Source organism: Strongylocentrotus purpuratus, unplaced genomic scaffold (assembly GCF_000002235.5).
Source record: "Strongylocentrotus purpuratus isolate Spur 01 unplaced genomic scaffold, Spur_5.0 spur5_scaffold_13, whole genome shotgun sequence".
Lineage (NCBI taxonomy): Eukaryota > Metazoa > Echinodermata > Echinoidea > Camarodonta > Strongylocentrotidae > Strongylocentrotus > Strongylocentrotus purpuratus.
The window spans coordinates 19997285-20069373 of NW_022145598.1; the positions used below are offsets into that span (position 1 = coordinate 19997285).

The following is a 72089-nucleotide window of genomic DNA, read 5'->3' on the forward strand; positions in this document are numbered from 1 at the left end:
AGATTAGTAATAAGTTTTAGCCACGTGATCATCACCAAGAAAGTTATGGTAACTTTGAAACCATTTAAAAAGGTGTTATAAGACACCTAATAATGACTATTTTTTCACACCTAAAAAACACAGATGCCCAGCTTAGATTAATAATCCGTTTGAGTCACGAGATCATCACCACTGAACTTATGGTAACTTTGACCACCATTTAAAAAGGTGTTTTAAGACACCTAATAATTAATAATTTGTCACACCTAAAAATCACGGATAGCCAGCTTAGATTAATAATCCGTTTGAGTCACGAGATCATTACCGCGGAACTTATGGCAACCTTGACTACCATTTAAAAAGGTGTTTTTAAGACACCTAATAATTAATAATTTTTCACACATAAATATCACGGATTCACAGCTTAGATTAGTAATCAGTTTTAGCCACGTGATCATCACCAAGAAAGTTATAGTAACTTTGAAACCATTTTAAAAGGTGTTTTAAGACACCTAATAATTACTAATTTTTCACACCTAAATATCACGGATTCACAGCTTAGATTAGTAATCAGCTTGAGCCACGTAATCATAACCAAGAAAGTTATGGTAACTTGGAAACATTTAAAGAGGTGTGTAAGACACCTCAGAATTACTAATTTAATACAACCAGAGATTCATGGACAGAACAATAAGACGATTAGCCGGTGTAAGTAACATTATTATTACCATCAACCTTGGATAACCTGTTAAAACAATCGATAAAGGTGCTTAAAAGACCAAATAATTACTCATTTATCACCACCATCGGTTAACGGACAACGGACACCGGGGGGGGGGGGTAGTGAGTACTTACCTTTTTTTCGGCCTTTGAACGTTATGGTAACTTGGAAACATTTAAAGAGGTGTGTAAGACACCTCAGAATTACTAATTTAATACAACCAGAGATTCACGGACAGAACAATGCGACGAATTCGTCTGATTTCAGGTTCCCCCCCCCCCCACCCCCTCCCCCCTCCCCCCCCCCTCCCGCGCGAAGCGCGGAAGCTTTTAATTTTCTTTAAATCATTAGAGAAAGAAGACGATTTGTTGTACCGTCCTCGAAAATAATCCTCAACGGAATTTAGTTTCCCCTCCATCCCCCCGCGAAGCGCGGAAGCTTTTACGTTTCATTAAATCATTAAAGATTCGTATTACCGTTCTCGCCTCTGAATCCTCGTCTGAATTCAGGTTCCCCTCTCCCGCGCAAAGCCCGGAAGCTTTGAGGTTTCATAAGATTATGAGAGAAAGAAGACGATTCGCTGTACCGTTCTCGATTCTTAATCCTTGTCTGAATTCAGTCCCCTCCCCCCCCCCCCTCCCCTCCTCCGCGAAGCTTTTACGTTTCATTAAATTATGACAGAAACAAGACGATTCGTTGTAAAGTTCTCGACTCTTAATCCTCGCCTGAATTCAGTTTTTCTTTTAGGTTTCATAAGATTATGAGAGAAAGAAGACGATTGGCTGTACAGTTCTCGACTCTTAATCCTCGTCTGAATTCAGGTCCCTCCCCCCCCCCCCCCCCCCCCCCAGTGAATATATCGTCGATGTAGCGTTCAAGTTTCCCGTAGCTAGTAGCTGCATGTGCGTTCGTACTCTGTGCATGTACTGTGTGTGCGATACACTGACCTCCATGCGTGCATCACATCTAGCACAGCTTGCTAGCCAGCCTAGCCCGTAGCCCGGCGCTCGAGCTAGCCGTGAATCGCGAACCGGACTGAACTGTTTCTCTCGGTTTATCAGGTCCTATACGACTTAATTTATCAAAATGTAAATTAATCAGCCTAATCACCCATTTTTGTAATGAATATCTGACATTTCTATGTAAATTTGTCGCCTATTTTACTCCAAAAGAGTCGTTAGGTCAGCATGCAAAATGTCCTTTGCCTTCCCAGATCAGACACATACACGCTGAAGTGCCCTCAGAATTATGTGATTATCTTTCGATTTTTATGCTAAAATGTGACGGGAAAAAATATAAAAATCAAACAAACATTTGTAGAAAGTATCATTTACTCAGTGTATCTCATTCAAAATGCCAAATATAGAGGAAAAATCACCACAGGCGTTAAATATACAAACAACGTTAACCCATATCTGAAAATTGCAATGGGTATCCAACATTGTCCCGAATGTGTGATGTAGGTTGTTCATATTGTGACGTCATCGTTTCGCATCTAAAAATAACGCCGTCAAGTCACTTAGTGAGTGGGTTCAGGAAAGGGTAACACAATTGCATTTAATTTATTTCTCACATTAGTGAGGGCTTCTAAGGTACTTTGCTCATTTTGTTAGTGTTCTCAGCAATCTGTAGAGGTGTAATTTGCCCATTTTCCACATTTCAATGAACCATCTCTTTAATCCTCGTCTGAATTCAGGTTCCCCCCCCCCCCCTCCCGCGCGAAGCGCGGAAGCTTTTAATTTTCATTAAGTCATTAAAGAAAGAAGACGATTCGTTGTACCGTCCTCGAAAATAATCCTCTTCGGAATTTAGTTTCCCCTCCATCCCCCCGCGAAGCGCGGAAGCTTTTACGTTTCATTAAATCATTAAAGATTCGTATTACCGTTCTCGCCTCTGAATCCTCGTCTGAATTCAGGTTCCCCCCCTCCCGCGCAAAGCCCGGAAGCTTTGAGGTTTCATTAGATTATGAGAGAAAGAAGACGATTCGCTGTACCGTTCTCGATTTTTAATCCTTGTCTGAATTCAGTCATCCCCCCCCCCCTCCCCTCCTCCGCGAAGCTTTTACGTTTCATTAAATTATTACAGAAAGAAGACGATTCGTTGTAACGTTCTCGACTCTTAATCCTTGTCTGAATTCAGTCCCCCCCCCCTCCCCTCCTGCGCACAGCTTTGACGTTTCATTAAATTATTAGAGAAAGAAGACGATTCGTTGTACCGTTCTCGACTCTTAATCATTGTCTAAATTCATTTCCCACCTCCCCCTCCTGCGCGGAGCGCGTAAGCTTTGACGTTTCATTAAACTATTAAAGAAAGAAGACAATTCTATGTAGAGTACTCGACTCTTAATCCTCGTCTGAATTCAGGTCCCCCCCCCCCCCCCACCCCCCCCCCCCCCCCCCCACCACCACCACCACTCCCGCGCGAAGCGCGGAAGCTTTTAAGTTTCATAAGATTATGAGAGAAAGAAGACGATTGGCTGTACAGTTCTCGACTCTTAATCCTCGTCTGAATTCAGGTTCCCCCCCCCCCCCCTTCCGCGCGAAGCGCGGAAGCTTTTAATTTTCATTAAATCATTAGAGAAAGAAGACGATTCGTTGTACCGTCCTCGAAAATAATCCTCTTCGGAATTTAGTTTCCCCTCCATCCCCCCGCGAAGCACGGAAGCTTTTACGTTTCATTAAATCATTAAAGATTCGTATTACCGTTCTCGCCTCTGAATCCTCGTCTGAATTCAGGTTCCCCCCTTCCGCGCAAAGCCCGGAAGCTTTGAGGTTTCTTTAAACTATTAAAGAAAGAAGACCATTGGCTGTACAGTTCTCGACTCTTAATCCTCGTCTGAATTCAGGTCCCCCCCCCCCCCCCCCTCCCGCGCGAAGCGCGGAAGCTTTTAATTTTCATTAAATCATTAAAGAAAGAAGACGATTCGTTGTACCGTCCTCGAAAATAATCCTCTTCGGAATTTAGTTTCCCCTCCATCCCCCCGCGAAGCGCGGAAGCTTTTACGTTTCATTAAATTATTAAAGATTCGTATTACCGTTGTCGCCTCTGAATCCTCGTCTGAATTCAGATTCCCCCCTCCCGCGCAAAGCCCGGAAGCTTTGAGGTTTCATAAGATTATGAGAGAAAGAAGACGATTCGCTGTACCGTTCTCGATTCTTAATCCTTGTCTGAATTCAGTCATCCCCCCCCCCTCCCCTCCTGCGCGAAGCTTTGACGTTTCATTAAATTATTAGAGGAAGAAGACGATGCGTTGTACCGTTCTCTATACTCTTAATCCTTGTCTGAATTTCAAAGATGTTCTTTGTCTGCTCCTTTTTCTCCCTACGGCCTCTTTCGATTTGGGGGGACCGCCCCCCCCCCCTCCCTGGCTACGCGCCTGCGGTCAGATAAACACATTTTGATACCTTTAAAGCAGTGAATTACGGTCAGATAAGCATTCAGGGGCCCGCCTTAGGGCCCCTGGTGGGGTCGAGGCGGTGGAGCCGGCCCCGGAAGCTCAGGGGTTTTAGGCGTTAATTAAGGTCAGATGAGCATTTTTGTTAAATACCTATTATTTTGTGACACTGGCAGGTCACTATTTCGCGTGGGGTCCAGGTGGCGGAATTTAGGAATTTGTCATTTTTCAACAAACACATACAAACGTATAATTTACTAAAAAGAGAGGACAAATCTCGGAAATTATGTCATCTCAGCATTAATTGTAATCCACCGTTGTGGAATTAGAAATAAACCACGTTTGAATTTGATTTCCCCAAAGCCCCCCCCCCCCCCTATCAGTACGCCAGTATCTCCTCTTTTCCTTTTTTTTTCTTTCCCTCTCCTTCCTTCTCTCTTATTTTTTTGATTGTGGGGGGGGGGGGGTCAACAGCCTGGGAGGCAAGGCCTTTTCGCCCCCCCCCCCCGATCTCCTTCTTCCCCCTTTTCTTTTCTTCTTCCTTTCTTCTCTCTTTTATTTTTTATTTTTTTGCGGGGGGGGGTGGCCAAGGCCCGCTCGACCCCCCCCCCTGGATCTGCGCCTGGTATATACCCTTACATTGTGATTACATTATCAGGGATGATTTAAATATTTGTTTCACTTTATACACCCAACAAGATATTGCTTTAGCATCATGCTTTGCAGTTGGGTGTGATGGTCTAAAAAGATTATTTGCGAGCGAGCGAAGCGATCAAAGAAAAACAAATATTTATGAGATCGCAGTGCGAAAAATTACATCTTATAAAGAGGAAAAACCCCAATCCTGAATTGGTTATAAGCACATTCTCATAACGGAAGACTGAAAAGACCTTTGATAAGTATCATAAGTATATCATCCATAGATGCATGCGAGCGTAGCGAGCGAGCTTTGGGAGAAATTGCTCTTGGTCGCTTGAAATTTGGGGAAAGAAGCATGTGTCAAAGTACAAAGAGTAAGTATCAGAGGTGAAAATGGGCCACTTATTACACCCTCAAAAAGAGGCACTCACCAGGTATGAAAAAAAGTCAGTCATGAAAATAGGATAGGGGCATGTATAGGAGGTGAAAAGGGGCATTTAAGAAAAGGGGGTAGTTCTCTTATTAGAAAGGAAAAGGGGCACGTATCATTGTTAAAAGGGAAATTATCAGAGTTGAAAAGAGGCACTGATGTGAATGAAAAAGGGGCACTTATAATAAAGGAAAATGTGCATTAGTTGAAAGAAAATGGGCACCGATCAGATTTTAAAGCTGCATTTATCGGAGGTTAAAGGGGCATTTATCTGAAGTGAAAATGAGTTTCTTCTCGTACCTAAAAAGGGTCATTTACCAGAGAAGGGGCACGTATTAGAAAGGAAAAGGGGCATTAGTTGAAAGAAAATTGGCACCGATCAGATTTTAAAGGGACATTTATCGGAGGTTAAGGAGGCACTTATCTGAAGTGAAAAGGAGTAACTTCTCGTACTTGAAAAGGGTTATTTACCAGAGAAGGGGCACTTATGAGAAGGGGAAATGGCTCACCTTTAAAAAAAATTGAGGATTCCTAAGTAAATTGTTATGCTAGAAACGATGCAATTGACTACTTTCTGAAAATTGGTGCCCAAAGTAGGTCACCCAAATTATACCGAAATAAATACTGAATAGTTTAAAACAATCCTCTTGACTGTCTAAAGTTGATGGTCCTTTGGGCACTTTTGGAACAACTCCAGGGCCCCTGTGGTCTTTTGGGTCTAATTAGCCTATATCATATTTCACTGTATTTTCCAAATTAAGTTTTCTACCCTAAACAAACACTTTTATCCTAAATATTTGTTCCGGAATGCATAACAAATACTGTCAGGCCCCTAAAACATATAATTTGGGCACGTTGGGCACCAATTAAAAAAATTAGACGTTGGCATCACTTTTTGTATCAAATTTAACTTAGGAATCCACATTTGAATGTAAGTGAACACCATCTCCCTGTTTGTGTTACTACAAAACTCTTCACTCATGACGACGGATAGTCAACCTGTTCGAAACGTCGCCACTCATCCTCTCCAAGCGCGATAGTTCTCCTTAGAACTATATGCTAAGAAAGATAACAACAGTCCTTTTCAGGACTACACACCCCCAAGAAAGATTACCGAGTCGAGAGTCCTTTTCAGGACTCCTCAACCCTCTCTCTCTCTCACATGGTGCACCCGCAAATCTACTGTATAAAACTCTTCATGTTGGTGTTCACTTTTCATTCTCTCAATCTTCTTTCTCCTGAATCTATCCGACCCCATTTCCTCTCCTTCCACCTCGTCTCTCTCTTAACATTTTAATTGTCTTCATCATGTTTTACTAACTTTCTTTCTTCAGTGTCCCTATCTTCTTTTCGCCTTAGATATAGTGGACATATTTCATTGCACACCCCTCTACAAATAAGATCATCATTAACATTAACCTTTAAAATGTATGGGAATCAAAATTGAAAGGGGCACACAAAAAAGGAGGAGGGTACTAAAAAGATATGCTTGATTGGGTTTAGAAGGGAGGGGGTATGGGCCGGTTGTAACCCCCCCCCCCCCCCCTCACTCAGCCACTGTATATAGTTAACAAGAGAACCCTGGGAAGGCGATGTATTGGGGGTGGGGCATGCACGATTGTGACTTTTTAAGTTCTTGATGGTGGCGTAGTTTAGATAAACTAGCAAATAGGTAGATAGATTGATTTATTGTGGTAAATTAACAAATAAGAAAGAAAAAAAACTTTTTGATAGTCATTTGCAGATCTCAAATCTTAAAACTCTGAAAAATAATTTGACAATGCATTAGATTTAAAAAGGACCATTGAACCTTTTATATGCAACATACTTTAAAACTTATCAAGGCATTGCGGGTATACTTTCATGTACTTATACAGTGTATATATTTAAAAACTTGTCTCTTTCTTCAAAGAATCTATACATAAGTCTACAGAAAATATAGATATCTGACAAAAAAGGTAAGAAGTATAATAGTTTATTCAGCAATAGCAAAATACTTAGACTGTCCAAACAATTGCAGATCATATACAGGTTCTACAACCTATTCTCGGATGACAATTATTTCATGGCCAATATCCTACATACCAAGTATCTCGCAACATGATTGGTCTATAGTAGGTCACTTGACAAATGATAGATTATATATATCTTTACAGTGGAAGTGATAGTAATAACCTATCGCATATGTGATGCAGAATAGACATACGCATTAGGAGCTAATAATGAACCATGGTTTTGAGGAAAACGTGTAGGCTATTGCGGCGTAGGTACCACAACGCGCAAGCTATAGCAGCTCGCTGCTGCAAAGTTAAATACAATACATGTTTAGCCTTGACTTTCACGTTCATTAATTATTCCTCTTCTCGTTGGGAAAGCATTGTCGATGTGGGATATAAGGCACATTTTCACCTATTTGCTATATCCTGAGGTCTGTCCTAAGAAGATTGCATGCCAAGTGACCCACATGAGACAACAAAATTGTTGAGGGAGGCTTGTGTTACTGCAAAACCTACAACGATTTGCAATGCACTTTCAAGATAAACAACAAAAAGAGGGGGTTTAGTTGATTTGCTTCTTTTACCTGACTGCTATGAAAGCATGTGTATGTTGGTAAGTGAGCAACCAGGGGACCAACAGCTTTAAATCCTCTCCCAGGGACTTGGTAATGGGGATTAATGCCCTTACCAAAGGGCATCTACTTGGCGTGGAGCCCTGGACGTCCGGGTCACAAGAACGCTGCTCTACCATCTACCATCTCTATACACATCCATCTCCATCGTTATAACTATTATTCAGGTCCAACCAGGCCTGTTACCCATCATGTAAAAGTACAGGGCTAGTACTGATTCAGCTGCCTACGCACATTTAAATGACTTTTCACATTAACTTAGAAGTCTCTATCTCTATCTAATATAATTCAATTAAAATTCAGCACAAATAAATAAAAAGTAGGATAGAAGATACGTCATTGTGTAAAATAAACGTAAATGGAAAGTAATTACAAATGTATTATTAAAAACGATGTATGGCAGGGCACTTTCCTTTGTTCTCACTTTATTTATTCCTTTTTTTCCTTCCTTTTCGTCTTTTTGTCCTTTTTTGCAGTAGAATGGAGAACATTCGTTTTTTTACCAATACAAAAGAGATGTTAGAACAGATAGACAGTTAACAACGAACAACTAAAATATTCATACCCCTTGTAAATTTGATGATTTTGGTGTTTTTCCTACCTCAAGAATGAAAGCTGGACTGGTTGAATATTAGGGCCTTTGTTGCATACTTTTAGATGTAAGCTTTAATATGTCTCATTCTTAAGTAGCATAGGCCTAAATTGTGACAAATCAATTTTCACACACTAACAACGTACAAAACTTGGTAAGGGTTTGAATGGTTTAGTTGTTAACTATATATATTTCTATATAACTATACAATCCTCCTGCGATCCAATTCATGAAGAACGGCAATGATAGGAGTTTTAACCAGAATTTCATTACATTTAAAGATAAAGCCGAGTTCTGGTCATGCGATTGCATTGTGAAAGGAAAGGTGTGGAATTGATCAGAAAAGGTCGATCATCTAGCATATAAGTAATCGTGTGTACTTCAAGGTTTTGAAATCATAAAAATGATAAGAAATTTGGCCCAGTCTTGGTAAAGTTACAAACACTGTACACAGAAAGATGTATATGGGACTACACGAACACGTGGCGTAAAAATCCTCCTCCCCCCCCCCCCCCCCCCCCCCCCCCCGAGTTTTACGATGTTACATGACATATTTAGAATATGAAGGCATTTGAAGAGCCATGCTTTTCAGGGAACACGTCTTATCTGACGTTCTTCCACATTTGCATAATATGAATGATAACGCTCACAAATTATTTTTCACCTCTTCCCAGAACTCAACCTTCTCTTTAAAGGTATAGACCAGTTTTGGAATGCCCCCCTCTCAAAAAATGAAATGGAATTTCTTATTACCAATTATGTAAAAGAATATGTTTTGACTAATACGTGATGATACAAATTTTGCCAGGAACCTGCCTACTAATTGATATATTTGGTAACTTATAATATCTATCAGGACTGGATAGATATAGGGTAGTCCCATATACATCTTTCTGTGTACAGTGCTTGTAACTTTACCAAGACTAGGCCAAATTTCTTAATCATTTTGATGATTCCAGAACCTTGCAGTACACACCAATACTTATATGCTAGAGGATCAACCTTTTCAGATCGATTCCACAACATTTCTTTCACAATTCAATCACATGACCAGAACTGGTCTAAACCTTTAACATTGTACAAGTTTGAAAGTTCACATCAAACGCTAATGCAATGAACTACTTCCACATTCAGATTGCAGGCATATCATGTAGTGTACGCCGGGCCTTACTTTATTGAAAAATTCAGCTCTAAATGTTACTTCTATATAGAAATGTTGCAAAAAACATGTATTACTTAACATAGAAGTGGCTTTCGAGAAGACTAGTCGACGCATCTATACGCGCTCACACGGACGGAGTATGGCCCGTACAGGACCCAAGTCAGTCATAGGTTCTGTGCACAGGGTTTTATATTGTTCTTTATTTGTTCATACTCCTTAACTGTTAGGCCACAGAATTCCAAGGAAAGGTTATTTTAGTTTAATTCTATACCTTCTAGCTGAACAATCTCTTTTTTAATTAAAAGGTGATTGGTATCCTTTAGAAAAGAAGAAAAGGAGGAAAAGAATCGTTCTTTAAAACACTCCTGTGAGACTACAACCAATGAAAGCCACATCTCGTTTGCCAATCCCAAACCATTAGACCTCTGTATAACTGAATTTGATAAAAATGTAAGTGTACAAAAACTATATCGAGAACAACATCGATGAAAAACAGACCCGGTATATCTTTTAAGAACAATCAGACCTGTTTTAACTGAATTTGATAAAACAAAATAAACATGTAAAAACTCAAGTGAAAAAACTTGCACTGGAAGACAGACCTAGGCCGTGTTACATAAAACTTGTTATTAATTAACAAGTACTAAAATTCTCTGGCAAATGTGCTCTCAGCCAACCAAATGCAATGTTTTCAATCGCTTAGAACCTTCATCGTAACTTGTAATTGGTACCAAATTCTATCCAAAATGGCTCTGGGCCAGTGACTCAAAGCTTACCAATTGATCGTATGATGGGTTAATTTATCTAATGGTTAACTGCTTGTAAATAGCAATCAACTGAAAAATAGCAATCTATTGTTAACTTATCCATGTGGTAAAGGGCCCTGGGGGGTGTTTCACAAAGACTAAGATCGACTTTAAGTTGGACTTAACTATGGCAGGCCATTCATGCCATTGTTTGCTCTCACCGTTTACTGGCATGGTCTCACAAGGGACCTAAAAATCGTGTTCACAAATCTACAGAATTTATATTTTGTGATAATTCATTATTGAAGGAAAAAATATTATTTAAAGATCATAATTGAGGGACCAATGAGAAGAGCAACCAGTGGCACGAATGGCCTGCCATAAATAATGTAAGTTCAAGTTAAAGTCGATTTTAGTCTTAGTGAAACACCCCCCTGGTATGACTTTCCAAACCATCAGACTCAACTAAATTTTGCTGAAAATATAAGCATACAAAAACTATTCTGATAACACTATTGGATGTAAGACGTATCCGGATATCCTCTGAAAAATATCAGACATCCGTCATTGCACTTGGATAGACTTTGGGTTGATGTTGTAGCCGTATTACCAACTGTCTTACTTTGTTAGCAAACCAGCGGTTGATGGGCGTCTTGTTCTTGCTGTACACGTTTAAGAAGATGCCAAAGATGACGAGCATTCCCGACCACACATATCTGATAAAAGGAAAGAGAACCAGAGAGAACATATATGAGAGCATAGTTTAGCATAAATCAAAGATGTATAGTACAGTCAAACCTGTCTATAGCGACCGCCCAAGGAAAACACAAAAAGTGGTCTTTGAAGACAGGTGGTCACTAAAGCAGGTTTGACTGTAGTTAGTAGTGAGTTTTTGAGGGGAATTTGACACCATTCTGATTATTACCAAATAACAAGTGTTGTCAGTCACCAAGAGTGGACTTCCGTTTTACAACAGACAGGTCTTGTGTGATTCACTGTGCCTACCATCATATGGAATTCTTACCTTATATATCATATATTTTCTTCATCCTCGAGATATAGGCAAGTTGGATTATTTGGTTTCATGGGTTTGCTGCTTCAGAGACACTTGCACACCAGGGGAATGTTTCACAAAGGTCCTAAGTTGAACTTATCTCTAAGTTGGACTTAACATTTATGGAAAGCTGTTAGCATCTATGAAAATATTTTGTAACATTTCTTTCAAAAGGCATAATATGTTGATTCAAATCATTCATATTTTCTATTATCAAGGAGATTTCATGTTCTTGATGTGGGATTTATGAAAAGTCTAAAATACTTGAATGTTTGCTTTTGAATATGTTTTATTTTGAGGCTACAAATGACTCTCCAACTTAGAGGTAAGTTTGACTTAGGATCTTTGTGAAACACCCCAGTTCTCTGTAAAACATGTGTTATACTTACTGCATTGTAAATGGCTTACTGAAGAGAAGGAACGATAATATCATCGTGACAGTTTTTCTGGTGGTGGTTACTGAAACACAAAACATACAAGAAATCAGAGAAATACAAGAGAATTCTACTTCCACACTTCATAGTGTGAATTGTGAAATAAATATAAACCCTTCAACTCAAATTGTTTAAACCCCAAAGTGCATGAATACATGGTGTAATGAAAATTCATTTGAATTGTGATTTAAACAGATTCACAATGTGTAGCTTGTGCCAGAAACAAGACTAGGCATGGCATTGTGAGTATCCTTCAAGTACCCTCCACAGTACTGCAGATCAGTGCTGTGTGTGTGTTTGTGTGTGCTACACGATTTGCCTGACATAGCAGTGTATTTGTGTATAGGCTATATAGGTATGCTAGGTGGTGTTTGTGTTGACACTGCTGTACAATCTCTATGGAAGCCGGACATAACGTCATCTTTGCATCTTCCCCAGTATCGTATTAATGCATTGCTAACCTGCGCAGTGCGGGAGGAAGGTCGCCATCTATTGTCGAACATTGTATTTGCGGTAGGGTCAATTGATTCCAGATAGTTTCTCTCACAGTGTAAATCACATGACCAGGGGGGCATTTCACAAAGCCTTTTTTAATGACAAATTACAAAATTCAGTGACAAATCTGCTGATAACCAATCAGAAGCAAGGATTTCAGTAGCTTATAACAAAAACTGTCATTTGTCTCTGATGACAAGTTTTGTGAAACGCCCCCCTGAACTAAACCTTCCCGCTAATCTTCTTACCTGTTACAGTGATTAAGGCACCAAACTGCCTGATCATAGCCAAGACAAAGATGATGCCCATATACCCAGATAATGAGAACAGGATGGCATAAACATACGTTTTAACTGGGTTCTGATAAGACAAACAGACAATAAGAAAATAAAAACAATAGTGATAATTTGTTTTTTTGAAAGATATTTAGTTATTGTACAATTTTGGATTTTAATGTATTCTCGTTTCGTAGTACGATACATGGAATCGCTCCAACATTAGTACCAATAGTAGTAGTACTAGTAGTAGTAGTAGTTGGAGTAGTAGCAGCAGTAGCAGTCATAGCAGTCGTAGCAGTAGTAGCAGTAGTAGCAGTAGTAGCAGTAGTAGTAGTAGTAGCAGTAGTAGTAGTAGTAGTAGTAGCAGTAGTAGTAGTAGTAGTACTGGTAATAGTAGTAGTAGTAGTAGTAGTAGTAGTAGTAGTAGTAGTAGTAGTAGTAGTATTAGTAGTAGTAGTAGTAGTAATAGTAGCCGGTGTAGTACCAGTAGTAATTACATGTACCCTAGTAGTAGTAGTAGGAGTAGGAGTAGTAGTAATAGTAGCCGGAGTAGTAGCAGTAGTAATAGTAGTAGTATTAGTAGTAGTAGTAGTGTAGTAGTAGTAGTAGTAGTAGTAGTAGTAGTAGTAGAAGTAGTAGTACTGGTAGAAGTAGTAGTAGTCGTAGTAGTAGTAGTAATAGTAGTGGTAGGATTAGTAGCAGTAGTAATAGTAGAAGTAGAAGAAGACTTTGTTTGTCCTGCCACGGTACTACTGTCCTTTGGCAAGACATTAACCTACATTTGCGACTCTCCACCAAAGTGTTAAATGGGAAACGGTAGGAGAAAATTCCTTGAATGATGTGAGCATTGAAATCGGTAGCCTAGCAGAGCAGGGGGGTGTTTCACAAAGATTCTAAGTCAAACTTAACTCTAAGTTGGACTTAAATATTATGGAGAGCAATTTGTAGCCTTATAATGAAATATATTCAAAAGCAAAAGTTCCAAGTATTTTCATAAATTCCACTTCAAGAACATGAAATCTCCCATGATATTAGAAATTATGAATGATTTGAATCCACATTTTTACGCCTTTTAAAATAACTTTTACAAAATATTTCCAAGGATGCTAATGGCTTTTCATAATTGTTAAGTCCAACTTAAAGATACTGTAAGTTCAACTTAGGATCTTTGAGAAACACCCCCTGGGGTAATATTGGAGTGCCTTGATGCATATGTGCGCTAAAAAAAATACCCAATATTATAAGTGTTTAATACTTACTTGATAACAAAACCAGAAAGCCTCTAAAAAACTACCATGTGCTACAAGCCCAATGAAGATGATGACGAACCCTATGGAATATGAATATAAAACCTGCAAACAAAGACAAAAATTAAAAACTTAATTTTATTATGCATGTGCAAATTTTGAAAATATACTACTCTAGGTAACCGAGGGGCGACATTAAACCCTTTTGGAAGGGGTCTGGATTGAATGTGCACCGTAAGAGTCTCTTTTCATATGCCCTGTGTGACAATTTTGCAATTTCTGGAGTCCAAACTCACATGTAGATTAAGGGCACCCATGTCTCTCAGGGGCATGGTAAGTGTCGAGCCCTGGGCAATTTTTTTGAATAACATTCAAGAAGTCAAATATTTACAACATTGTAGTTGTTGAAGTCCTAAAATCCATTCAGTCTTTTTATAAGCCAGGGGTGATAGTGAGGACTCCCCCCCCCCCCCCCCCTCATTTTTCTGCTTTCTTCTAGAGTAAATTGCTATGAAGGTTTGATAACCCTTTAGGATTAGGTATAGTATTGGATACAGGGGTGGAGTAAGAAACTCAGTTGGAGTAAAAATTGGAATGGGAGAAAAAAAATTGCAGGAGAATTATCAAAAAGGCATTTACTGTAACTTACTACTTCTGATGAAGATGCTCTGTGCGCTTTCATTGCTTTTTCTTGAACATTTCCTATGACAGCATCGGCACCCAACGCTAATGATATCAATATAATACCTGAAAAGAAGAAAGAGATGTGGTGGTGGTTATTTTACCTGACTGCTAAGAAAGTATAAATGCTTGTAAGTAAGCAACCAGACGGCCGACGGATTAAGGTCCTCTACGAGAGACCTGGTAATGAGGATTAATGTCTTACCAAAGGGGACTAGCGTATCGACTTGGTTTCGAACCCGGGTCACCGGATTACGAGACCACTGCTCTACCGACTGAGCTATCGCACCTCCTCCTTTTTAAGACATACATGGAGCATCAACTCACAACCGTAGCTTAGGAGAGAGAGAGAGAGAGAGAGAGAGAAGAGAAAGAGAGAAGAGACAGAAAGAGAGAGAGAGGGGGAAGAAATAGAGAGAGAGAGAGAGAGAGAAAGAGAGAAGAGAGAAGAGAATGAGAGAAGAGAGAGAGAGAGAGAGAAAGAGAGAGAGGGGAAGAAATAAAGAGAGAGAGAGAAAGAGAAAGAGAAAGAGAGAAGAGAAAGAGAGAAGAGAAAAGAGAAAGAGAGAAGAGAGAGAGAGAGAGAAAGAAAAAGAGAGAGAGAAAGAAAAAGAGAGAGAGAGAGCAAGAAAGAGAGAGAAGGCACAAAAACATGAGACGGATACAGTGTGCTTCAAATGTCTCTATCTCATAACACACAACGATCACCAAGTACATATTGCTGCCACTGTTACACCATGTAATGTTGCTACACAATATAAATTGCCTTTTGGCATTAATTTAAACATGATATTTAGCAACAGTGATACTTTGAGGTGGTTTAACACATTAAAGAGGAAGTCCACCCTGATAATAAGTTGGTTTCAAGAGAAGCAGAAAAAATGAGAGAAACAGGTCAGTGAAATTTTGAGCAAAAACCGATAAAGAATAAGAAAGTCATGAATTTTAAAGTGATTTGTTTCATTCAGGGTTTGTACAAAAACATATTTGTAATAATAATAATATTTAGGATAAATATCTGATTGAAAACTTTCTTAAAGAGAAAATATAAAGTGTTGATTTTTTGTTTGTTAATTGGGCAAGTGAGAGTGGATCTTGCATGATACGTCACAGAGTTGCCAATTTGTGTTTTATTGATAGCACCTTCAAATTCATAACTTTCTTATTTTTCATTGGTTTTTGCTCAAAATTCCACTGACCCTTTTCTCTCATTTTTCTGTGTTTATTAGAACCAACTCAACATCAGGGTGGACTTCCCCATTTGTGTTTTTTCAAAAAGAAATACTGTGACACGAAGATGCTATGAATGGTAATCGTCCTTGTCATCGTCGTCCTTGTCGCTTACCTGTCCTGTCAAACTTCGGTGAGACAGTACTGTCAGCCAAGGTGAAGAAGATAAGACCTATACTCATACAGATAGCCGCACATGCGTCTGTCACCCCATACGGCTTGCCTGAACATGACATGGAACAAACAGAATTACGATAAGTCTTGATAAGTTACAGGTAGAATAAGTGAGTGAAGTTGAAGGAAATGAGACCTACACTCATACAGATGGCCGCACATAATAGACAGAAATATTTCTTCAACAAACAGGGGAGTGTTTCACAAAGACTAAGATCGACTTTAGGTCGGACTTAACTATGGCAGGCCATTCATGCCACTGGTTGCTCTCATCATTATGATTTTAAGATATTATTTTTTTCCTTCAATAATGAATAAGCAGATAGGAATTTGTATAGTGCATGAAATTATCCCGGAGCAATTGATTCAGAAGCGTGTGCCAGACAAAACCAGAACAATAGCCACTTCATGTTTCAACAAATAGTTGTTGACAGCTGGTCACACTAGCAGTCTCTGGAAGGAGTTTCCCACATATACCAATCAATACAAATGATATAAATTTGTTTTAATTACAGAAGAAACAGCGCCAGGTGTCACTGCACTGTTCTCTCACAGTCATGTTACAGACAATTGCTAGGGCTTTATTTGTCAATATTATAGGGTTAGCATAAGGGTCGCTGTAGACAGGTTTGACTGTACCTTGTATAAGGACGCCGCCTATCATGACGGGTATAAGTTTGCAGCATTTAAAGATGACCTGGGTGGGGTAGTTGAGATATCCCAATGATGCGTTGGACATGCCCATGGTCGTCACTGTCAGGATCGAGAGCAGCAAGTATGTCTTCATAGGTATTCTGGGAAGGAAATTAAAAAAGAGTTTGAGTTTGAGTTTGAGTTTGAGTTTGAGTTTGAGTTTGAGTTTGAGTTTGAGTTTGAGTTTGAGTTTGAGTTTGAGTTTTGAGTTTAAGTTTGAGTCAAATTCTAGTCCCATAATCAAACTGTTGCTCTGGGCCCTGTCTCATAAAGAGTTGATATCAATCACAACTTATTTGAGAGTGATATCAATCTCAACTATGTACATACATGTAAGAGATAGGAGACTGCAAACTTGCGATTGATTTGGATCAATCGTAAGCCTTTGTAAGACTGGGCCCTGAGGTGGAAGTGTAAAAAATAATGCATGACTGTATGTCTTCATAGGAGTTCTGGGAAGAAAATTAGAAAAGAGTCAAATTTTTAGTCCTATTATCAAACTGTTGCTCTGCATAATTGCAAATTATTTGAGAGTGATATCAATCGCAGCTATGTACATTAAGAGATAGGAGACTGCAAACTTGCGATTGATTGGAGGACTTGCGATTGATTTGGATCAATGGTAAGTCTTTGTAAGACGGGGCTCTGAAGTATAAGCAAGGGAAGTGTAAAAAATAATGCATAACTCTAGTTTACATGAAGTGCTCTGGAACTGAAAAAGGAACTGTGGTGATATGAATTAATTATTCATTCACAAATATCTTTTACCAGTAGTCTACATTTAATATGAGAAAGAAAATAGAAGAAAGAAAAAATAGATCCCAATGAAAATTCAATGCATTTTTTGAAGAATAGGATCTGAATAAATACAAATATTGTTCTGTTTACCCCCAAATACCTTGGACATATTCAATCTTAAACATGTGCAAACTAATGTCTCGTACAAGTTGTACAATAAATGTTATCAATCAAAGAGGGTTTAAAGACTCCTTCATACGCCTGAGTAAAATGAAAGCATCAACATAAAAATACATTTCAAAACTCGCCCACTTTTCTAAGGCAACAAAATAGATTGTCTGTTCACTCTGCTGAGACTAAGAAAGACATTTACTAATATAGGCGAAAAAATTCTGCACACATCGAATTTAAATTTCTTTCAGGACTATATTGCATTTGATGTCAGGAATTCTTTAAAGGGAAAAACCTCGCTTGAGAGATCTAATGTCCTTTTATAAAAATCAAAATTGGCTATGTTTTCCAACTTTTCAATAACATTCTCCACATTGCATATATTTTTATCGGAAACACTACTGCTATTTAACAGTGTACAAACAAAAGAAAAACATTAATTTTGCCAATTTGAAGAATAATATGTGATCAATTAAAGGTATTATGTCCTATTTACAGGTCAAAAAAATGAAAAGGTCCATTTCCAATGGCATATTAAAGTAAATACTAATTTAGAACTTCCCTAAAAAAAGGGGGGCTTGAAAATGTCTTTAAGTGGGAAAATAACAACTATTAGTTGTCGTATCGACTTAAGAACTACAGTATAGAGCCAGTAAGTAATAGTCTGATTTTCAGACCATTATACTGAATGGTCGTACGTTTTATGCTGCGCAAAGATTCAATCAGTTTCATTTTGGCCATTACAATGAGTGGGTTATTGATTTAGACAAATGCTCATGTACCCTTTACAGCTCATTAGTATGTTATTACCAAAGATTATCAGTCACTCAATAGTGTCTGACAGTAAAGTCTAGCAAGTAAACATGTTTCCTTGCATAATTTAAATATTAGGACACTGCTAATGTTTAAATTTCACAGAAGGACATACATGACATATTCATAATTTCTGCAAAGTTCTACAGAATTTGATGTTGGCTGCAAAAGGGACATAGTACCTTTAAGCCATAAATATAAATTTTGTCCAAGGCCCCGTTGTATAAAAATTAACATTGATGGTAACTACCATGGAAACCTTGATTTTGATTGGCTGTTGAGCCCTGTTACCATGGTAGTTGCCATTGATGGCAAAGGTACCATATGGTAAGTTTTATGCAACGGGGGCCAGAAAGGGTTAAAATCAAACTCAATAGAGTATTGTAGTAGGATTATAGTCGTACATGTACGTAATATATTATTGGACTTCTGATCCACAAGGTCCCTGGGGGCAAGCAAAGACAAAACAACAAATCTCTATGTCACTTGAGCTCATGGTCAACAAGTACAGTGTATATCCCAATTTAAAGAAGAAAACATGACCTATTCTAGCCCTTAAAATCCCTATTCAGCACCAGATCCAGTTCAACAATAAAGTTAAGAATTCTGATTGTTTCCAAATCAGTCTCCCAAAGTTACAGGGATAGGGTATTGGGAATGTCATTGATCAGAGAAAACGAGGTCCCACCCCAACAATGTATGTTGATGAATCTTCAGCAGGATTTTATTGGATGGATGGCATATACATGTATATCCAACACTTTTTCCACATACTTGTTAATTACAAGAGTCCAATTTGGGAATGACTTGTTTTAATTATTATCATTATCAGTCAAGTAATCTAGGACCAGCCCATTATTGAAGCATAATTTCATCTACATCAACTGGTGCAGGAACTGTTCACATATGCTATACTTAATGTTTTTCTCATAACAAATCTTATGAAGGCTTTTTGTTTTGTTTGTTGTTTTCTTTTTTTTACCAAGGCTCTTTGATTGCTCTTCAGAACTGAATCATTTACCACCCCAGTCAATATTTTGGCTGATGTACATGAACGTTGCTGACACGTTTTTTTTCCCAGACAATTTTCCCTGACCCTCAGGGTTGCATTATGTAAGGCATTTGTATGATTGTAACATTTTATGTTTTTCCTACCTTTTTTATTTAATTTTGTTGTTGTTGTTGTTCTGCCTCTTTTATCTCTATACTTTAAATCTATTTTAGCATTTATAATTGTTTGTAAATATTGTGATTGTGTTTGATTTAAACAAAATATATTTTAAACAAAAAATTTAAAAAGAAACGCTGCTAATGTGTCACATACCTCCTTTTGTTGTCACTCTGGACCTGGGTTGCTAGGAGACCAAATATTGTATAACAACCAAACTGTGTGAATGTCAGATACCAGCCATAAGACTTGAAATCGTCAAAACTGAAGATTAATTCCTGAAATCACAATTAAAGAAATAGAATTGTATCATTGTAACATTTAAATGGAATTAACAGGATAACTTGTAAATCAAATACCAACTGCATGGATATTTGTGGATAGACAGGTAGTTAGGTACACTAGAATCTTTATGCAGCTTAACAGGTATGATGGGGATTGCATGTCTAGGCACTTTATAAAAATAAACCTGTCACTTTTGCCTAAGCTATTAAAGCCTGTCTACACTAGTTTGGCCAGGGGGATTAGACCTCCATGCAAGGTCACTGGCAGTTGGTTATCTCATCAAATCAGCTCTCAAGTAACATAAGAAAAAGAGGATCATGGGGGACCAACAGGCACTGATTAGGCATTGTTTGCTATATAGAGGGCACAAGTAGCTATAAGTAGTACAGTGGGGCTTTAAAGAAAACAATGAATCAAATATCACCAACAATCATAAATATTTGTCTTCTATTATATTAAATCTAACATACAGTACAGTGTGGAAGTCCTAAAAGATTGATTAAATATTGCATAGAAACTTCTTTAAATACCGTAGCTGATTAAAAAAAAAACTGTCTGAATCCGCCACCTGTTCAGACACACAACGTCTGGGTATACAGTATATATGTAGAGAGTTGTACACAACAATAGCTGCACTGTCAATTATATAACTACACAAACAGAAGTCCTTCAACCCTGGACCATTGCCTAACCCAAACCTTAGAAACTATGAACCAAATTTAAAACCCGATTGCAGCACTAATCTTTTTCCTTAATTTTGATGAAATAAAGCCCAGAACAGGTGTCAGATACTGTAGATCACCATATACATTTATTAGTCTTACAAATTATGATAATTCTCCGTCTAACAGAATTTCATGAGGGCATTTAATCTCTTTTATAAACTAAAGGTGTACATTTTATCCACCCATAGAGAAAACTACATGTACATGTAGACTCTAAAAGGAGGCAAAAAAATCAGTGAAGAAGCCTGGTGAAAGTTTGAAGGAAATGGGACAAACAGAAACAGCTTATGAATTGTTAAAGTTGAAATCAATAGGAGCCTAAGTTGAACTTACATGTACAGTACATGTACATTTATCTCTAAGCTGAACTTAAAAATTATGGAGAGCCATTTGTAGCCTTAAACAAAATATATTCAAAAGCAAGTATTTTAGACTTTTTATTTAAGTTCCACATGGAAGCTCTTATTACCAATCATGTGAAAGAGTATGTTTTGACTAAACATGATGATAAAAAAAATGCTAGATGATCAACCTTTTCTGATCGATTCCACAATGTTTCTTTCACAATTCAATAGCATGACCATAACTGGTCTTTATCTTTAAAATAACTTTTTTATATATTTAAAGATGTTAACAGCTTTCCATAATTTGTAAGGCCAACTTAGAGATAAGTTCAACTTTAAAGGATCTTTGTGAAACACCCCCCAGGTGAGTTTAGGCATATTTTGTAACATTTTAGTTTGTACACAAATTGCAATCATTAGGCGACTTTTTGAGCAGTGGATCTGATATGAAGCCTCATTGACGAATGAGCTGTAAACTTCCTCAAAAACATTCCAACATGGCATTTGCATGTCAAGGGGTCAATGACACAAAGACGTACGTACAGTAACTCTATTTTGGCCATTTTGAGAAAAAGTGGTTAACTGTATTTGTCACTGAGCACTATTAAAGTCTATGTTTCACCAGCCATTGACTTCAATGGGGTGGGGTGTTGGATGGATTTAAGGCCCACATTTTCTGAACATTTTGATATCAAATACTCCATTTGGCAAAATATGGAGTATCGGCTTTGTGTCACTGAACCCTCGATGTATTATGCATGAAGTTGACTCAATTTTGCTGGAAACCACATGCACTGCCCACAAAAAAATGAGATTGATAAGACTACACTACACTACACACTCAAGTTGCATGGGAGTTTGGTCCAAACATTTCATCTACAGCTGTATATTGCGAAAATGACGCCAATTTGAAGCGCAATCCTTATCAGGGGACATTTTTTGTCTGCGATTGATTTTCTTCCAAAATGTTTCATACATGTTTCAACAATGCGGAAGCTCACCAATCATTCTCCATCTTCACCAGGGTTCCGTTCCACAAAGCCTTTTTTCAATGACAAATGGCAAAAAGCAGTGACAAATCTGCTGATAACCAATCAGAAGCAAGGATTTCAGTAGCTTATAACAAAAACTGTTATTTGTCAGTAATGACAAGTTTTGTGAAATGGGGCCCAGAACTAAACCTTCTATTTAAATAGTTTTACCATATCCCACTCATATCAAACATTTCATTGTAACATTTTGAGGCTTTGGAGAAAGAAAACCTAGCTGATTGGATATTTGAATACCAAGTAGCCATTGTAAACAAGTACCTTTAGGGTTGCTCAGCGCGAACACGCGGAAATAACAGTGTTTACAGTATCCGTGACAATGAAAAGTGTCTGGTTTCTTTTTTGTTCTCTGCATGCTCTACATGCTTTACACACATTATCACAATGATATGTGTGGAAAAACTAACAACAAATTTTCAAGGTAATATTGATTCATCCATTCAAGTGCATCTGCAAAACACAGTTAAATAGAGAATGGAAAACAAATTGAATTCCTGAAACTTTGCACATGCTGCTATACGCCATCGTCGCTATGTTACATCAATGCACAATACAACTTCTTTACAAACCCAACATTTGAAATAGACAGTTCATGAACTACATAGGATTATTAAAGAGGAGATCAAAATTACTTGCAGTCTACTGCCGGCTCTTATTAAAATGCAGGGGGGTGTTTCACAAAGATCCTAAGTTAAACTTATCTCTAAGTTGGACTTAAAAATTATGGAAAGCCATTAGCATCTTTGAAAATATTTTGTAAAAGTTATTTTGAAAGGCTTTAATTGTTTATTTAAATCATTCATATTTTCTATCATCAAGGAGATTTCATGTTCTGGATGTGGAATTTATAAAAAGTCTTAAATACTTGAATTTCTGCTTTTGAATATATTTCATTTTAAGACTCCAATGGCTGTCCATAATTTTTAAGTCCAACTTAGAGTTAAGTTCTACTTAGGATCTTTGTGAAACACCCCCAGATTCATCAAAATAATTTAAGCTTAGGTTTAACCCCATATAAATTGCCAAAAATGATTATTAAACATGGGAGTAAAATTTGGACTTATGTTGCTTTTTTCGATTTAAAATTGGGTCAAAAATGTACCTTCAATGAAAAAATAAACTCCAAATGAGGGTACATGTTTTGTTTCCCTCCCCACCAGCATTGAAAGGGTTATTATCCATTGATGCAATGGAGCACTTCTTTGGATGATGAATAAGAGTTGGGTCAACAGACCTCCAGTACATGCACACTTGTATGACTTCACCAAAAAAAAATGATTTGTTTACCTGACAATATCCATAGATCAGGAAGAAGAAGAAAATGGACCCCATGAGAAAGAAAAACTGGAAGCTAGTAGACCACGTTGAAAGAGGAAACCCAACAACGTAGAACACATCGCGCTGGTTGCTCGGATCTTTCGTCCCTTTATCATCATCTGCAGACGAACCCCCCATGTTCACGACACGCTGTCCATTTGCCGCTCCGGACCCTGCGTCCCCCTTGGGGGGTAGACCACTGGAGGACCTCGCCCCCTGGACATGGCTCGGATCGGGCAACTCCATCAGGTAGGTTGCTGCCTCGCGATACTTGAAGCTGTCGTTGAGCTTGGAGGCTGATGTCTGGCGGGTTGTGAGAGCCCGGTTGGCTGGGACACGGCCCACTAGCCGAGGCTTGTGTGGGTTTGACATGCCTGAGCGGAGATATAAGGGTGCCAGTAAGTTAAGCCCCTGGTGAATCTTTTATTCAAGCTTCACATATTCTACAGGTAGTCTTTTCACTCATGGTACATAAAGTTAACCTACATGTAGTTTAATTGTACACGATTTGTGAGGAATGCTAAAAATTTTGGGAAAAACAATTAAAACCATGATATTCAGAAGAGGGGGGGGGGCAACGCTTTGTAATTGATGAGTACAATTTTGCGACAGTGCAACAACATACACCATAAGAAGTCTGTTTGCATGCTTCAGGTCCCATTCCCCCCTTCCCCCTCCCACAACTTAGGCCATTAAAAAATATATACATGTTTAGCGTCCCCGCCCGCTTCCTTTTTGGAAGCCGCCTCCTATTTTTTGATTTTTGATTTTTTTTAAAGAAAAAAACATGAAAAACACTGCTAAAATGGATCTATTTCTGATTTTAAAAAACTAAATTTTAAAAAAGTCAGCGGCCATCTTGAAAAATAGCTCGACTGTCAGGGAAAATGTACCGAGCGGCTATTTTGAGCGGCCATTTTGAAGAAGAAAAAAAGGGCCTCCTCCTTCCTATTTTTCAAAAAAGCAGGACGCTAAACATGTTTTTTTTATTTGGCCTTACAAAAAAAATGATCTCTGGCTCCTGGTTACATGGAATAAAGGCGCTGAAATTATGATATTGCAAATCTTTATCAAATAATAACAACAACAACAACAATAATAATATTAATAATTATAATCATAATACTCATAATAATAATTATGATAATAATAATGTCAAATATACTTGTTCTAAAATCTGTACATGTACATGTATTTCAAAGCGTCTCATATCACAGAATATGGCATACAAAGCACATTCAACATACTGGGTATAATTTAAAGATACCGGTACTATGATGATACAGTTTAAAGGGATTGGGTATAACTTTGTCTCGGATTCTGGTACAAAATTCTGGATTTAGCTCATGCTGTAATGATAATTATAGACCTTTAGGTCAGTCAGAACCCCATGACTTTTACAAGCCGATCGCTTGTCTGATTTTCAAAATATTTATGATTGGAAATCGAAATCAAATTTTGTGTTTTTCCCTAACGGTTTTCATAACACTAGTCTATTGGGGAAAACAAGTATGGGGAAAACAAGTTGTACGGTAAAAACCGGTCACTCAAAGATTTTTACTTTTTTGAGGCACTTCTTGATCATTTTGAAACGCAATTTTTTTAGGGCTTCAATATTACACCATATCACAGACACTGATAACATGTAGGGCTGCGGGCATCTCAGATTTAACATTGTTAAACGATGCCTTTAAATTATCTGTTTTTATCTTAGTCCTTGAATCCAAGACGATGAATACCCTACACAATGGAAAATACCTGACATTTCCATAAAGTTGTTTCTCTCATGTTATTAATACTGCAACTCTAAAGAAGAAAAAAGTTCCTCAGAATCAATACTGTTTGAGGCTTTGCGTATTGGAGCTGAAATTTAGCTCCTCTGCTAATCCTCCCAATAGCAAAATAAGTTGCATAACTGAACAAATAATTTACGCAAACAGATTCCTCACAAGCTTTGCTGCTTGGGCTGTGGTGGCTCCATGAAAAAAAGAAGGTTAAAAAAAGTCATAAAATTTAATTGTGTTAAGAGAGAGTTTTGTGCCAAAACAGTAAACAATTCTGACTAGGTATCTAGAATGCCTTAAAAGACAAACGTTGGCAATGAAAGGGATCAATCAAACACTGTGTCCACACACAACAAATTCATCGTATTACTACAGCCTATCTGCTCTAGTTTGGCCAGGAGGGATTAGACCTCCCTGCATGGTCACTGATACATGTAGGTGGTTATCTCATCACATCAGCTCTTACATGTACATGTAAATAACATAAGAAAAAGGGGATCATGGGGGACCAATGGTTACGGCTTAAGCATTGTTTGCTACATGTAGTATATAGAGGGTGCAACTAGCTACACGTAGTGCAGTGGGGCTTTAAGTATTCTGTTGGAGATTGTCTTCCCTGAAGCGCAACATTGAATGGCCGAAATACACAATGCCACGATTCTAACAACCCTGCTCAAGTCCTTCAAGAACCACTGCTGCATGGCGGAAGTCTCCTGCACTGAATAGAGTAGGCCTACCTAAGCTTTTTTAAGAATTTCTCAAATTTTTCTTCATTTTCCAAAAGAGCAACAAAAATAATGTCCGAATGTCGAAAATCAATTGAATATGTTAAGTATTGGCTGAGATATGACCACCTGAAGAAATAGATTTCCTATAGGAGCTCAGTGTTATTTTGCTCTGGCTCATAACAGCTTCGGTACTTGATTGAGCTCAACACTTGAAGACTGAAGAGTTCTTCACAAATCACCCTAAAAGCCATTAAATCCTTAGAGCAAATACAGGTCTGAAAGCAATCGTCTGTAGTAGTTTACTAACATTTACATAAATTACCAACTGCATAGCAAACAAAATCTGAAGTTTTCTCTGAGAAACCCTTTGAAAAGAGAACCCTTGAATGTGTAGTTATTCATGAGTAATGCCTCTTGCGAACGACGCAAGATTTAAAATCCTTTATGTCCTAACATACCAAAGGTTACTGAGTTTGTTAAAGCCCCTTTCCGATGAAAATACAACTTGATATAATTGGAAAACTGAATGAATGTAGAATATAAATATAAAGGAATAAAAAGTATTTACCTACATTATTGCACAGAAGGAAATTACAACCTCATTTTCTCAATCCTCCAAATTACAGGTAACAGGGGTCAAATTTGCAGAAGTTTTACAGTGAAACCATGACATGTGGACCCAGCCAGCTCACCTACATGTATATAGCTGAGGCGATGAGACATGCTTAATTCATGCAAAGTCACTGTGAATACTACTCCACATTTATGATTTCATCAAGTCGATAGCAAGTTTTTTGTTGTAGGTCGACAACTTCCGATTTTCAAAGCTTTAGATTTTGAATTTTCAGAGAGCTGTTACTCCTCTGACAGACACTAAAATGGCATATAATTTATATTATTGTAATCTAGCTTTCCGTTGATCAATATTTAATTCATCCATTTAATTTTTTCAGTTTGGATAATTATGGTCTTTAACATTACAGTAAAAAGGTTATAAAGTGGTTTAATTTTGAACTGGATAAATCATTAAACATTACTACTGGCAAGTTTCAAAATTTCCATGAAGAATTACAATTGTATTTCAACAATTTTATATCATGTCACATGTGTTGTGCTATTAAAAAGAGCTATTAGACTGTTTTGGATTTACATGTACATGTTTTCTAAAACATGCTTCATAAATGTACTTTAGAGAAAATTTCAAAGTTACCTAAAGTTCATAAAGATTAATACAGTTTGTTTCAGGATTGCTTTACCTGACTACTATTAAAGTCTGAACATATATGCTTGTAACTAAGCAGCCAGGGAACCAACAGCTTAAATTCCTCTCTGCAGGAATTGGTAACGAGGATTAATGCGGGCACTGGTGCATTGACTTGGGTTAGCATGGTAATAATGAAGCACCACCATCTCAACGACCAAGGCCATCACCACCACTAATACCATTACCACCACTACCACAATTACCATCACCATGCAACCCCATCGACCCTACGATTGCCCATTTCCACCATTACCACTACCATCACCCCGGCACCATTCCCACCACCCCATTAACAGTACCACCACCACCACCCCAATCCCATCATCATCACCACATTTCCACCATCACCACCCCACCACCAACACTACCATCACCACCCCACCACAAACACCACCAGCACCACCACATTTCCCACCAACACCACCTCCATACCACCACCAACACCAAAACTACCATCATCACCACTACTACATTCATACCATCACTACCACCCCATTCTCATCATCGCTACCTCAATACCACCACCAACACCAACACTACCATCATCACCACTACCACATTCATACCATCACTACCACCCCATTCTCATCATCACCACCTCCATACCACCACCAACACCAAAACTACCATGATCACCACTACCACATTCATAACATCACTACCAATCCATTCTCATCAGCACCACCTCCATACCACTACCTACACCAACACTACCATCATCACCACTACCACCTCCATAGTTGAACTTGTGACCTCCCAGTTATAAATGAGACCACTGCTCTACTAGTGTATTTCATCTGCAATTGTTTGTCTATTAGAGGGATGGTTCATCTTAGCAACAAGGTAAATAAATAGTACCATCAAACAGGATGAATCAGACGAGAAAAACTTTCACTACAGATTGTGCTACCTACCCATATTCAGACTTTCAGCATCAACAGATGGAGCTGTATAATTACCTAAAATATTCAGGTTTAGGGCAAAACATCCTCAAGTTTGTAGGAACAGGTATTAGGGAAGTTGTGTTCAATTAATTTAAATGTTAATTTGACTGTGCAAAATGTATAACAATAATTTCCTAATCTGGGCCGATATTCATTTTGATAATAACATCAGTGTTTTACCCAGTTTTCAGATCAGATAAAACAACTTTAAATAAACTAATCAACTTTGGTATTCAATTGAATATTGGCTACCTGGCTAGGAGCCTTTGACTCATGCCAATGATTTTGAAAGCCTTGATTATACATGTAGCTGGCAACAGGGCTGGCAATATGGTATTGTCATTTCAAGGCTCACACAAGTATACAGTGTAGCTTTTGATTTAATGAGAGTTATTTTGGAGTGGCTACTTGACGGTTACACTATCTGAGGTCAATGTTGCCTTGCCTATAGACTTGAAACCATTTTGCTTAAAAAAGCAAAGCTACATGTAAATGCTCATTAAATTAAAGTATTTAATTGAATTATGGCCCTGATCCAGAAAGTGGGCCTCCATTCTGATGATTCCTGTGAAATTATTTGGACATCTCCAACAATTAGGAACAATTAATTTCAACTCAGAAAAATGAAGTAGTTTATTGCCGTTTAGTCTACAACCAGTTCTTCTACTACCCAATTGGTCTATTCCCATATGGTCCACACCCATGCAGCCCGTCTACTAATGACTACTATCCCCATGGTCTAATAATTATCATGTCTACTTAGCATTTGGTCTAATGACCATTTAGGCTACCTGTAATAGTCATTTGGTCTAATATCTATTTGGTCTAATCTCCAAATAAATCAGCTACCCATTTCCAGTCGGTTCAATTCCCAGTTGGTCCAATGTCCATTTTGTCTACCATACATAGGGTCTAATAACTATTCCATAGACTAAACAGCAATTCACCGATGAAGCTAAACTGGTGTCAAGTTGCATGCTTACCATGATGGTGTAGTACGTACAAATGAGTCTTGTTGGATTTCAATCAGACAGATTTCATCACATACATGTAGGCAATGTCAATGTTGTGTAGACATACTCGATCCAGAATTTTGGATGCCTCCACATTGACACTTTTGTATCAAATTACTTAAGGAATGAATTTCGGTTCACGCACAGATTTTTCCAGATCTGGATTCACAGTGAAAAACAAAATCTTTTCTTAATAAATGGCAATAAAAGTTGTGTAATAATTTTGATTTTTCTTTTTTTTTTTCTTTTCTTTTCTTTTCTTTTCTTTTTTTAATTTTTTTTGAATAATTTTTGTAAATTTTTTTTTTTTTAATTTAAAAAAGAGAAAAATAAGAGAAACTGAATGGTGAAAGTTTGAAATAAATCAGACCACAAAGGACAGAGCTACATGTACATGTATGCACAGTTCAAACTGGTAATTATTTCAGTGGGCTGTTACGTAGGACTTCATGGACAACTCTCAAGTTATTCATACATTTTTCAAACATATCGTTATTTCTCTTTTCTCCCAAGTGCCATCTCCCTTGGGAAGTTGGGACACTACTCAATATTTTTTTTTTTTTAAAGACGTACACCGAGTCATACATTTTGGAAGAATGACATTTTAATCATTGTTTTGTGTTGGAACAAGTGGGAAAATTATCCAGCACTACTGTACATTACAGTGACATTATTAATTCAACCAAATTGGAGTGGTATAGTAATAACTAGATTGATGTTCAACTGCATGCAGTCCAAAATGATGCCTCAGCTATAGAGTGATTTTACAAACCAAAACTGAAGCAATCTTTAAATTTCAACTTTGATTGTAATCCATTGACAGATTCTCAGAATATTGTGATTACAAGCTAGATTTCGAAAAACGCTATATACCTTATACGTATATTATACCCTCCCGCACATGAAAATGTCAAGCATTGCTGATCTTTGAACTTGGCGTCTCTGTAAACATGGCATATTTTATAAAGATTTTCTAATGTAAAGAAATGACAAATTCCTGTTTATTAAAGGTACTTTGTCCCATTTGCAGGCCAAAAAAATGAAAAAGTTAAATTCCAACTGCATTTGAAAGATAATACTAATTTAGAACTTCCCTAAAAAAGGTAAGGCTTGAAAATGTCTTCAAGTGGGAAAATAAAGACTATTGGTCGTCAAATCGATTTTCAGACAATTGTACCGAATGGTCATACGTTTTATGCTGCGCAAAGATTCAATCAGTTTAATCTTGGCCATCACAAGAAGTGGGTTATTGATGTAGACAAATGCTCATGTACCCTTTACAACTCTTTTCATTTTCATGTATGTTATTACCAAAGAAGAAAAAAGCCAGTCAGTCACTCAATAGTGTCTGACAGTGAAGTCTAGCAAGTAAACGGGTTTCCTTGCATAATTTGAATATGAGGACACTGCTAACGTTTTAATTTCACAGATAGGACATACATGTACAGTACATGACATATTCATAATTCCTGCAACGTTCTACAGAATTTGAGGTTGGCTGCAAAAGGGACATACATGTACAGGTGTAGTACCTTTAAAGTAAATGTGTAGAAAGATCATAGCTGGAGGATTTATTGTCCTTTCTTGCAAGCGATAGTCTACCTAATAAATGACATGTGATGGCGCTGCCCATCGACTAAATAGTTATTACAGAGATATGACGGTGTGTAAGGCGTCATAACTCCTTAGTCAGGAAGTTGTCCTTGATGTTAGCAAAAAGGGCTTGGTGAAACAAGTAGCGGACAAGTTGCTCACTAACGCTGTTTTTAGTCAAGAAGTTAGACTTATGACGGTTTCTAGGAATGGAACCTAGGCTCACACAAAGGAGCATCAATATCCTGGCTGTGTAGTAAAAGCTGTGCTTTTGATTCTCAACATTTCAAACACCACTGTACAAAACTCAACTGATTTCACTCAAATTCGGTACTTTAGTGACAATTGATGACACCTAAATAGCAGTAAAATACATTTTTTTTAACTTACTGATGTTAAAAAGAATAATTTAAAAATTCAAATTGTAAGTCTAGTGTCAAACTTTGCTTACAGCTGCATCGACATGATTGTGTAGAGTCTATGCGATATTGTGTGGTGTGTGTATTTGTGTATGGGTATAATAATACCTGCCTCACAGCAAGCATGCAGTGCTAGAGGTCAATACGCATTAGCATTGACTCTCTTAGACAGAAATAACCGTCTGATTTGGGTCATTTCTTTAATAAAACTGACATTTGTTGACATTCCCCAATACAGACAGTAACCCAGAGATCTCATACCGTGGGGGTAGCTAGAGCCAGCGATGTACAACTTTTCGTACATGACATTTTCTCCCCGATTTTCTTTATTTAAATCTTATTTTCTGATTTCTAAATCAGATGTAAATTAGGTTGGTATGTCATTTGTCATAATTACATTTATCAAAATTTGATAACTTAATATTTAATGCATAATTTGTGGACTTACTTAGAGTAGTGGCTCCGGTCTGCGGCCGATCGGCGGGAACTGCCGATTCTATTTTTATTGGAATACTCACAGAATACTTCAATACCCTCAATAAAGAGTCCATATACTTACTTATTAAATAGAAGTCACAAATAACCAAACTCACCCACAGCGTGGTCAGCATTGACCATGTTTCGAAATGCTTCGAGTTCCCCGGTTTGCGGGCACGCAGTACCGGTTTGCGGCACGCGTACGTCACAAAGCTTTATGCGCTACGTCACGATGAAAGCATGTACCAAATTACTACGGGTAACCCAAATTCTCATGTTTATCTGTTGCTACGGTAAATTTGTGAAGTTTTAAACAATTTCACCTTTTCCTCGAATGGATCATCCCATACGGGGGTACGTACTACTAGAAACTATCGGGTCATAGGGGGTACACACATCAGCACACATACCATCATACACGATCCCGCATGTTATGTGTGTATTAACACCCCCCGCCGCAAACCAGAAAAACACGTAATTACGTGCCGGTTTGCGGTCACCCCATGCAACTAGCCATGCGGTGGCACAATCAAAATATCTGCGATAGGAGACAGACCACAGCCCTCATACTTCCACAAAAACATCAAATTTCACCTCCAATCGGACAAATATCGGACAAATAGAGCTACAATATTGATCTAGTCATGCCTCGATCTCTTAACTTAAAAGTTAGCACCTGCTGGAATTTTCATCGGCGACTGGTGCCGTAGATTTCCGACATCGCTGACGGATACTCCGTACCGATAGGAGCACCTGCTACGGACATTTTCGGCAAAGCAGAACTTACCGTGGAATCCACGGTAGGTTTCAATGATTATTATCGAGTCATATTCATTTTATTTTTGAAACAAATACCCCTGGCCGCAAACCGGGCGATGCCGCAAACCGGAGACTCTACTCTATATGAATTATCCAATTTGTATCTCAGAACTGTGAAACAGTGCGTTCATGCACTCAAACATAGAGCTATATGACCCAGCGGCCGATATATTTCCGGGTCAACCTACCAAAACATAGCCAATGGCCAATCAGAGCACCCGTTTTGGGGAGTTCGTACTGTAGGTCAAGCCGGGCTGACTCGTACGTAGCTACGGTAGCTATTGGACGTTCGAAAAGAAAAAAATGAATATTCATCAACTAAAACCAAGACGGATAATGTTGACGACGAGACTTTCTCGGATTAATCATTAATTTAGGATCTAAATGAGCAAGCTATCGTAAGTCAAATAAGCTATATATAATATGTTATTTTTAATTTTTATTATAATTGCAGGCTTTGCAGCAGTTATGAGGATGTAAAGAGTGAAAATCTCGTTGCATATCTCATTCATCGCGGTCCGGTCGAACCGAACCATTTGTTCCGTACAATCCCGTACAGTCCCGATAGGCCATACTTCAGTCTCTATAATTGGAGGTCTAGTGGAGCCAGACGTAGTCTCAGCTCAGTGGAACAACCGACGATTAGAGAGACTGAAGTTTTCGGTCTATGACTCTCTATGCTTTGCTGGAGTGCCTAGGCTAGGGGGTCTACAATATCTAGTTAGGCCTAGATCTATTTTGATTTAGCTGCAGTGGTGAGGCATTGTTCAACCAATGGACGTCTGGTCATCTTCTGTGGTGGGATAGGAAAGATATTTCTAATCAGAGGTTGTAGTAACGTTTGCCTTGTCTTGAATGAGTCGTGGCAACGCAACGTATACACTGCACTGCAGTCTAGTCTAGAGAGTACCGCTAGCCGACACACTCTCACACTACAATCCCTGCCGGACTTTCGGCGAGAAGCAACGACAACATCCCGCTCGACTTCGCATACAACACGTTCATTCAAGTAAACATCCAATAACGCACATTCCCACGGCAATCTTAGCAAAATGACATAACCCTTACATAATAAACTAACTAAACATTAATTTTCACTTATAGAAAAAATAATAATTAGAGTTTTCGGCAACTAACCTCTAAAAACTGATGCCACGACTGAAGTTCTCTCTCGGTTGTTACTAAAATTCCGCTGACTGTCAACTAGCAGGACGCCACCTAGCGGTGCTGGTGGTACATGGTCTACAGTCAATCTTTTTGTCACGCATTCAAAAAAAAGTAATCAACTCGATCATGACGGGTCCATGCCAGTTACTTTTTTTTTTGCAACCGTCAGGCACAGAGGTGACCCCCCCCCCCCCCCCCCCAACAAAAAAAAAAAAACAAAAAAAACCACCAAAAAAAATTACATAGGAAAGGTTCCCCTTTAACTTTGTAAGCAGTGCTCCTTTTCAGGTACGAGAAGTGCCCCTTTTCACTTTAGATAAGTGCCCCCTTCACCTCAGACAATTGCCCCATTCAAGAGGTGAAAAGGAACACGAACTTTCTAGAAATGCGATTTTTTTTTTTTCCCCCCTTGAAATTCAGATAACACCCGCCAAATGACTTGTTGGTACCCTCTCTTCTAATTGTTTTTAATCACCAATGCGTGAAATATGCATCATACAAGTTGCATCAAATGAAAGAGGAGGATCTAAGCTTTACAAATATGTGTCATTTATTAATTATAATTGTGATTAAGTTATGATACAACATCAACAGTTCTCGGTTTCGTTTTTTTCTGGGACGCACAGCTCTATGGGCTGGACTATTTGTTTTTTCTCTTATCCTCAAGCGAGGTTTTTATTTCCATATTAATTTTAATACATATTTACTTTGATTACTCAATGATTGAGTGAAACATAACAAAGGCTAAAAATTAAAGTGTATTCAACAATTCAACCAGCTTAGTATTATTTTCTTTGCTAACACATTCATACCTTAAAATAGTCTTAGCAACGACTTAAATTAAAAAATAAAGTATGTGGGTAATAAACAAAACCATTAACAATCTTTTTAACGTAACATTTACACATTGCATATTGCGCATAATTTGAAATTATATTCAGGACAGTATATTTTTCGTTTCCTATGTCCTTATCTACAATTAGTGTCTTTTGGTATTTCTATTTGGAATAGGTTTAGTATCAATTTACAAATTATTTTCCAAAACAAAGTCACATCCATACTATATAACATAAAGTGAAACGTTGAGTCTTGACTACTTGTGCACAAGAGATGCATAAATTATTATTCACAATTTGCCATTTATAAACGTTTTCTTTTGAGGCAATAAACCTGTGAATCATCTTGAAATTAAATTTTGTCAACTTTATTATTACGAATTTGCTTTATCATTATCTGAAACGAATTCCAAAAATAAAAGACATTTGGTTCTAGAATTGACTTCTTACAACGATATAGTAATCTCTCACTTCATAACAAAAACATTCACTTTATCCCCTGTTTCTATTTCTATAAGATTTGAAATATCACATTCATGTTCAAAATCTATCCAACCAACACTGCGGAAATGCTTTCTTTGATTTTGTATATTCAAAATCAAATAAGAGCTGTTGTGCTTTCATTTTTTTTATATATCAATGTAGAGTCATTCCAAATACCATTTGTAATCAAATTTTAAAAAATTAATATAACCGGCATCTAATTGCCATCCTCGATAAAACAATATTTTTGTCCTATTTCCCATATAGGTTCATTTAAAATATTTCTTACTTTAAACATATCAACAAAGGCGCCAAAAAGGTGTGGGGGGGGGGGGGCAAAACGCCTCCCCCGGCAAAAAACAAAACAGTAAAGAAGTAAAGATGGTTCGTATTTTTAACCCCAAAGAACACAACAATAATAAAAACCTGAATTAAATCAAATATAAAATTCGATTCAAAGAAAAGGAAAGTTAACAGGAATTAAATTTCCTAAACATTCCGCATGCCACCTATAAGCTTTTATATAGGCGATACGCGCATATCGTGGAAATATTGTGAGAGGATGGGAAAGCTTTTTTGGGGGGCCCTCGAAAATTTAAAATTTGCACCCCCCCCCCCCAAAAAAAAAAAAAAAAAATAATAATAATAATAATAAATAATTTAAAAAAATAAAGGTAAAAATCACGGGTCCCTTAGAATCCGCCACTGCCCCACTATGCGACATACACACCATCCGACCACACTTCCACCACACACTGTTCCTAGCCTCCTCAGAATATCCCTAAATTAATTGGAGCTACAGACAAACAGAAGTAATCTGTTTAAACATTTTAAAACAATTTAATAGCCCAGTTTAAAAGTTCATGAAAACTTCACTTGTTCCCACTTCTGTAAATGTAAAGCCAATTTACCTGCCCTCCCTGTAATATTCCTTTTTTCTTTCATAAATTCCAACACGTCTGTAAAATCCCAATTACACACAATTCACTCACTCGAATGACGCCCCCGGTCTCCACCCACCCTCCCACATACACACACCCTCGAGGCTCGAATTATGTTTGATCAGTGCTTTTGCCAGTTAATGCATAGCGCCTATGTTGATCTTCAAATTGGCAAAATACATCAAGATGGCGACCCACAGCACACTCGAGACGCCGGTGGCAAGTGTACAAATTGATGGTTTGGTATGTATTACACTTCCTTATTTTGGAATCGTTTATTGTATTCGTGCGCGTATTACTTTTAACTGTCATATTCTTTACTTGATAAACAGTTTTTGTCGCAAACAAATCTGTGTAGCCCTCTTTTCTCATGCCGTATGTTTCCCGCGACAGACATGTGTGCGTGCATTCGTGTGTGCGGGAAATATAGTCACTGGCCATTCACTGAATTGCCTGTCGTGCCAGTAGCCTACGTACGTGTTGCCGTGCTGCTCCAGCGCTGAGCGTGAGGCGTGAGTAGCCCCGCCGTAACGGGTAGCCTCCCTCGAGTTGCACTCAATTCTCAATGACTCACCAATCAGATTTGGATGTGGATGCACATAGGGACCTACTTGAACAGGTTGAATAGAGCTCTGTCACCTCTCTGTTTTAACCCTCAAAAGTCCAAAGCAAAGGGCGTGATGATGAAGGGAGATCAGGGGAGGGGGGGGGGGGGAATTAAAAATGAATAAAACGGGCGTCAAACAAGTTACTTTCAACATTAGATTTAAGTATTCAGATGTTGTTGAATTCCAATCATTAATCTCTCTCTCTCTCTCTCTCTCTCTCTCTCCTGACTGCAGGTTGTGTTGAAGATCATCAAGCATTGTGAAGAGGAAGGAGGCAGCGATGGAGAGATGGTACAAGGGGTCCTTCTTGGCCTCGTCCAAGGTGACACACTCGAGATCACAAACTGCTTCCCGTTCCCCAAGCAATCAGATGAGGAAGATTTTGATGAAAGTAAGTATTTCCAGGTCCTGGGGGTGTTTCACAAAGATTCTAAGTCGACTTCAATATTATGGAGAGCCATTTTGTAGAATTTGTACCCTTATAATGAAATATATTCATAAGCGAAAATTCAAGTATTTTAGACTTTTCATAAATTCCACATCAAGAACATGAAATCTCTGAAGATAATAGAAAATATGAATGATTTGAATCAACATTTACCAAAGTATTTTTACAGATGCTTATGGCTTTCCATAATTGTTAAGTCCAACTTAGAGATAAGTTCAACTTGGGATCTTTGTGAAACACCCCCTGTTCTTCATGTAGAAACTGTTGGTATGAACAAAAAGTATTCATTCTAGTTTCTACTCTTCCATTTTGTTTGCTAGTTTCATGTCGATCTCTTTGGACAGTCAATTCTCTATTGATGCGGCGCTTGCTACTGCATCATTTGCTCCATGCTTATTTTGTTGAAAACAGGGTTAGGGTTGTGATCGGATGTTAGGGTTGAATATCAGTCAATTTCCTGTTATTAGGACAATACTAGAATGGTGGGAAATCCCTTTAAAGGCGGGGTATTTTACTGACATTACTTCAGATTTATGTATACTGCCATCTGTTGCTCACAATGACCTAATGTGTCAACAGCCATGCCCCACAATGCATCACCAACTGCATGAGGCACTCGTGATGATGCTTGGGTACAGAAACCAAAAGTTGTGCCATGTGCGTCTTCAGCATAAGATGGGGAAATTATGAATATGTCACAGCAGTGGTAGCGATGTTGGTAAAATACCCTGATTTTAAATTTGAATTCTACATTTTCACTATCATTTCTCTGCATGTTTTCCTGCTTTCAGTCCAATATCAGATGGAAATGATGAGGAATTTACGGCACGTCAACATCGACCATCTCCACGTTGGGTGGTACCAGTCAACAAAGTATGGCACATTCCTCACCAAAGCCTTGCTAGATTCACAGTACAACTACCAGCACTCCATCGAAGAATCCGTTGTCCTTATTTATGGTAGGTCATTACTTACCAGTGTAACAATTATTTTAACTTAAAATGCTAGTGTAATAATTATTATTATTATTATTTTTTTGTAAACAGGAGCTCCTTTCAGATTCACTATAGCAAAATGATCATTTTCTTGAAGCAATTCAACTCTGATTTTGTTTGTTTGGTTCATTTTACTATAGCTCTTTTAGAGCTTTTGAATGTTAAAATATATGCATGTGACTTGTGATTGACATAAGGTATACCCGTACATTGGCACTGATATCTAGTTGTATTTAATCGGATAGGATCTTTAAAGATAAAGTTGAGTTCTGGTCATGCGCTTGCATGGTGAAAGAAAGAGTGTGGAATCAATCATAAAAGGTTGATCATCTAGCAAATAAGTATTGGTGTGTACTGCAAGGTTCTAGAATCATCAAAATGATAAGAAATTCGGCCCAGTCTTGGTAAAGTTACAAGCCCTGTACACAGAAAGATGTGTATGGGACTACACAAACATGTGGCATAAAAATCTACCCCGATTTTTATGATGTTACATGCCATATTTAGAATATTAAGGCATTTGAAGAGCCATGCTTTTTAGGGAACAGTTTTTATCTGATGTTCTTCCACACTTGCATAATACAATGAAAACGCTCACAAATTAATTTTCACCTCTTCCCAGAACTCAACCTTCTCTTTAAAACTACCCTGTGTTTTGGAACGGTAACCAGCTGTTGAATACCCTATAAAGTGATACAGCCTTATCAAATAGTAAGAAAAGAGAAAAAGAAAAAAGAAAAAGAAAAAAGAAACAAAATGCCTGCACATCCATGTAATCATCCTCATCTCGGCCTATTCAACATACTGTGCACTTGATGAAGTTATCATGCACTTCCTTACGAATGCATCATAACCATAGGTACGTTTTCATCAGCTCGAGATTGCCAAATAGCCCGCTATTTCTGATTTGGGAAATAAGCCCAAAGTTACAAATCGCGTCTTCATCGGCTCGAAACTCAAGCTAGAGATATTTAGCTCAGCGTTATGTGCATAGTGCGAGTCTTCGCGGTGGTAAAGACGCACCGGACAATTTATAGCTGGATATTTTGCAAACTAGCCCAAGATATCTTGGGATGATTATCTCAACCAAATATCCCACCACTTGCAACCGCAGGCTGATGAAGACGCAAATTAGCTGGATAATTTGTGATCGGGATAGTTCACATAGCAGGTTATTTGGCAATCTCGAGCCGATGAAGTGAGGCCTTAAATAGCTATAGTCTAAATGTGTTTCTTTTTGATTTTACGTTACAGATCCTGTCAAGACTTCTAAATCCAGCTTGAGTCTCAAAGCTTACAGGTTAACGGAGCAAGCAATGAGTGTATACCAGGACATGGAATTCACATTGGAGAGGTGAGAACGACCATGCTGACATCCCATAGCAGTCCTTTATTCAGGACTGATAATTACTCAATTTAATTACTCAGTTTTTATGCCTCCGTTACGAAGTAGCCGGAGGCATTATGTTTTCGGGTTGTCCGTCCGTCCGTCCGTCCGTCCGTCCGTCCGTCCGTACGTCTGTACGTACGTCTGTACGTACGTCCCGTTCTCGTGATCACGTTATCTGAAGAACGGATCAATGGATTCCTACCAAACTTTGGTCATATATGTATCTAGCAAAGTCGATGAACTGACTAGATTTTGGGGTCACGAGGTCAAAGGTCAAAGGTCACAGGGCTCATTATGTATGCAAAAACAGCTCGTGATCGCGTTATCTGAAGAACCGATAGATGGATTCCTGCCAAACTTTGGTCATGTATGTATCTTGTAGAGTCGATGAACTGATTAGATTTTGGGGTCACGAGGTCAAAGGTCAAAGGTCACAGGGCTCATTATGTATGCAAAACGGCTCGTGATCGCGTTATCTGAAGAACCGATAGATGGATTCCTGCCAAACTTTGGTCATGTATGTATCTTGCAGAGCCAATGAACTGATTAGATTTTGGGGTCACGAGGTCAAAGGTCAAAGGTCACAGGGCTCATTATGTATGCAAAAACAGCTTGTGATTGCGTTATCTCAAGAACCGATTGATGGATTCCTGCCAAACTTAGGTCATGTATGTTACTTGCAGAGCCGATGAACTTATTAGATTTTGGGTAACGAGGTCAAAGGTCACAGCGCCCATTATGTATGCAAAAACAGCTTGTGATCGCGTTATCATTAGAACAGATTGATGGATTCCTGCCAAACTTAGATCATTTATGTATCTTGCAGAGCCAATGAACTGTGTAGATTCTTGGTTCATAAGGTCCAAGGTCATGGGCTCATTATGTATGCAAAAATAGCTTGTGAACGCATTCTCATTAGAACTGACAGATGGATTACTATTTAACTCTGGATATCTTGCAGAGCCAATGAGCTGAGTAGATATTAGGATCATGAGGTCAAAGTTCAAAGGGTCATATATGTATATGAGAAATTGTTTGTAATCACGATATTCTGAGAACCTGTTAATGGATTACAATTGAACTTGAATTTGAAAAATTTCTTCTGTTTTGGTTTGTAAAATTGCTCTATGACGGAGGCATCATTTTCGACTGCGCGCAGTCGAATTCCATCTAGTTCTGATCATTATTTTTTCCCCCATATTTTCCTGATGTTTTCCTATTTTTTCAGAATTTTCTTACTCAAAAGGGGGGGGGGGGGGGGACTGTTGTTAGATGCCTTTTTTTCTTTTTTTTTCTTCCCCGATTTCCTCCCTTTTTGGGGGGGAGGGGGGTTGCATACCTGCCAACCACCCCGATTTAGGCGGAGTTCCTTCACATTTTTCATACCAACTCCGAATTCCGAGTGCATGCCTCAAAACTCCGATTTTTTTTTTTTTTTTTTTTTTTAGAGTGTAATGCACTTGGAGAGTATATAACTATTATGTTTGTATTTTGAAATGTAAAGCGCCTTGAGCATGTTCATGTAAAGGCGCTCAATAAATACCAATATGTATGTATGTATAAGACTAAAGCATAACACAGCACTGATAACCAGATCACGCCGACATCCGCGCTCGCGCTCATAGAAGATATACACAGCGACATGGAAAAAAAAAAATAGACCCTAAAGTCCTGTGTACCCCCCCACCCCCCAATCTACGGGCTACTACCCCAATCCTTCGGTGGTTCGCGACCTCGTAGTCCATCCAGAAAAATTTACTCCTAATTTCTCTTGTCTCAGGTTGGCAGGTATGGGGTTGAGGGGAATTTTGTTGTGTGTGTGCTCACTATCGCCCCTGTTTATTCATTTTAATTCATACTGGGTATCTCTCTCCGTATATGTTTTCCTCGATAGCCCCGGGACAAATTAAAGATGACAAATACAGAGGAATTTGAAAAAAGTTTATATACATACATATAATATCAAATTTGTAATACCTTAATACAAGCATAGAAACATAATTTGATATCTGGAGCAGTTCAGAGTTTCCTAAAGATTTTAATGAATAAACTTTTCCTCCTCAAATTGACAACAAGTATATGTATTTTCATAGCCAGAATGCGACTCAATCTGTAATCATCTTTAAAGAAAGCCTGGTAAAAAAAAAAGAAAATGAATTCTCACAGAATCAAACGAAACTTACCGGTTGACTGAATGTTAAAGATTACAAATAAATGTCATGTGCCAATCGATTTTGGAAGAAAATGTATACTGGTTGAGTAATGAGCATGGAAAGATAAAGAAATCAAGGTAAGCTAGCCCCGTATACATCTTTATGTGTACAGTGCTTGTTACTTTACCAAGACTGGGCCAAATTTATTATGATATTGATGACTCTTAGAACCTTGCAGTACACACCAATACTTATATGCTAGATGATCAACCTTTTCTGGTCGATTCCACACGGTTTCTTTCACAGTGCAATCACATGACGAGAACTCAACTTAATCTTTAAACACAAATTTATCTTTGAGACTTTTATCTTCATCAATCTCTCGTCGGGGTTCCTTCCTTTCACTCACAGCATTAGGAAATCAGGGCTGAGCTTTGACAAACTCTTTGAGGAGATTCCCATCGTGATCAAGAACTCGTACCTGGTCAAGACACAGATCTGTGAAATCGAAGGTCTCTCTACTGCTGGTGACGACAACTTCCTCAGCCTCTCCACAGGGTAAGTTGTTAGGGTTTGCTCACATATGATGCCTAATTCGCAGGGGTTTTTATCAGGATAAACCTGCCATGCATAATCCGGAGCTGCCAACCATTATGTTTTTCCCAGAATTATTCTGTTTTTTTCTTCTCCAAATTACGGTAGTATGTTTTTTCACCATAATTTTTTTGCCCAAATCTGACCGCACTTCAACTAAATGCCCTAAAATGTTGTTCGCTTCCTCAGAAGAGAACAAATTTACAAATAGTAAGTGAAAAAAATTGAAAGGTGTAAAAGTTCCCAAAAAGAATGAAATGCAGATAATACTATTTTTCAAAAAAATGTGGTACTTGTAAATTAAATTTAGGTCCTAATATGGAAATAAGAGCATCAGGAATGGACATTTCTGCATAGGAAGTGTGTTGCGCGTAGTTGTATGTTTCGTTATAATGAATACCTTTTTTTTTGCTATCACGGGACTCAAACTTCAAACCATGGAATCTTAAGTCTAGTGACATATCCACTAGACCATAACACCTCAAGGCTCTACATTATTATTATTTATTAATATATGAGAATATTTATTTTTATAAATGTCATAATTTGTTTGTTTCAGTACACTCCTTGAGAAGAATGTGGAATTACTAATGGATCAAGTGGATGATCTATGGCAAGACACCAACAAATTCTTCAACTATCAGCGTTCTATGGCAAAGACCAACCAGGCTAAGACACAACATATAAACAAACGGGTAAGGTCACCCCCACATCTCTTCATTAAAGATAAACTCCAGTTCTGGTAAAAAAAAAGAAAATTAATTCTGACAGAATCAAACAAAACTTACACTGAATGTTCAAGATTACAAATCAATGACATGTGCCAAACAATTTTGGAAGAAAACGTATACTGGCTGAGTAATGAGCATAGAAAGACAAGGAAATCAAGGTAGTACTAGCCCCGACACCATGTGTGTTGTCCCATATATAGCTTTCTGTGTACAGTGCTTATTACCGTACCAAGACTCGGTCAAATTTATTATGATTTTGATGACTCCAGAACCTTGCAGTGCTCACCAATACTTACATGCTACATGATCAACTGTTTCTGATCCTTTCCACACCTTTTCTTCACAATGCAATCGCATTACCAGTACTAAAGTTTATCTTTAACTCTTTAAATGCCACACAAATAATCTCCCTTTGCCACGTTGTATTTATCAAGGCTTCAGGATTATTTAACTGTTTCCGGTGCGAGATCAAGCTCTACCTGTGTTAATCCATTTTTGGATGCAGCATCCTATGTGCACTTTTGCTTCTCAGTAAATGTAATCTCAAACAGGTGTGTTAGATTTATTGTTATTTTACTTGTAAAAATGATACATTTACCGCATAAGAAAACATCTTAAAATCACCTGAAGCTGATTTATCTTGCCATTTATTCTATTAAAAAAATTATTTTCAGTAAGTGCAGTCCCATATGTTCATTTTCATGTGACATGGATTTATGCATGACAGTTTACCCCAGACAAACGTAAGATTCCCTGTCACTCAAAGTTTTGTAATACTGTTCACAGACCGCGGAGAATGCAGCCAGAGAGGAAAGGCACGAGGCCCCTCTTCCAGATGAAGATTTAAGCAAGCTTTTCAAAGCCCCCACCATGCCATCGCGACTGGACACCATGCTCCTGGCCGGTCAGATGAAGAACTACTGCACGGAGATCAAGCGCCTCTCGTCTCAGAGCTTCGGCAAGCTCTTTATGGCTGATGCCCTCCAACCCAAGCCATCATCGTGAGATAACCATCTCCCCTTCTCCTTCTCCTTCTCCCTTTTCACTTCTCCCTTTCCCCTGTCCCTTCCCCCGTTAGGATGAGAGATAACATAAAGCCCATCTGCTCTAGTTTGGCCAGGAGGGATAAGACCTCCCTGCATGGTCACTGACAGGTGATTATCTCATCAAATCAGCTGTCAATTACCATAAGAAAAAGAGGACCATGAGGGATCAACGGTCACCACTTAGCATTGTTTGCTATATAGAGGGCGCAGGTAGCTATAAGTAGTGCAGTGGGTCTTTAAACAGATGGATTGAGCTATAGAGCAAGGGATATCAAATTATCACCAAACACATATCTTTTGATGTTGGAACTAGAACATTTCAAATGCTCAGGTTTTAGGCTCATAGAGTATCCAGTATTACCTGATCTAGCATTTGGTAAACTGGGCAGCATTTCATGTTACCGTCATAAGTACTAGTTTGCCAACAACCCATTGAAACGCGCATATCAAACTTAACACAAGTTTCAATGGGATGTTGGTGAACTTTTCCTAATGATCATTTCATGAAATGATGCCTGATTTCCTACTACATTATGTTTGAAGTATTCATTTCAAAATATTTCAACCATGAGCCAGAAATGTTTTAAAGATATTGAGCCATTTCATCTGTGGTATTGGTGTTATGTATGAGACGGGTAAAGAGGCCTTACAAATTGGCTTTTGATGCTCTTGACACTATTTCGAAAGATCCATATGGAGCACATTTTGAACCTGTTTCAAAAAAGTTATCACTTTTATTAGTTTTTACAGAATGATCATTTTTGAGCCGAAACTTAACCCCAAGTTCTTAAACTGAATGGACTTTATCGAGAATTACTAGAATCCATCTTTATATGTTTTGCATACATGGAAAACCTCATTACTAATAAACCCCTCAAAAGAAGTTTAGAATCTCCAGTTTGATTGATTATATCTATCTTCTGGGATAATTATCGTTTTGTTTAGTACAACTAGACGGTACATATGTTGTTTGTTTATTCCTCTTTCAAATGATACCATTTTATCCTTGGTAGAAGTTTCCATCGCTTTATTTATTATGTGGCTCAGATTCCCCAGCATTTTATGTCGGACTGTAAATTAGATTAGTCTTTGGTTGGAAGCTCTCAAATTATGTGAATTAAAAGAAATATCAGATTTGTTGATAGTTTTGAATGAGTCGAGAGGTAATGATGAAAATATATTTGTATTTCTAATATGTGGGAGATTCACAAATTCCCTCATATTTAGTCAGTATCTATAATAGTCTGGGCCGGTATTCAATTTTATACTTAAAGATAAAGTTGAATTCTGGTCATGAGTTTGCATTGTGAAAGAAATAGTGTGGAATCAATCAGAAAAGATTGATCATCTAGCATATAAGTATTGGTGTGTACTACAAGGTTCTGGCATCATCAAAATTATTAGAAATTTGGGTCTTTGTGAAGTTACAAGCAATGTACACAGAAAGATGTATATGGGACTACACAAACATTTGAAGAGCCATGCTTTTCAGGGAACATTTTTTATCTGATGTTCTTCCACACTTGCATGATAACAATGATATTGCTCACAAATTTTTTTTCACCTCTTCCCAGAACTCAACCTTCTCTTTAAGTCCAACTTAGATCAAATACTTGGCCAACTTCAGTGTTCTTTTGATGCTTCTGGCTAAGTATCTTACCCTAAATTTAAGACAGCTCCCTAGCAGACTTAAACCAACTATTGTGGGAAGCCCATTGGCAGTCATCATGAGCTGCGCACAATCATATTAGCGAGCGTGTAATGCCGTTTTACGCGTCAAATTTAATGCGACACTGAAATTGCGGATAACTTTTGATTGACCGTGTGATGTCACAATGTTTATCAGTAAGTATTTTGCAGTAAAGTCTGCTTGTGAAAATAAATCTCTTACATGTGATCTGAACACGAGTTAGACATTTTACTTAGCGAAATGCTAAGTAAAAGTTTGACTCGGACAAAGTATCAAATTGAATACCGGCCCTGGACATTCAAAATTGGATGGATATTCCAAGGGCGCGTTCATGCTTGATTTTGACGGCCAGAATCAGGCATCTGTTACGCGTTTAGTTTAAAACACGGTTGCGTCTTAGCTCACTTTTGTAGAATCACCGAAAAACGGCGATCACGATCGCCGATCGTAAACTCACAAAAAGATGCGTTTACAATTTGTAAACGCGTTTAAATGGGGTCAACGCACTGACCTCTAGTGGGTCTACGTAGCATGCACAGTGAAGGTTTGCGAATCCAGCTGGAAGACCAATTAAGACCACACACGGAGAATTGCCTGGGGAGCCAGAGAAGTAAGCATGAACACTACATCGTGGAACTGCGGTCACGATGAGCGTTTACGATGAGCGTTTCAGATCGCTCATTCTGCCTTCAAAATTTAAGCATGAACGCAGCCCAAATCAAATAATTCTGAAGGTACCAATGCTGACACAGATGAAAAGGTTTTGTGAAACATTTGTGCTATTGCTTTCAATGTTTGATGGTGTATACCTTATTATTAATGAATGACTTCACAATAAACCACTTCCCATCTTTATTTCTATTGATTCCTAGATTGTCTGCCTATGTCTACTTCACGTAAGGCCCTTTTGGAATTGTCTAACACGCCTGAGGCAATAGCAGAGGGTGTTTAAACTAAATAATTTTACATAATGCCCGAACAAATTGTGTATTATTTGTTTTATAAGATGATGTTCTATTTGTTTTTATAGAATGATGTTTTATAACATGATGTTACTAATGACCGGTCTTTAGTAAAATTATGTGTTCAGCAAAATAAATACCTGGTCACGTGAACGCTCTCAACCAATCATTTGATTAGGTTCCGCTTCATCATCTTATAAACCAGACTATTCCATTGTCCAAGGTGGTTTACTGCCTTTTCTTTCATGAAATGTATCGTGTGAAATTCTGAATAATTGAACAATTAAATAATTTCATATAGTGTGGGGTCTATACAGCTAAGGATCAATGCGATGGATGCCATTGTTAAATTATGACACATGGAAGTATGTTCAGTTCTTTTAAAGTAAAAATTTAATCATTTTCATCACAACATACCAGTACACATAATTATATTAAGACATCTGTGAATAATGCTGATACTGTTATTTCAAAAAGAATAAATATGTGCATGATAATAACCTATTCTGTTGTTGCATTGGATATGTGTTGTGTACTAAAAATCAAACGCAGAGCTGTTCATTTGTACATATTTTCACTAAGAAATTCTGAGGATTTGCTTTCATACAAGATGCTGTTTTTGAAATATATAGACATGTATAGAGAGAGAGAGAGCGAGAGAGAGAGAGAGAAAGAGAGAAAGAGCAAGAGAGAGAGAGAGAGAGAGAGCAATAGAGAGAGGGAGAGAGGGGGTATATGTGTTCTATTTCATTTGAGAAATATGGATAGCCTCGATGAAATACCGATTCTCTACCAACATTGTGGAGAATATTCTTGTGGAAATTGAAAGCTCTGCCTTTTCCGTTCTTATCTTTATCACCAGCACTCTCATGACCATAATTCGAAATGGATATCATTAATCTGATCAGAGTCCATCCTGTGTATTAGGATAAAACTATTTTATTTTATCTTTGTCTTAAATTCTAAACATCATGATCGGTTGTCAGCGTTGTCATCATTATAAACATCACCACACCATCATCACTATCACCATTATCATCATAACCCTCATCATTGTCATTGTTGTCATCTTCTATCGATCCCCTCCCCCTCTCTTTGTCCACTTACATTTACCTCTTTTTTGTGTCTCTGTCATCATCATCACCATCATAATCACTATAATCATTGTCATCATTGTCATCATCTTTTATTGATCCCCTCCCACTCTTTCCCCTCTCTTAGTCCACTTACATTTACCTCTTTTCTGTTTCTCTGTCATCATCACCATCATCATCATCTTCATCATCATCAACTTCTATCGAGCGCCTCCCACTCTTTGTCAACTTACATTTACCTATTTTCTATGTCTCTGTCATCAACATCACAATCATCACCATCATCTTTTTCATCGTCATCTTCTATCGATCCCCTCCCACTCTTTTCCCTCCCTGTGCCCACTTACATTTACCTCTTTTCTGTGTCTCTGTCATCATCACCATCATTATCACCATCACCATTATCATTATCTTCATCATCATCTTCTATCGTTCCCCTCCCCCTCTTTGTCCACTTACATTTAGGCCTACCTCTTTTCTGTGCCTCTGTCATCATCACCATCATTATCACCATTATCATTATCACCATTATCATTATCACCATTATCATCATCATCATCATCATCATCATCACCATTATCTTCATCATCATCATCATCACCATTATCTTCATCATCATCGTCTTCTATCAATCCATTCCACTCTTTTACCTGTTTTCTGTGTCTCTGTCATCATCACCACTATTATCACCATCACCAACATTTTCATCATTTCTATAATTCATAAAATTATTGTCATTATCATCATTCATCTGATCAGAGTTCACCCTGAGTGATAATGATGAAACAAACTAAATGTATCTTATTTTCTATTGGTCTTAATCATCACAACCAATGTGATGATGATAATCATTGTCATCATTATCACCACTGCATCATCACCTCTTTTCTATGTCTCTGTCATCATCATCACCATCATCATAATCACCCTAATCATCATCATTATCGTCGTCGTTATCATCACCATTATCATCTTCATCGATCATCATCTTCTTCTATCGATCCCCTCCCACTCTTTTACCCGTTTTCTGTATCTCTGTCCTCATCACCATCATCATCATCACCAAAATCTTCACCATGTCTATAATTCATCATTGTCATTATCATCATTGTCATCATCTTCTATCGACCCCCTCCCACTCTTTTTCTTCTCTTTGTCCACTTACATCCCCGCCATCATTATCCTCTCCATCACTATCGCCATTATCATTACCAGCTTCATCACCATTATCATCATCACCACCAGGCGCGGATCCAGGATTTCTTAGGGGAGGGGGCCCAAATTTTTTTTTTTATTTTGCTCCCGGAAATTTGAAAATCGCGCCGGCCGAAATGTCGCTCAGTGGGGGGGGGGTACAGAGCACAATTTTTTTTTTTTTTTTTTTGCTCCCGAAAATTTGAAAAACGCGCCGGCCAAAAATTCGCTCAGTGGGGGGGGGGGGGGGGGGGGGGGGGGGGGGGGGGGGGGGGGTAGTGAGCACATTTTTTTTTTTTTTGATCCTCAAAAAAATTTCAATTTGCACCCCCCCCCCCCCCCTTGAGCGCCAGGGGGGGGGCCCAACCCCCAAAAAAGGTAAAAATCACGTGATTTTGCATGATTTTTTTCTCAAGGGGGGGGCCCGGGCCCCCCGGGCCCCCCTGGATCCGCCACTGATCACCACCACCATAACAACACCATTATCCTCATCATCATCATCATCTTATATTGATCCACTCCCACTCCCTCTCTCTCTCTCTCTCTTTCTCTCTCTCTCTCTCTCTTAATCTCTGTCCCTTACTGTCCCCCTCTTACACTGTACATCATTCACACTTATAAACTACATAAAGTCCGTTTGATTTCTGTGCTTTTTCTGTGATTTATTCCATTGTGCGTACAAGATTTCAAAAAGAAATGTCATTTCGATATGCATGTTTACATCAAAATAAGTGTCAAATGGATTTCATGCAAGATTATGTCAGACATGACTTGCCTAACAAAACAAAGGAAGTAATAATTTTAAGAACAAATCAGATTTGATCATGAGAATGAAGAATTTGTTGTTCGCAAGAACAAAGAAACATTTTTTTTTTCTTCAACCTTATCATTTTGACATTTCATTATACAAATCAGAAATAAGTGCAGCGTCAAAAATAAATACATCCATTAGATTTTAAAAATATATTACTCTACTGAAATAAATCATTTGGAAAAGTATGAGAGATAACAAATAATATACATCGTATGAAGAAAATTGACTAAAATTTTAGCAACATTCAGTGCCAACTGTAATGTGTCTACGTGGTTTACGTTTACCCTGCAGCTATACAACTGGTGCATCTTCAACACATTACAACTGTGCATCTCACAAAAACGATTTTAACGACCAAAACAAATATTATTTACACATCAAGAGACGCATATCAAGACAATTTAAGCTCATAAATTGTTACAAATCCTGTGCTTAATTTGTTTTATGCTAAGGTCTCTCACTATACACGAGTTGCATTAATAACTCTACGTCCACTGTACATGTACAATATGAGGGCGATGAGGGCAGCGTGCAAAGATCATCGCGACCTTTGCACGCAGGTTAGAGGAAAAATGTGTTTGTTAGTAAAAAGAATGAAATATTGTGATGATTCTAATCTATCGAATGACACACATCGCGTGTGCCACTCCTATTACTATGTTAGAGCGTAAAAGGGTGCCGGAGAAATATATAAATGAGTGTGCGCGTGCGTGGAAATGTGCGAGTTAACCCACTACCAAAAAGCTTTTTGTTAATAGGCCTATATGTTAGTTGCAAGATTGTTAGTATTTGTTAGTAAACCTCTAATACCAGATGAAGACGAATTTTGTCAATTGAACCAACGCATTACACTGATCCAATGTTGGTAAGTTTGTTCAAATGCAAAGTGGTTAGTAATGGATGTTCATCTACTTGTCATGAATCTATGTTAGTATAACTGCTATTGTTAGTCTGTTTTAGTTCTAAAAAGTGTGATCTAAATGATGTGTGGAAGATGGAGATGGATGATGTGAATAGTGCTTTAAAAGTTGATTAGATTTGATATGGATTAGTTTGTGTACATGCATGCTGAACATGGAGACATCATGACCACAGCCATTTCCAGTATTTCACTGCAAGCATATTGCATCCATGCAAGTATGGCCATTGTGTGGAGAGTGCACTCACAATACAGAGTGTTCCAAAATTTGATGTTCTTACTAATACACTGTGGTCAGGCATGTTCACATGGCCTCTTAATGACCTTACTGTGTAACACTGTATGACAGTGCAGGGAGTTGAGCCTCCCTGCACAGTGGGAACACAGTCATTTCACATACGCATCAATGTGAGAGTAGGGCCTATTCTTAATCCCATGTCGATAAACTGTGTACCATCTTGATTTTCTGTCTGATAGAGCGGCATGGTTTATGAGGATTAATTGTATAAGTGCTAATTGATGGTAGAATAATGTTGTGTATTACTAGTATCATGATATTAGTAGTATATGCGATGAATGCTAAATGATAAGAGAGTATTAGTATTTTAATGATGTTCAAATAGGGTGCTTAGTCTAATTAAATGTGGTTAGTATATGCTAAATGATAAGAGAGTATTAGTATTTTGATGATGATGTTAATTGTACACAGGGTGCTTAGTCTAATTAAATGTGGTTAGTATACAATAGCACGGGTAATATATCGATCTTCGGATATAAAACCGGATCAAGCCAGGATAGATGGGTTAACAAGAAGGATGAAAAATGAAAGGAAGTATGAAAGTGCAGGGTGAACGATGAATGGATAGATAGATAGATGAAAGGGTGGTGGATGAAAAGGAAAGTGTGACTAATTTCTACCAAAAGAGTGCCTTAGTTTATAAGACTCGGAAGCCATTTTAACTCGACGGTATGATGATCGATGCGAGGAGCGTGACAATGCTTAAAAACAATCAGAGAAAACAAAATTGTCAACAAAATGGCTACGTTTCGATTCAGGAGTATCAAAACACACAGCAAAATAAAGGTGATTTTTTTTTTCCCATGTGTATAACAACAATATGCAAATCATGCTTCTGACGTCATTGTAACATTTGTGATGTCATACTTTGATAGTCTAGTTACGAAACTCGCATTAGCTTCGCAAAGATCATCATACCCATTACAGTATCTCCATTTCAAGGAAGCTCTGACTAAGTTTCATTTTTGACTTCTCACGAAACAATGCAATTCTATTTACAATGCGCTGATTATAAACATACATTTTACAATCACATGATATACATATTTTATTTTTTACACCACCAATGTCATACAATAAATTCTTAAAATGATTCCAGTGCTTACATTAGTGCCTGGTGAATGAGAATATAAGTTATGATAAATGGTGACACAATAATTCTAACATTTTTCTTGCACGCCCACTACCGACGGAGAGGACACAGTCAGGGCAGCTGAATTCAGCTGGTGACGCCATCACGTCTTCGGGCATGCGCACTACAGCTACTGTCAAGATTGTCCATTTTTCTTGTTTTTTATGATGTTGCACATTGCGTTCTCTCGAAATCGAGGTTGCCTCGCAAGGCAGAATTTTAAAAAAAGTAAAACGAAGAAGTTATCAAAATACAGAAAATCTCAAGCCAAATATTTCAGTATAGGCTTAATGCTAGTTCAGGTATGATGCGGTAAACCGCCGCAAAAAAAGCCGCCGCGGTTTTACCGCATCGTATCTGAACGAGGCTTTTACAATTCAACGTTCCAGAGATCATCTGCATCACCGTTACCTTTCAGGTATAACCTTTGAACCTTTGGTATCATTTACAGCGGCGCAGTGCAAGTAATTTATCCCTTCATACCACTTGTTATATTATTTTGAGAGCTTCATTCTTTTTAATGAAAATTTTGGCTCTGATACGAGATTCTATTCATCATTGAGATAATTGTTTTACTTTGCCAAATCAGTCACTGATACAAAACTTGATTTATATCCATGAAGTTGACATACTACATGCATGCGTCAGATATTACCATGCAATGTTTGTTAATAATTTTTTTTTTTTTTTGTAATACATGCATTATGCATTTGTTCTAGTCTACATTGATAATTGCACATGCATAGACATGATTGGTTGATTTACACAACCAGATTAAATACAACACATCCCATAAAGAACCAACGTGCGGAATAACAATGATAAAATGTCAAATGCTAATCATAAAAACATGTTCAAGGGAAAATTCTCTATTCTACTTACTTTGTATGGCAGTGAATGGCATTTTGAACGCTTTAACAGGCATCGTCATTGGCATTACCATAGCAACACATTGGTAACCATGGCAACCCGCAGATGACGCGGCAAACACGTCTCAGAAATAAAAATGCGCCTTTTTACGACATTATCATTTCCTTTCATTATAATCATAATTGAAACATTATACAACCTCCGCTTTTGAACGGTATATGGAAGTTATTAAATAGAGAATAAAATGACAGAGGACCTAGACGACTGATTTGAAATCGATAATCACGGGAGAACAGCATTTGAGATTTGATTAGTTTGGTTTGATAAATATCAAATCAACCGCTGAAAATCTGTATTTTCATTTTTTTAAAATATTCATTTCATTATTGTTAAACTTCATTATAATTAATTTGCATTGTGTTACTGTAAATTTGCGTGTAGATTTACTAGTTTAGCACCACCTCTGTTCGAAAAAACTGAACAATTTAATAGAAATAAGGAGATACATGAATTCGATTGTAGGCCCTATATAACTGTAATTATAATTTACTTATTTGTTACAAAACAAATGCAGAGAGCGGCCAATTAACGATTGTTAAAAGCTAGTCTTAGCGGCGAGACTCTTTCACCTGCATGCCCCTTCCAATTCCATTGATCCATTCCATAGCTATCACGGTCCAACTGCCTTTCTCTTACTACGAAAAAAAAAAAACTACTTGAATGTAATAACCTGTAGCTATACTCTACAATATATGATTAACAAAATGATAAGACTACTTTTAAATACTAAATTAGTTGTCTTCTACCACGCCGAAATCTTGTATACGTTTCGTAGCATGCATCTATTTAAAAAGAACAAGAATGAATCTTACTTAACTGAAGAAACTATATAGAATGTAATGTCTACTGTTGTAATAGGCGAAGAGTGATAGCATGCTTGCAAACGACTGGGTTTGCAAGACTAGATACCCATCACCAAGAATACAATAAGTTTTTTTTAGCACACATCTGCGGTCCCTTCGACCGAACCTAACTTGTATAACACAAGCCGATATATAGTCATCTTGGAAATAATATTTCCGACATATCGTTCAATATTCATCGGAACAAGCAAGACGATGACATGTGTAATACGTGTATAACAACCATGCATCATCACCCATGTTCTGATTTATCTCGAAACGACAGTATTATATACAACAAGATAATATTTACAAGACATATTTTTTACAAGAACCGTCATCTTGATACACGAACGAAACATTTACACTTCTCTTTTGGCCCAATAAACATGATTAATGGCCTAAATCAACTGTGAAAAACAGATACGAGTAATTTGAGGTAAAGTGTAAATGATCATAATAACTATATGATTAGTAGCCTACATTACGCATGTATAATGCAGAATATATGGAACACAATGGCTATAATGTAGTAATGTACCAGTAGGCAGCACATGAGAACTAGAAATTGACTAACCTAAAATTAATACGCATCAACAAAGTCTGAATATTTGGCGATCGTCCGTAAGCTGGCAATTTGGACCCCGATACTGTGGCGAAATAATTCGACAGACTCGTCAACGCGTTGCTTTATCTATCCTACATCATAACCAACATGGAATGTTTGAGAAAATAATATTCTATCAAGAATCAATAAAATTCGATGACAGAATTAGGTGAAATTGAGTTGATTGATATATTGCACAACGCCGACCAACATTTTTGTTTGTTTATTTTTATTATTTTTTCTTCAATTTCTATTTTTTTTTGTATTCATTACTTTTGAGTAAATTGCTCTATTGCACATATTACCGAGCACAAATTTGACTTTTGAAGCCATTTTTGTGTGTATCACTCATCTCATATTTTTGTCATTTTGTTCGTTTCTTTCGTCATTATCAGTTTGAGTTTATTCATACATATTGCACAATTTCCTTTTTTCTATTTTTGATTACCACCAATGTTCGTGAATTTTAAATTGATAAATTGCACGAATTTGATCTCCGTATTTCACATGTTTATATAGTTAACGTCCTCCTAATTGCTCCAAACGATGACATTGTCATAACATTGTCATTACATTGCACTTTGCCCGTTGCCCGTTTTGAATCCCCCCCCCCAGCAAAACTGGTGAAATAACAAAATAATGAACGATGTTGGTACATGTAACAACTCAAATGCAATCAAATTACAAAGTTTCTAACATTCAATACAGTTACAGCAGCTTATAATTCGGATATATACATTTCTCCTTTTTTTTCATAAGCTGAGAATCAAAAGGATAACTGAATTCCTTTTTATTCTCAGCTGATGATTGTTTTTTTTGTTTTTTGTCCAATTATCTATAACCTCACATCTACTCTACAAAAAGTGAAGAGGGACGGAATGTAGACATTGGATAGAAGATCACCAAGAAACGAGGAATAAGTCCAACAAATTATGAAGCAGAAGGAGGGGGGGGGGGGGTGTACCATTTCAATAGTTTGAAGTATCGTGCGTTGAAATACGTTGGTGTTTCTGAACGTGAGATAGACACTCATGCTGTACGTTTGAGTGTGAGAAGGGCATCAACTCCAAAATCCTTCAGCTGAGAGTCCGAAAAAAAACTCTGAGTGAAGGGGGGTACGAGTTAGCGCCCTTCTATAGCTATATCAGCAGTTCAGCACAAGAGTATATTGCACAAGGCAGATCGTATATGCCTGTTACTTGAAATTCCTTTTGGAAATAAACCTGTATCACACCACGTAACCTATGGTGTGACACGATAGAGCCCCAAAGAAATTCAAAGTGTACACCCCCCCCCCGATTATCATCTGCTATGGCTATGCCCGTTTCATGATGACCTTCCGTCCAACATCTCGAAAAACCTCTCCAATTTAGACGCAGCACCGATAAATACGACTTTTCCACGTTTTAAGTGACGCGGAGCACACATGTTATATTGTACAGTGATGAAAAGACAATGAAGTTGAAAGCGTTCACATTGTATTCACATAATACATTCTGATGCGACGAAGCGCCATTATACATAACGAGATGAACATGATTATGTACAGATTTATCCCTACACGGTTATGGGATATGATTGAATGTATCGTATTGTTTGGCGTTATGTTATTTTGGTCCCTTTTTATGATTATCGACAGATTTGAGAGTAAACATGTATTGCATTGAACCACCATTGCGACTGAAAAGTTTGTTTGTGTGCCGTTACGCTTATCTGTTTCGACCATTTGCCCGGCCCCACCCTAAACAACCCATCTACCGATAACTCCCTTTTCAAAGAAAGATAATTTCTAACCCAGACATTCAATCGTACCCCAGCGGTAGACAACAAAACTATGAGTATTATATACAAATTGTTAGACAAGACATAGCATTAGACAAGACTGATAGATAAATATATTTCTCTCTTTTCTCTAAACTGAACAGCCATTAGAGACCGATTGTATTTTTGCCCGATACAGAGGCAAGTGTAAGGCAAGCTGTAATTTGTGATGATTTTCAGAATTTAAAAATCAACCCAATTGGTGCAGACTATATCTAAACACTGGTCAGAAAACACTATAAACGTCATTGTGCATTATTGGTACCTCAGTCACATCAAAAAACCGAATCCAAGCCGATTCCAAACCGAGTGACTCTATGTCATTCGGAATATTTCGCAATATTTGGTTCGGACTGGTCTCGGTCTCGCCGGTGTGACTGAAGTAGTTTTACCGCTATAACGGCGGTTTTCTTTTTTTTTTCTTTTTCTATTTTTTTTTTTTTTTACTTGGTGGGTAGATTACATTTGTTAAAAGTGCATTTTGTTATATGTTTTTCTAATTAGTTTAAAATGTGTTAGTCAAATTTAGTGCGAATGGTAAGATTTTGCCATGGTTCACTCTTATTTCCACGGAGTCAAATTTCACTCTAAATGGCGTCAGCTGGGAGTCAACTCTATTCCGAGTTAAAGTGACACGGAAAAGGAGTCATCTTGACTCTGAATTGAGTCAATTCTCAGCTGATGCCACACAATCCGAGTCAAATTGATTCGGAATCCGTGTCACTTTAACTCGGAATAGAGTTGACTCCCAGCTGACGCCATTTTTGACTCCGTGGAAATAAGAGTGTTTGGTCATTGTGAAAACATGTATTCCAAACCTACAAACCTCAAATAACAGCAAAACAGATAATGAACTTGAGTTGTTAAAAGAACACATCAAAATACGAAAAAAGTTCGTATCTAAGATTTCGAAAAGTTTGTAGAAAATGTTAGAGGAAACATAGTGCAGCATATACGTGTCAAGCTAACATGCATATTTACAAATTTACATAATCATTCCTTATATTTACAAGTCATTGAAATCTATATACAGGGTATATTGCACATAACCCGGCCGATTGTCGATCGCATGCCATTTTATAGGCATTTTCATCTATTTACAAGAAAAGTCAACTTCAAGAAAACGAAATATTACTGGCACATTTATCACTATGCGATCCTGGTGAGCAAGTAAAGCTGATAGTACATGGTATTACATGCACGTATTTTTATATCGGTTTGATATATTTTCTATCAAACACTTCGTGGTAAGTTATACAGTTTCAGCTAGGTTTCTAGTTATGGATTTCCTCTTTCTTTCTTCCTTTTGTTGTTATTGTGTGTATCAGGAATATTCATTTGTTCTTGCGTTTTGTTTTCGTGTTATATACACCCATGTAATTTACAGTCAGTTGACAATATGAGTAATGTATACTACTGTTTTGATTTCCATTCCTCGGTAGTCCAAAAAACCAAGAATATGGAGAAGATATGCTTTTATTTTGTATCGCTTTTCCTTTTCAGCCCGATCGCATAGTGAAAAATGGGTCAACATTAAAAACATGAAATATGTACATGCATTTATGAGAAGATTTAGAAGAAAAGTAAGTGAATGAGAGGAGACAAAAGACTACGCGTAAGAAAACTATCCAGCATTGTCTGTGTTTTTTACAGCCTTCGCGTAATGATTACACACATATTTAACTAGAAAATGAAATGCAGCAAACCAAATTATTGTTGAAAAAAGGAAAAGAAAAAGAAAACGACGACAAAAATTGGCAGCACATTGAGTATTAATTGGTGCTTCAATCATAAGTATGCGCATGCGCAAGTCATGCGCAATGATAACTTGAATAAACACCTCTTTGCGCATACTAATTAAATCAATCAGGAGGTAATTAAATATGCATGCTACCTACACCACAATAAGAGAGTATCTAATCTACGTTTTTGTATGAGTTGATTGCTCGAACCAATTATGAAGGGATCTGCGTGAAAATGATCGGAAAATGATTACATTTTCCGACCAGGCCGCGCTTCGATCCTGGCAAGCTTATTTGCGTTCTGTTTTATTGCAACTTTTCCTTTGATTTTCTTTGACAAAAAAGAAAAAAGCCTCTCTCTACATCAAAAAAACATTGTAGGCAAAATTGGAAACAGTTTTTGATGTAGAAAGCTGTCTTTTCTTCTCATCCCGACTTCCCACTGTATAATCTACAGTACCTCTTGTAGTCGTAAATCAATATGATGTCATGCACCACAGCCGAACTTTTTTGTTCAGTCCAACAATGGAACATAGATATCTGAAATTACCTTAATTATTGCACTTTTTGTTTATTGTGGAGTGTTTTCCTCCTCTATTCTAACCACTCTTCATCCGAAGTTCGTATAGCAGCGTTTTTATCTCAAACTAAAAAATGAGTAAAACATAACGGGAAAAACAATTAAAAAATAAAAAGAAACATATTATTCGACCGATAGAGAGATGCAAATAATTTAAATTCACGTAAAAATTCACAATATTCATAATTATCACCCAGTCTAAATGATTATACATCTACATGTTATCTACACTAAGTCTATTCTAAGTAAGCAATTATGTCTATGGCACTGCGAATTCACGTATTTTCTTTTCATTTACAACTCAACAGAGATGTTCTGCTGGATCTAAATAATTAAATTTAAAAATGATGACACAAAACCGGTGACAGCGTCAAGTTCCAATAAAGGAATGAAAACAAAAATCATTAAGCTTATTTAGAAAGAAAAGTAAATGAATTTCAATTTGTTAAATTAGATTTGTCCTCAATAATGAGAGATTGATTGAAGATAAAGGATGGTCATACATACAAGTTAAATTCTATCAACTGTGCTATATTTGTAATCTCCGCCTGAATGCCTGCCGTATACACGAATAAAGAGTTTTTTCTTTCTTTCTTTCAAGAAGCTGGAACTATACAGTTCTGGGTTAGTTTGTGTATGCCTATAAGCTATACATGATATCGATTGGCCAGAGCACGTTGATTTGACGCGTTTTCATTTTAATTAATGAAGAAATATGAAAGAAAAAGTTGCAAGTTACAACTTGTATGACATATTCCAGCTTTAATTCTAGATTATAAGTGAAAATAAACCGGGCTTTCTTAGTGAAAGAGGAAATACTTTATTTATTGAAAGTAGAAGATGTGTAAAATCTACTGGCTGTATAAGTTACTATAGGAAACGTGATTGCGGCAGGCTTGCGGCACGAAGGCAAACTTATTGGTGTGCACAAAATATTGTACCGGTATAATTTTCATAAATTATACCGGTATCGGAGGCACTACAGCGAATTGTCAGGGTAGGTAACAGGATCACCGTCTGGGCAGCTTTGTTTCTCGAAGCAAGATTTTGTATTTTGCTCCTGTTTAGTTCTAGAAGGCTTACTTGTTCGGATCTCTTTGTTGTTTTCTATCCAGATGAGGGGCATGGCTTCTTTGGATGTATCGAGGGAGGGGGAGGGCGAGGACGAGTTTCACTTGATCCGTGTTTGTGTGGTGTAGGCCTGCAGCTCGCCTTACTAGCTTCTTGTTAGCAGTTTACTGAGCGGAACAAAGCAGGCTGGACCTATGGGATGCGCACGGCTGGCTGCCCACTTGCGTGCCTCTCCGAAGCGACGACGGGCGAGCAGCCGAGACGCGAAGGCAGGCGAGTCACTAAACCGTCACAGAGGGGGAAATTAGATTGGATGGGGAACGCAGGCAGTCATCGGCAAAGGAAATGCGAGTCGTACTTTCTCCTTTTCTCGTCCCGTCCCTCAGAGGAGCAGCTGGTCTTTGTTCGAGCTCGTGTTCATGCTATTATTCTTCATTTGCAGCCTCGATCTCACCTCACGTGGTCGTCCAATAGGCCTACTGGCCATCCTGCCGGTCGGCCGGCCGGTCGGTCGGTTGAGAGCAAGCCGGGGTCAGCGACAGCACCGTGACTGGAAACATGACATAATAAAAGACTTTGGGGGAGCCTCGGGCTTGAATAAGCGTGTCCTCTTTTGCTTTTTCTCGAACGACGTCTCCGCTATTAAATTAGGCTATGATGGAATAATATTAACCATGCAGGGAAAATAGAGAACATGCATTATCAAACTCATATGATATCTAGGGAGAAAAACAGGTTGCTGTCTCGCATGCCATATGTCACTATACATACGAGTGAGAAAGCAAGCCGAAACTCTCGACCAATCAGCGCTCACGCTTGGTAAGCGCGTGCGCATTCGTCTCGAGTCTCGCTTTTCCCATAGCAACAAATACAGCATACTCTCTCTTCCTTTATCCCCATATGAGACGCACTCGCCCTTCCTTTTCTCCCCTTTCCCCCTTGGAGACTACATCGCTATATCATTACACATTATAATTATAATATCAAACACTTCTCCTCTTTTTCTGTTGATCTCGCTCAGTGCTCACAATATGTCGTGAAATTTGTGATAAGAGCGTGCGGGGAGAGTGGATGGAAATAGTAAGCGGGGGGTAATAGTACATACACGTTGAAGCCATGTTTGCTTAGCTACCTGAGCTTGAGTACATTTCAATAACAGCATGTTACCATGGTTACGGGTTAGACACATAAAAATGGATACTGGTGTATCAAATGCACAGTATGTAAATGGCGATTGATACGGTATGGATTTATACTACCGCCCGATGGGTGGGGTGGCCGATTTGATGTAGGTCGACTGACGGTGATCTGGCTGGCATTACGTTGGTCGGTGTCTAACGTGGGATTGATCCGTCTGGTCCTCAGCTAAAGCAGCCACAAAGGTCCAGGTCCGGTTAAGATCTGGAACACCCTCGCGCTCGAGACTCGTCCTCCGGTCCCTTGATCGGCTTACCGGCCTCGTCAACCACGGCGTGGTCGTTCTTCGACGATTGGGAGGCTGAGCTCTTCAATGATGACGAACCATCGTTACTAGCGTCGCATGAAATGTTGACAATCTATACAAATAAAAACAGATAGATTTCTTTCTAATTTCTTTATCTATCATTTCTCTGAAATACATGAATAGGCCTATCATACAAAATATTCATAAGTTACCCACAAGCCTATCACCACACTTTACATTCGTTTATCATTATTTCGTATAAAATTATAATATCCAGAGGTAAAGTATGATTTTCAAAGAGAAATATTAATATCATAATGTCATGACTAGAAGTACAGGTATGATACATGCACTGAGGTATGTACGAGAATCAGAAGGAATGACATGTCAATTATTAGAATTGAAATTGAAAATCAATGAATGGAAAATGAATAAAACATCAAGTAAAATCCTAACAGATGGTAAACTGTTTCCTTAATACGCATTTGACAAAATCATTGAAAAGACTGAAACAATTTTTGCGAAATAATTAACCTACAGCAAAAAGAGAGAAAAGATTGACCAGACTTGTCTATTTTGAGATGTATCTTTCCAAAGTATATTTGGATATAGAACTGTAATAATCGGTCCATACATGTACATACAGCTAAGCCATCACATAATGCCAAATCGTGTTTTCACTTCCACCCCCCCCCCTCTCTCTCTCTCTCCTCTCTCGCTTTCTCTCTCCCTCTCTACTTTGCTCACTCTTTGTACCTCTATCTCAAATCTAAAACCAGTTGAAACCCAAATGCCATACGGTCATGTATCCTTCAAAAATATCCATTTGTAATCAAAGAGTAATTGCATGGTATATACTTGCAATTGCAACATGTAATTAACAAACGACTAAAATGTGCACACAGCCGAAACACTCGAAACAATACTGAGAACTATAACACTTGTCGTGCGTATCCGTCCCATTGTATCCCAATCGGGGGAGCAGTGTGAAAAAAGCAGGGTCAACACACATGTCACGCGGAGCGATATATTGATTTTCATTAAAACGATATAGACGCGGTTGAGCCAATCATAATAGTCGAAAATATTTCACGGCTAATAATTTCATAATTGTGTGTCTGAGATAAATGATACAGATGTTCTTCGATACAACTGTTTCCCATCATGGTGATTGATCTATAACAAAGAAGGTTGCACGCTCACTAAATGAAGAGCAGAAAATGCAACATATCTACCAAATAATGCTTTTGAAACCTGCCACTCATGAAATATTATACAAATAATGAATGGTTATGAGTTCAATAGTGCGAATATGTTCATGAGTTGAAAGATTAACATTCTATTCAACGAGGCGTCAGCCGAGTTGAATAGAATTAACGTTAATCTTTCAACGAATGAAAATATTTGCACTATTAAACGAATGAAAAACATTCATTATTTGTTTTATACAACATCGAAGGAGACCTAATAGAACGATAATCAACAAATTATGCTTTACTCCTTATAAAGATAAATTAAAGTTCGAGTCAAGCCTTGTCGGTTACTAGTACATGCAGATTTCCTTCGCGTCAGATACACGCAGGGATACGCGCACATGCAGCAGAGAGGTACGCAGTCTGCATATAACCAAAAATGCACGGCGCATATAACCAAAAATGCACGACCGTGCAATATACCATCTATTGAATATCATGTGACCAACAATCGTCCAATCAAATGACAAGGATCCACGTAGGTGTTGTATAAAATGATGTATGAGATAAATTTCACGCAATTGATCCAAAATGATAACGTCTTTGTTGGAATTCTGATTTTGTTATTTGATAACCCATTTAAAAAAATATGAAATTTTAGTTATATTGCTCATTCTATTTCATAAATGAGGAGTGATGTATCTTTATTTCTAAATTGCTTGAAGTGGTAACAAACTGAAAATATATTCTTGTGAACGCGATACTGCCCTTATGAGGAACGGGCATGTTGTATCGGGGGGGGGGGGGGTGTAATCATTTATGATGTTTAACAATCTGTTAAATGTACACGTGGCTATAGTATAGGGGAGACAAAAAACCAGATATGGGACCCTGCTATCTAACAAAGATTTGAAAATCAAAGCGTTTGAATTTGAAATGGAATCGAAATAGAATGGAGAAATTTGCAAATAATTGTTGCATTGAGTCGTATACAATTGGGGATATTTGTGGCAACCAGCAAATACAACGAGGATTTTTATGAAGAACAACATGTATTACTCACTATCGCACACGTTAGGCCTAGTGTATTCGTTTGACAATTCATTGAAACTGGAAGTAGGATGATTGTATTGACTTACCTCGTTCACATTGAATCTAGTATGATGTTCTTTAAAGCACTCGGTAGCGGCAGAATGTGAACAAGCTCCTTCTTAGCGATGCTGGTCGCGATGCGGTTTCGACATCGATCAACGAGCGAAACGAAGCTTCGTCGAGCCTGAACCAGCCTCATCTCCGTCTTCGCCGCCGTCGAACAGATAATGGGGTAGAGATCGTCGTCATCGGGTGCGTTCAGATCCTTGCAAGCCTGGCCAAGGAGCTCGCCATCTTTGAAATAGGTGAGCGTTCCCTTCCGTCCGTCGAACAGTACGCCAACGATGGTTAAGGCGTTTTCGGAAAATGGTTGTGTGAACACGAATGAGTCGCCGCCGTGCCAGAGGGTGCCTTTATGTGAAAGACCCCAGCTCTCGTTGTCTTCACCGATGAGGTTGATGAAGGAATCGGCATGCAGACGAGCTTTTTGTGAGCCGATACCGACCATCATGGAGGTTCCGTAGACCCTCGGCGCAACGGCGATCTCCCAGTAGTAACAATGACCTTGAAGTAAAGGGCGTGTCCCTCGTACCCCAGCAGCTCCGATGGACCAGTTTGGGTGGAAGAGGGCCGTCTGGTTGCGGGGCCCTTTCAGTTGTACGTCTGGGGACTTGTCCTGGGGGTTCCAACCCCAGCTATCTCGGCAACTGTCATTCAGGGGTAATATCGCCGCCATATTGTCTCTCACAGACAATCAGTTTTGTGCGTCACAGATAAATCGTATGACACTCTACGGAGAACGGGCACGGCAACCACCTTGCATGCGAAATCTCGTCTGACGGGCGAGTGACAATTTTTAGTTTCGGTTGATGCGGTGTCGATACTGGGCTACTAAGAGACATGAACGGTGGAAAATACGATAGAAACTGGGAGAAATTATTCTGCTTTCCGTCGATGGTGCTTCCAAGGGAGCAAGCCCGGCCGGGGCGGGCTCATGATGGGGTCTAAGGCTGGTCTAAAGCCCCCATCTGCTATTTATCTAATCCCGGCAACATGGCGATGGCCTCAGCCTCTTTTGTCGATAGCCGATCGAACGGACTCGCGTGCCGTCGCGTGCCACTCGACACGACTCGAGCTCTAACCGAGCTCGCTGATTGGTCGAAAACATTTCCTCGCGTGCAGTTCGGCTGCATATATAATAAGCATCTCACGACTGCCCGTAACTCTCTACCCATACCCGTAAGAATATCTCATCTCATTTGCATATCCCAATATCCGTTCTTCGTGTCTCTTTCTTCCTTTCTTGTATCCACAGGACGAGAAATCTAATGGGGGAGGGGGCCGGAGAATAGCTGATCAAACAGGGTTTAAATTGCAATGTTTTGTTCACTGTTTCTGTAAGATGAAATGTTCATGTATGCGGCTGCACGGCCTTACAAACACAGCCCATGAAATACACCAACTTATGCACAAGCAGTGTCAACATTTGATATTCATTCCTTCCCTATTTCAGCAAAATAGGCTGTCGATTCCCCATGTTTAAATGCAGATACTAGCATGTATGTTGGCAAATTATGTTATTGGTGTAATTGTGATAGCTAGAGCATGTAATACGAGAAAGCTAACCTTTGTGCCTCTTGTATAAAGATAAATGTTTCATCCAGGCAGCGCAATATACACGAAAATAGTAAATAGATCTGATCATGCTGACGTTTGATACAATATAGTGCGAGTAATCATGATATTTTTTCAGTTCTTTTCACAAACATGTCTTCGTCACTAATCACAACTGAAAGAAAAATATAAATATTTATACTATTATATTGTTTGAAAATAGCTGTAAAAATGGTGGATGGAATACAGTAAATGGTTGCGCAAATGCTTTTCAATTTTGCACTTTTATCATACTAGTCAAAATGCAAGAATGAGCAGAAAGCCGAAATTCTTCAGTTTTTCCTCTGACGAGTGCTTGGCGAAAAGCCTCAGTGCATCGTTTCTGTTTAGAACTTGTGTTTCATTCATATTACGTACAAATTCAACAATTTGAGAATCAAATTTTGATACAACTACATGTATTTTTTTTAGACAATTTATAAGGATCAGAGTTTTCTGTAAATGTATAGTTTGTCGTTTTCTATTGACTATAAATATAAGTTATTTCATCAGAAGACAGTAAAATAGAATGATTACTGGCAACCATCTTGTATTTGTTAGGTTAATCAATCTTTGAATTCAAGCGAGAATCAACTAAAATGATTATTCCAAACAGGTCAAAAAGACACGACGCCTAAAAGACTCTATTAGGGGTCCATTAACCCGAAGGCTCAAATATTAATAGATTTCGAAGGGTTCATTTGAGGGTACTATAGATTTGGAGATAAGATAAATACAAAGGCGACTGATATTTTTTTTACAGGTAGGCTACATCGATATCAGAAGTGTGTGGAGAGGGACAGATAAGCAGAAAGAAAAAAACACGAACATGCACAAAGAGAAGAAACAAAGAAGAATTGCTATCGTACGAGTGTACAAGTCATGTACAAATGAATATTCGTACTGTTAGCTATGCTTTGGTACTATGTCTCATGTTGCATTATATCGGCATAGAATATAAACAAACAGAATTGATTGCCTGATAATGAAGAGAGGAACAGACGTTCGTTTTCTCATCGAACGAAAGAAATACTCCAGTGCCAATAGTTTACTGGCTATCGCAAAACAACAAAGGTCCTGCCCTCCCAAATCCTAATTGCATCTAAGAAAAGAGCTCATAACCGCATAATAAGATGCAAATTCGGGGCTTAAATCCGCTTAGCATATTTATTGAGTCGCATAATACAGCCGGCGCGTGCCGTCTGCCAAAACAAAAGACCCGTGAACAAAAGCTCGCCAAGAACCAGTAGTCTGTTGATTAGTTCAGTTTGTGTACGACGTAACAATGGGAGGATCACAGGAGATCTTCATTCAAGTTAGATGTTGAAGGAAGCAGTCTATTTACTGTCTTGTATTGAAATAGGAAGAAAGAAATTGAGAAATTAAGAAATCAAAAGAGAGGAAGGAAGGAAGGAAGAAAGGTGGAGATAAAGGAACAACTCACAATGGAAATAATATGAGGCGTGAAGAAGAAAGAAATAAGAAGACGAAAAGGAAAAAGAGGAAGAAAGAATAAGAAAGACAGAACAAGGACAAGGAGAAGACGAAGAAGAAAAAAGAAGAAAAATGAAGAAGGAGAAGACGAAGAGGAGGAAGAAGAAGAGAAGACAAAGAGGAAAAGAACAAGAACAAGAAAATTGGAGAGGAGAGGAATAAATCATAAACATAAACGAGAAACTGAGGAAAGGAATAAGAAGATGATTACCGATGGAAAAGACTTTTGAAAACACAGAAAAAAAAAACAATTTCATCCATCTTTATTTGTCTTTCTCGTCGCAAGTTCCTACTCCTAGCAACAAAGAAATGACACAACGCATTTAATATATCAATCCATCAACCGAGGACATCAGAGCGATTTGTCCGAAATGGCGTGGATTTTAGTACACATGAACATATCCACCCCCCACATGTCTCCCATTAGTGTACGTATGCCACGAACAAAGACCAAATAGGCCTATACATGCCAATGGTTTGACTTGCATTTATAATCAAACATAATTTTGTAAGGTTCATCATGAAAATCATTTTGAAAGGTTGTTCATTATCTCCTTAAACAAAATGGTCGTTCCCAATTTAGTCATTATTTTTCATATTCCCTTAAATGCTATTATTGCCATCATCTCATTATGTTTCGTTGTCTAATCTTATTTTCATTCTTTTCATTTCTTTTGATATATTGGCCTACACGGATTGAACATAAATTCGGACTAACCATGTACACAAAACATGTTTTTAAAAAAAGAAGATTTTGTTCAGTAGCCTTCTATTAGTTATATTAGTCCACTCACTATCAATAAAGACAGTGTTTGAATTACATTTTTTTGTATTGCTTTTAAATAATTTCTTCCTTTTTATCTGGTCACATTCTCCTACATGGTTATATTCGTCAGATGTCATTGACTGTAATGTGTATAGATTCCGAATATACATTTCCTCTCTCAAAACTCCCATTTTTCTCCCCGCTCTTTCTCTCTTCCTCTCTCTCTCTCTCTCTCTATCTTTCTCTCTCATCAATCCCCAATGCCCCGTTCTCAAATTTGCATCTCATTACCGGTCATCCGCCAATTTCATTTCCCTTTGGCAGACGGCATGCACCCATAATTGTCTTCAATCATCGAATCAAAGTTAGGAGCCATGTTTCAATTCGTTGAATCAAACAGTACAAGCGGATATACATTTTATTCATTAAGCCTAATCATCATTTTTGTGTGAGTTCCGACATTTCTTCTCTCTCTATTTTCTCGTCTTCCTGCAGGGTATTTGCCCGAAATATAAACTGGACGATAACCATTCTCCTTTTCATCGATGAATAAGCAAAGTTCTTATTACATACTAAAAAAGAGTGTTTTGCGGTACCCAAAGCAGTCTCACGGAAAATTACATCCAAATACTCCTAATTCACAATTGATTATGAAGCGATATAATATATTATACACTTATACAATTATATATATAAAATAAAAGTAAAGAAGAAACAATAAAACAAACAGTGAGATACAAAATATACGTATTTTCATCTTTAAGCCTTTGTCAAGTAATAATATTTATGATATTATATTTAGGACTAAAATGTTTATAAATTGTGTTATGTCATTGTAATATTTTCTATATTTGATTTCATTTATTTTCATATTTCTCATGTTACTAATAAAGTACAAATTACTTTTTGTGTAATAACATAACAATCAATAATACATCATAAATAACAAAAAAATAAGTGATCAATATAGAGTACTGATTTAACTGAGAGAAATATGATGGGACCTACATGGAAGCAAGCTTTGCAATGTATTGGTATAATATTTCAACAGCATTTTAATATATTTCAGAAACATGTGTTTGTGGTATAGCCTACATGACTTTGTATACTAAAAACTGATAAATGTAGAGGTAGCAAGCATCGAAATCGGAACGGTTCTGCAGAACGAATGGTAATATGTGTGACAGACGGTGTACCGAAACCCTGAAATTTGACGCTACATGTCAACATGAAGAGAAAGATTCTCTCTCATCCCGGCTCTCATCACTTCTCACGCAGTCTCGGTATCATTCTGCCAATGTCCCCGTGTGCTACCCTTAATCATATGCAATAAATTATGCGTACATTTTCATCCACTTTCCACTTTCTCCCCGAGAATCCACCCTCGACGCAGCGCGAGATCGAAAATTGAATATGCAAACAGGTCCTACAGAAAGAGAAGCATCAAACCTCTTCCCTTTGTCATGTTTTCGCAGGGCCTTTGTCCCCCGCACCTCCCCGTACACAAAGCGAACAAAGCCGCAGTAATACAACCTGTTATACACTCACTGCACGCGTACATGAAATGGACATCCTTGGCGATATTTCATCCCATTTTTTCCTCTCTCTCTCTCTCTCTCTCTCTCTCTATTTCTTTTTCTTTTGTTCCTGAATATTAGGGTCGCCTGCTTATTTTGTTTCGTTTTGCCATAACTGTATCACCGCTGACCACTCAACCATAGCGGTCTGTAAAGTTTTGTTTGAGTGAAGAGACGGTATATACCAGATGTCATTTTGGTGCATAATTACGTGGTTTTATATAGATGGGGGTCAACATGTGTGTTTATAACAAAAAAATGTATCCATTGTGGGTGAGGGTGTGACCCACCCCACATGATAAATTATGAAAGAAGATAAAAGAAAAATATACAGAGAGAGAGAGAGAGAGAGAAAGGGAAAGAGAAAAAGAAGGAGAAAGGGCAGGAGAAAGAGTAAGCGAAAGAGAGAGAGAAAGGGAAAGAGAAAGAGAACGAGAAAGGGCAGGAGAAAGACAAAGCGAAAGAAAGAGAGAAAGAGAAAGAGAAAGGGAAGGGGAAGGAGAAAGAGAAAGAGAAAGAAAAAGAGAAAGAAAAAGAGAAGGAGAAAGAGAAAGAGTACGAGAACGAGTAAGATTCAGACAAAGACAAACGCAAAGATTAAAACAAAAAGAAAAATGATGAGACTATGAGGTGACTAAAGTTATATTATGAGAATTAACCATGACTGGCAGATTTGCTTTTGTTTTTTCCCCATCCACATTTTTGTTTACTCATTATTCCCCCTTTGGTCAATAAATGTTAGTTTTTATGTTTGTTCAGTTCTCTATGTATTCCGACTGTGAAACTTACGTTTAAAAAATGGTATTTTGCATGTTTTTAATGGTGTGTGGATGATTATTAAATGAAAATAAATGAAAAATGTCATATCATATTTATATTTCGTATACATTTTTCTAAATGTATATTTTATTTATATTTGTCTACATAACCAGGCGCGTACGCAGGGGGGGGGGGGGGGGTTATGAGTATGTTTTTGTGAAAAAAACCCACTTTTGATTTTTTCTTTTCTTTTTTTTTTGTAGATAAAAAAAAAAAAAAAATGGCCCCGATTTTAAACCCCCCTCCCCCCCCCTTGAAAAAATCCTGCGTACGCCACTGTACATAACTATTATGTATATAGAAATATATAGCGAAAGAGTTTGAGAGAGGGGGGGGGGCTATGGATGAAAGAGAGTATAGATGATCGTCTGGAGACAAAGAGAGAGAGAGAGAGAGAGAGAGAGAGAGATATTGAATCGTGTTACATGGCTACATGTTGCATGGTCAAAACATTTCCAGATAAAACATTAGTATGGGAAATTTCCTATAATAATGTGCCACTGTGACAAACGATTTACAGTAATTATTGTTTAACACGTATTTATATTCCTTCACACATCTTGTTATCATTATCCTTCTCTTTTCGATAATCCATTTTGACTAATGTGTACATCTTCCCACGGGTAACAAGAAGAAAATAAAATAGTTATCACTTTTCGGATGATAATAACTAAACAACTCCCTCTGAGAAACCAACACCTCACATTTTCCCATGCGCTTCCACCCCTATCTGCTCCGGTCAGAGGGGGTGTCATTGTTCACCCCTAGCTGTGTAGCGGTACGACGATACGCCCTGTGGCCACGCGTCGTAATCTTTAGTACGCAAGATAGCGAGCCCCAATCCGCAAAGTGTGGCATCTGTACATGGGGGCAAAAATTGGGTTCAGTTCTCATGGCGGTTTCATGTACAACGCTGATCGAAGACTGCGTGAATATTAATCTCCTGCATTAAATTATAATGTGAGAAATATTTAGGAACGCATGGCTATCTCCTGGTGAATCGTATAGCTCGCCAGACTTTAGATAAAGCGAAAGTGATCTTTGAAAACCATGAACATGTGACAGTCCGAACACAAACTGACAAAGTTTAGGGAAAATGTACAGCTCAATAATTGTTTGAGGAATTGAGAACAAGGCATGCATTATTTATTACAAATGAAACAACAGTTCTTAGGAATAAATTTGAGGGAGGGAGGGAAAGAGAAAAGAGAGAGGGGAGCGAGGGAAGCAAGAAAGAGAGGAGAGAAATTGAGAGAATAAGACGGAAGAAATTAGAAAGAGAGAGAGAGAGAGAGAGAGAGAGAGAGAGAGAGAGAGAGAGAGAGGGGGGGATTAAAAAAAATAGGAAAAGCAAAAAAGAGGAATTCTTACAATGATATGCATTTAAAATGCTGATTATAGTTTGCAAAAATTTGGTTTATCTTGTATTATTATTGTTATTATTACTAATATTATCATCATTATTATCATCGTTAACATTGTCGTTATTATTACCATTACTACTACTACTACTACTGTTTCTACTTCTACTACTTCTACTACTACTGCTGCTGCTGCTACTACTACTACTACGTCTACTACTACTACTATTTCTACTACTGCTACTACTTATAATACTACTACTACTACTACTACTACTACTACTACTACTACATCTACTACTATTTCTACTTCTACTAATACTACTGCTGCTGCTGCTGCTGCTACTACTCCTATTACAACTAATATTACTATCATCATCATCATCATCATCATCATCATCAACATCATCATCATCATCGTAATCTTCATCACAATCGTGCCTGGATGTGGGACGTCGCTCGTATAGTTGGGTGTAACGCCATTGATGTTATGTTATTATGATGTTTTAAAATGTGTATAATTGTGTACATTGTTTGTAACACGACTGTACCATTGAACAACGAATTTCCATTTTTAATTTTTGTATGGACAATAAATCAATTCAATTCAATTCAATAATCGGCATCATCTTTATCGTAATCATTATTTTATCATTTCCTATAATTTTTTCTTCTTAGAAGTGGGTAATATTGATTCTTCGGATATATACAATGTTCATTCTTCCTCCAATACAAAATTGATGAAGATTGGCAAATATGTGAGCTAATTTTTTGCTATTATATCACATACAATTCGCTATACTTTCTGAGTGGAAATTCACGGAGTCTCAACGCAGGCATGTGTTTGAATGGTTATTTTGTATTGACATCTTAATAACGAATCAAATATATACAAGTGAGTCTCATTTTTATCTTCATCTTTTGCACCAAATTGAAAAACCGTCTCGATAAATGCTTTGCATCATCTCGAAAAAAATCAAAGTGTCCTATTATTGTCCGATACACCTGCAGTTACAAGTTAACATTTTGGAATCAAACAAAGCTCAATTTCGTGGGGGAAAAAAGAAAGCCGTGACTTTTGTCCCTTATGTCCACCCATGCATAAAGACAATTTACTGCTTGTAAAGGCCTTAGTATTGACCGAGCATGGGGTATTGATAGCCAGGGGCTTATAGCCAGGCGCGTGGCGCGGATTAGTGAGAGAGGGAGGGGACAGAGGGGTGAGATGGAGAGAGAGAGAGAGAGAGAGAGAGAGAGAGAGAGAGAGAGAGAGAGAGAGAGAGGGAGAGAGAGAGAGAGAGAGAGGGGGGGGGGGGGGTGAGAAACAGGTGGATTGAAGAAGAAGAAAAAAGAGAGAGAGAGAATTAAGGAGA

At 37.9% G+C, this 72089-nt stretch overlaps 3 protein-coding genes across 4 annotated transcripts; 1 reads left to right on the plus strand and 2 right to left on the minus strand.

Annotated features, from left to right (window-relative positions):
• Positions 1-9513: 9513 nt before the first annotated feature.
• On the minus strand, positions 9514-33489 carry LOC105439617 (adenosine 3'-phospho 5'-phosphosulfate transporter 2). 2 transcript variants are annotated; one of them, XM_030983125.1, is made up of 10 exons: positions 33367-33489; positions 23159-23562; positions 19625-19746; positions 16525-16679; positions 15827-15934; positions 14450-14547; positions 13813-13905; positions 12524-12635; positions 11736-11805; positions 9514-11008 (listed from the first exon to the last, which is right to left on the minus strand). In XM_030983125.1, the coding sequence occupies exons 2-10, from the start codon at positions 23558-23560 to the stop codon at positions 10846-10848; spliced, it is 1323 nt and encodes a 440-aa protein (XP_030838985.1). In that variant the 5' UTR covers positions 23561-23562; positions 33367-33489; the 3' UTR covers positions 9514-10845. The 2 variants fall into 2 exon arrangements, with proteins under 2 accessions (XP_030838985.1, XP_030838986.1); XM_030983126.1 differs by lacking the exon at positions 11736-11805 and having other exon boundaries at positions 10847-11008; positions 33367-33455.
• Positions 33490-35783: 2294 nt separating this feature from the next.
• Positions 35784-44919, plus strand: LOC575080 (eukaryotic translation initiation factor 3 subunit H-B). Its single transcript, XM_775496.5, has 7 exons — positions 35784-35899; positions 36499-36655; positions 37504-37671; positions 38962-39061; positions 41662-41808; positions 42404-42539; positions 43362-44919. The coding sequence occupies exons 1-7, from the start codon at positions 35810-35812 to the stop codon at positions 43578-43580; spliced, it is 1017 nt and encodes a 338-aa protein (XP_780589.4). The 5' UTR covers positions 35784-35809; the 3' UTR covers positions 43581-44919.
• A 12237-nt stretch (positions 44920-57156) lies between these two features.
• Positions 57157-64131, minus strand: LOC575151 (SPRY domain-containing SOCS box protein 3). Its single transcript, XM_775568.5, has 2 exons — positions 63094-64131; positions 57157-60873 (listed from the first exon to the last, which is right to left on the minus strand). The coding sequence occupies exon 1, from the start codon at positions 63780-63782 to the stop codon at positions 63099-63101; it is 684 nt and encodes a 227-aa protein (XP_780661.1). The 5' UTR covers positions 63783-64131; the 3' UTR covers positions 57157-60873; positions 63094-63098.
• Between the last annotated feature and the right edge of the window lie 7958 nt (positions 64132-72089).

Excerpts from the sequence above, each read along its gene's own strand:
- LOC575080 (XM_775496.5), top strand. The coding sequence starts at position 35,810 with ATGTTGATCTTCAAATTGGCAAAATACATCAAGATGGCGACCCACAGC. Across the intron at positions 35,900-36,498 it reads GTGTACAAATTGATGGTTTG|GTTGTGTTGAAGATCATCAA; the intron begins GTATGTATTACA and ends TCCTGACTGCAG. Across the intron at positions 39,062-41,661 it reads ATGGAATTCACATTGGAGAG|CATTAGGAAATCAGGGCTGA; the intron begins GTGAGAACGACC and ends TTTCACTCACAG.
- LOC575151 (XM_775568.5), bottom strand. The coding sequence starts at position 63,782 with ATGGCGGCGATATTACCCCTGAATGACAGTTGCCGAGATAGCTGGGGT.
- LOC105439617 (XM_030983125.1), bottom strand. The coding sequence starts at position 23,560 with ATGTCAAACCCACACAAGCCTCGGCTAGTGGGCCGTGTCCCAGCCAAC. Across the intron at positions 19,747-23,158 it reads TGATCTATGGATATTGTCAG|GAATTAATCTTCAGTTTTGA; the intron begins GTAAACAAATCA and ends TTGTGATTTCAG. Across the intron at positions 11,806-12,523 it reads TGCCTTAATCACTGTAACAG|TAACCACCACCAGAAAAACT; the intron begins GTAAGAAGATTA and ends TTTGTGTTTCAG.